Source organism: Papaver somniferum, chromosome 3 (genome assembly GCF_003573695.1).
Source record: "Papaver somniferum cultivar HN1 chromosome 3, ASM357369v1, whole genome shotgun sequence".
Lineage (NCBI taxonomy): Eukaryota > Viridiplantae > Streptophyta > Magnoliopsida > Ranunculales > Papaveraceae > Papaver > Papaver somniferum.
Genome location: NC_039360.1, coordinates 877727 through 949815, shown reverse-complemented (window position 1 = coordinate 949815; position 72089 = coordinate 877727). Strand labels below are relative to the sequence as shown.

The 72089-nt window shown below is 36.6% G+C and overlaps 1 protein-coding gene and 1 long non-coding RNA gene across 2 annotated transcripts; both read right to left on the bottom strand.

Annotated features, from left to right (window-relative positions):
- Positions 1 to 2859: 2859 nt before the first annotated feature.
- LOC113360834 lies at positions 2860 to 4425 on the bottom strand. The gene is made up of 3 exons (XR_003364822.1): positions 4237 to 4425; positions 3614 to 3994; positions 2860 to 3135 (listed from the first exon to the last, which is right to left on the bottom strand). It is a non-coding gene; the product is annotated as an uncharacterized LOC113360834 (long non-coding RNA).
- Positions 4426 to 43533: 39108 nt separating this feature from the next.
- On the bottom strand, positions 43534 to 57838 carry LOC113358896 (putative E3 ubiquitin-protein ligase LIN-1). The gene is made up of 18 exons (XM_026602613.1): positions 56807 to 57838; positions 56509 to 56650; positions 56133 to 56378; positions 55757 to 56054; positions 55556 to 55677; positions 55294 to 55413; positions 54994 to 55125; positions 54785 to 54907; positions 54585 to 54695; positions 54351 to 54497; positions 54141 to 54266; positions 53928 to 54048; positions 52059 to 52669; positions 51832 to 51921; positions 48571 to 48777; positions 47879 to 47940; positions 44275 to 44338; positions 43534 to 43653 (listed from the first exon to the last, which is right to left on the bottom strand). Exons 1-18 carry the CDS (start codon positions 57784 to 57786, stop codon positions 43534 to 43536), a joined length of 3822 nt encoding a protein of 1273 aa, XP_026458398.1. The 5' UTR covers positions 57787 to 57838.
- Between the last annotated feature and the right edge of the window lie 14251 nt (positions 57839 to 72089).

Sequence of the window (72089 nt, the reverse complement as noted above, 5' to 3'; positions counted from 1 at the left end):
CAATTTGAACTCTCGAACTTTTAAATAAGTTTGTCCATATAAGTTTCTTAAGAAAAATTTGGTGGTGTCTTTTGGTATCCCCGCGTTTTCAACTACTGTTACACTCTTTAGTCAGCTAGTAGACTGAGTAATTGTGTTACGTTCCCCAAACTCTCATCTCTGGAAAGAAAACAACCAGTCCATGACTGCTGGTTGAATTGCATCAGAGAGTAAGTCTTATGTTGGAATCCAAGCTATTCCAAGTGTGGAAAAATATTGGAATGTCAAGTCTAATGGCTTCCAAGTTGGTACCATCCACACTTTTTCCAAACCATCTTCTATAATTTCGTGAAATGGTGCATCGAATCCAAAAAAAATGATAATCCAAAAAGTGTAAAACGTTATTCAAAATAGTGTCTAAAAAGACAGAAAACACGAATTGGAATCGCGCCTAACGCAATTAAAATGACGTTTATTTATGTCATGATATCATCAAACAATCATATACTACTCTACTTAATTTCTTATAAATAAAAAGTGACTGAAAAACACGTGTCAAATACTTTTACTGTACACATAAAACGATCTAGACGTGGTAGGATATCAGTATTTGTTACTTGTTAATATAATTAATTATTACTTCCTTGTGAATACAAAGTGACTGAATAAACACGTGTCAAATACTTTTATTGTACACATAAAAAGATCTAGACTTGGTGGGATATCATTTGTTACTTGTTATATAATTAATTATTACTTCACATTTCCCTAGTTGGTAAAAGAATACAAATATTTCACTGTGTTCGCGGTTATACATAGAAGTCAAAAAACATTAAAATGATTGGCTAAAAGTGTTATTCTTTTTAAAATTTTGATGGATTGCATTGTTAAGCTTGCTTTTCAATGATCTATTCCAAATAATGATGTGCATTTCATGGAAGTTTTCCCGCCATAAAACCTGTTTTTAATGGCTACAAATTAAAGGAACTTGGAATGATAATTGGGACCACAAATGTCTGTACATTCAGACTCAAGAAACTTGGTGGTGCATACAAATGTGAATTCGCTTCAGAGGTAACCAACCATCTCAATTTCCACCGAGTTTTTTTTTATGTCTTTAGCAATGTGTTCATGTTGGGGTTTAACTTTCATGAAATTGTCTTTCTTTACTGGAAGAATCATTCTACTATTTCTACATGACAATTATCAAAGTTATGTTTTGCATGGGTTGCACGAGTATACACATTTTGGTTTCTCTGCAATCCTGTCTTTCGTAGCTCTAAATGCATTATGATCAGTTCTAGATATTTATAGCGACACTAGTTTATATGCAATGGCGACTCACAAAATTGCATAAGAGATTTGATTAAACCGGCACTAGGTTGTAATAAATGGTGACTCACTAGGTATATTGCATATAAAGAGGCATTTCATTAAAATATCAGAATTCATAAAATATTACAGCATGTTTGGTACAGTTTTCAAAAATATTTTTACACTGTTTTAAAATCTGACGTCATTAGGGGCGACCCTGAAAGAATTAGGGGCAATTAATAAGATAAAATAGGGTCACCCAAAACTAAAATAAAGCCACCCCTTATCTCATTTTTTTTAAAATGTCTAAAATGCCCTCCATAATCGGTAGACAATACTAACTCGGTAGTTTATACTGATGTATGCTGGTTTGTGTTACGAAAATTATACTCGGTAGAAAATAAATATCACGAAACTACCGATTGTGCAAATAGAGAAATTCAAAATTTCATTGGTTTTTGAAAATTTTGAAATTGGGGCTACTACCACAATCAAGTAGATAAAAGAACATCACGAGACGAACGATTGTACAATCGGTAGATAATAAACATCACGAAACAACCGATTGTGCAAATAGAGGAATTCAAAATTCCATTGGTTTTTGAAAATTTCAAATTTGGGGCAACTACCACAATCGACAGATAAAAGAACATCACGAGACTACCGATTGTACAGTCGGTAGATAATAAATATCACGAAACAACCGATTTTGCAAATAGAGAAATTCAAAATTCCATTGTTTTTGAAAATTTTGAATTTGGGGCAACTACCACATTCGGTAGATAAAAGAACATCACGAGACTACCGATTGTACAATCGGTAGATAATAAACATCAAAAACTACCGGTTGTGCAAATAGAGAAATTCATAATTTCATTGGATTTTGAAAATTTTGAAATTGGGGCTACTATCATAATCGGTAGAAAATTAACATCACGAGACTACCGATTGTACAATCGATATATAATAAACATCACGAAACTACCGATTGTGCAAATAGAGAAATTCAATATTTCATTGGATTTTGAAAAATTTGAAGTTGTGGCTGCTACCATAATCAGTAGAAAATTAACATCTCGAAATTAGAATTTTAACTACCGATTATAAGTGCTAAATTTTCTCAAAGAAAGAAGAACATAGTCACAATCAGTAGATAAAACAACAACAACTAAACTACCGATTATGAAGGGACATATAAGTATTTTCAACCTATTTTTTGTTATTATGTCGCCCCTAATTCTTTCGGGGTCGCCCCTAATGACGTCTGGTTTTAAAAACATACCCTCTTTTTTCCTTGTTTTCATTTTCTAAAAATTGTTTGGTAAAATGTTTTTGAAAACAAGGAAAATCAACTAAATCGGATCAAATGTAAAGATTCGTCTAAGAGATAGTGATATTAGCCATGACTCACTTGTAGACATTCTCCCGATCTTTTACTTTGTTACGAAAATAAAAAAGAACAAAGAAAAAGAAAAAACATAAAATAATAAATTGTTGTTTTCATTTTTTTTGTTTTCAAAAACAGAAAATAGATAGAAAACAATTTCTAAAAATGACCCTACCAAACGTGTTTTCTCCTGTTTTCTCCGTTTTTAAAAACAGAAAAAAACTATACCAAGCACGACTTTAGAATCTATATTAGAAGTACTACATAGCAATGTACATTTAATACTAAATTTTCATAGTAGGTCTCCCTTTAACTTTCAAGTCGTTCCTGATCTGGTCAGATTTCCCAAAGCTCCCATCTTTTCTTGCCTGAGTCCTCTCTTCTATCAATGAAATCACATCTCCACGTTCCAACCCTGCTCTGATGAGAGCCTTGTCGTTAAACTGCTCTAGAACCTGTACGTTCAGTTAACACGACAAACAAAATAAAGTTAGGTTATCTTAAGTTTCCTTCTTAAAATGCGAACGGTCTGAATTAAAGCAACCCTGAGAAATTCCCTCACTAATTTAGGACTATCTCCCAAGTACTTCTAGATCAGTTCACTTCCAACAACATGCAAGAAATACAACAAACATACATGATCAGGGACAATATATAGATTCTAAAGTCGTGCTTGGTATAGTTTTTGAAAGCCGTTTTCTGTTTTTAAAAACGGAGAAAAGATGTCCCGATATCAAACTTAGTGCTTCAAAAAGTGAGCCACTGTGGCGTAAATGATTAGATTGAGCTGGGTAAACAAGAGCGGAGCCACCCTCATAGAAAACCTTGATTTCCAGTTTCATGTGCACCCAGTTTAAATTACTATGACTTTGAATTAGCATAACTAGCAATGAAAAATGATGAATATTGTTATCTGAAGTTAATAACACTTACCGCCAACAACACCGCCATCCACACCACTCAATCATCGCCAACAACATCCATCAGCGCCACCACCACCTCCCACACTCACCACCAACAATCAACACCATCGTATGCTTCGCGCATGCAACCTTTGCACAAATTGGTCTTAAAGTGAAAGTTCAACTGTTGGAGGTTTGGTAGTCAAAAATCCATGGCGAGCTGAAAGCAGCTCAGTGTTGCTGCAGCAAACCACCTCCTTCCTGTCCCCGATCAATTCACCCATCCCTTTCACCAGGTTGTAATTCCACAGTTGTTATGGGTTGACACCGTTAGTAGTTAATTAAGTAGTTGTGGTAAAGGTGGTGCAATCTCTCCATGGGAGTTGTTGGGAGGAGAAGAATTAGTGCTTCACTGAAAGATGTTAAAGTGCAAACTTTTGTAATTCCTTTCCAATGAAATTATAATATATTTGCTTCTGTGATTCTTTTTAAAGAAAATGTAATCACACCACAACAAAAACATGATGGTCGTCAAACTAATCCAATAATGTTTAAATTCTGAAACCCTGATCATGTGCAATGCAATTAATCAAATCAGAGGATGGAAAAAACGGACACACCAGAATAACAATCAATTCATTCAAAATGACGTACCTCAACGGATAATAAGAGAACTCAACGAATTCAAGATCTCATCTTCTTCATCATCGTGCAAAATTTAAAATCATCGAAATGAATACCTAGGTCATATTAATAGACTTGCGATCATCGTCATTATCATCTTCAAATTCAGGAATTGGAGCTGAGAATCGACGTCTTCGCCTCTTAGGGTTTCGTCCGGGGGTGTTGTTAACGGCGGAGTCTTTTCTGGTTAGAGAACGAACAAACGAACGAGTTTTTTGGGTAGAAATTAACGGTTAGTCTCAGATATGCTGGGCTCTAGACTGGTTAGTCCTCCACTCTCAAGCCTGGTACAGTCTAGTCCAAATTCTTAAAAAACATGTTTTGAGGCATAACAAAAAAAAGAAATATGAGGCATACACGATGCTTATCCTCACTGGTGTGAGTTGATAAGGGGTGTCTAAAACTAGTTAAATCATATAGATAATATTGATTAATTAATTAATTTATTTATTTATTTTTTAATCTTATTTGTAGGGGTTAAATACCGCACACGAGAGAATCATACGAAGCAACTAAATTATTAAGGTGCGAACGTAACTCGCACGTAGCATATCCTATATAGTGGAATCAGTGATGTCACAAAATCATCAGTAAAGTGAAAGAGTCGTACGAAGATAACGTCACAAAATCATCAGTAAAGTGAAAGAGTTGTACGAAGATAAGGAGTATGTGCGAGAAGACATAAGTGTAAGCGTGCGAAGAAATCGCATGAAATATCCGAGAATAAGGGGCTTTATTAACTGTCCTCCACTATGTAAAATCCATATATATAGGTCAAGCCACTCTTGTGGTAGAGAGAGATCATTTTGGAGAGTTGAGATAGAACTTTAGGAGAGAGAAAATTATTTGCTTCCCAAGTTAATTAGGGTTTCATCTATCATCTTTGTATTGGTTTCTAAACTTAATAAAATTCTTCTAAGTGTTCTTCATAATGGTTTCATAGTTTGTTATATAGATTGTTTAAGGGGTGTGGTAGTAAGATTTTCTACTACTACATTTTGGGACTAGATACAGCTCGGAAATAGGATTATACCTGTTTGTGAAAATTTTAGTTTGATTTTTTGAAAAAATTTATCATTGTTCTTATTTTTGTGAAAGATTTTGATTGTTTTTGCCAAAATCAAAAATGGATTCACTCATTTATAAGTACAACTTTCAGTTAGGAAAGAAGTTTTACAGAATAATCTTTGGAAAGCAATATCTACAGATCTAGAAAAGATTTCCATAGTTAGGAACAAGAAAGTTCAAATTGTCTACATATAAGAGAAAGAAAAACCAGTTGATGCGAAAGGAGGAACGAGCAAACATGCATACAATACCGGGAAGGAACAAATCTACTGGAATAATAAAGAATATCATAGTAGAAGAAAGGGGCAAGCGTATACAACGCAATATGATAACAAAATCAGGTATAGATGTTGTGGATTTCAATGCAGGACTCACAAGGAAGATCCACAAACGTGACTATGAAGGAAGGAAGATCTCGACGGTTGAAAAGATGTCACCCCTGCACGAATGGATAAAACAGAAAATCATGTTTGAAGCAGACAATATTGGTGTCTCTCTAAAAGAGTCACAGAAATTATAACCGCAAGTGCACGGTGTCGAAAGTGGCAAATGTGCAAGTACGGGTCGATCCACAGAGACTTGGGGGAGCAATTGTTGTTTTCTTTCTTTCCTAACTATCTCTAACTGCTAACAGAGCATGAATGGACTGAAATGAGAGCTGTGAGAAGTGAACAAAATCAGAACTAACAGTTATAGCAAAAGTGAAAACATGAAAATTAAAATTTGAAAACAGGACATGAAAGAAAATTAACAAGAACAGGACATGGAAGATGTGAATGTGGATGGTAATGAAGTGTATGGAGATGGATGAGAATTCTCTTTCACCTAGCTAGTTAGCCTAGGATAAATCCTTGTCATGTGGCTTGTTAACTACCTAAAATCCTTAGATTAACCCCTAGCATTGCCTATCTGATTAAAGCATAAACAATCACAGGTCATTTAGGTTCCTAGGTTTCTAACTAATATGGTTTGTTCATCCCTTAGATTATTACTAACTCCTAGCATTAATGGTCTGTTTAAAGCACCACTAATCACAAGCCAGTGAACCCTTGGAATGTCACTAACCTAAGTGTTTTGAGCTCAACAGGGTCTAACCCAAATGGCTAACCAACATGGTTCAATGGTCTTCTCTAAGATTTAAACAGGAAATTAAACTAACTAACATGTGAGAAACAAAAATTGAAAGATGGAATTAAACAGCAAAGAACAAATATGAACAGAAATTGAAGAACCCTAAATTGCTTTGAAATGGAAATTGAAATGAAATTAACCCAATTAGGGGGTATCTCGGATGACCCAATTAGTTTACAACAAAATCCCTAATTTCACAAAACCCTAAAATTATGAAACCCTAAATTGATTTTGGGAATTTTCAATTCAACTCACCCACTGTGATTTCTGCTTCGACCCATGCTCGTACTTCTCCTTCTCTGCTAATGTTGCTGCTCTTGTCGTCTCTGAAATACTAGCTCGAGATGTTTTACAAATCCCACACCCTAGGGTTCATAGAAAGAGGTGCGAGTTTTGTAAAATGTCTAGGCTAGTAGAGGGATGGGATTTGGGGGAAGGACTGAGCTGATGGAGGTGGTGGCAGTGATAGAAATGGTTGCGGCAGAGGAGACAGTGGAGGTGGTGGTGTTGCAGACGAGAATTTGGGAAGAAGAGAGGGGAAGAGATCAATGGAAATGGGATTAGGGTTCGTTTATTTAAGGGTATAGGTTTCTGATGCTAGGGTGTGAGGCGGGTGTATCAAAGGTTGATGATCAGCGAAGCGAAAGCATAGGATGAAAAGGTGATGGAATGATCCAACGGCGCGATGGAGATGGGGGGGAGCGACCGTTGGATCTGAGATACATCAAAACTGACGGTCCAAGATGGAGTTAGGTGCTATAGTGTTAGACAGGGATATCAAAGCTCGATGCGCAATGATGAAGCGACCGTTGGATGATGGAATGGATCCGATCTGACGGTTAAGAAGGAAAACGGGTTTGGGTATTGAATTTTGGGTTTAGGATATGGGTTTGGGTTTAGGAAATGGATTTGGGCTTAGGTAATGTTGATCAACTTCTTCTTTAAGAACAATTTCTTCCTTTTTCAGCCCATTTTCATCCTTGGTCTTCCATACCGCGTTCTTCACTTCTTTTCTGCTAGAGATTCCTCCGGCTTTTTCCCGTGTCTTTGCTCTTTTCGCTCAGTGAGTTAACCAGGCTTTATTTAGTACCTAAAAATGCAAAATTAATTAATAAAAATATTTATTCTTGAAAACAACGAAAACACAGAATATGAGATAAAATGGAGCGTTAGTGCACAAATGATGAGTTAAATGCCAATAAAAAGGTGCAAATATATAAAATATTTGGCACTCATCAAATACCCCCAAACCTGAATTTTAGTTGTCCTCAAGTAAAACAAAACTAAGGAAATCCTACCTATACCACTGTCGCTGGTCTCTCGAATGCATTTAGCGTATGCACTAAGCCTTTTAAACCACTAAGTGTCCCTAGTGGACGAGTGAAGTCTCGTGAAGGTTTGCTTAGAAAATATAAGTTCATATTTCATCAAATGTGACATGTGCAAGACAGTTTAAGCTCACAGCAAAATGGAGATGTCAATCTAGCTATCAAAGGCACAATCCTAGCACTGATAACAAATAAAGACATGTGATAAGAGTGTAGAGTGTATCTACACATGTGTAAAGAAAGATCGGATGTTATGACTACAAATCACCAAGAGATAGTTTCTCAGGCTAAGAACCAAGGTCGAAATCTAGCTAGCTGTCCGGACTTTACGAGAATTGTGAATGAGTTGGAGGTATTTCACAATTACTCGCGTTGTACATCAATGGCATACACCCTTCCTTGCTTATTACAATAAAACAACAAAAGATGACTCTTTACATGACTCTTATTTACATTGACTACTCTCTTTTATTTTTGGAACAAGAGAGGATGGAATTGATAAATACTTGATTGATTTTTTTTTTTTGAATTTTTTCTGATATATATATATATATATATATATATATATATTTTGAAGAAGGAATTGATTTTTACATATGGTAGCTCTTTTGATACATAACAAAAAGAAACAAAAAATTACATGACACTTTGCAAGAGGTAGCCCTTTTTGATGCACCCAGTTAAATTCGATGGTTGTCTTTCTTAATGTAACCTCCACCTTCTATCCCAACCAACCAAAGAACAAGCTAGTCAAGTTTCGTTCAGTATTCTAAAGTGATTGGCAACTAAAAATTCCGATAGAACACCTCAAGGATGAGGCTATACATGTATTGGTAGATCGTGCGCGTGCAAGTTTCTTATCACTATGTGAATTGTGCTAGAATCAGGGTGCCTAAATATCTAGACTAAGACTCCTAATAATTACATATTTGCACAAGAGTCAACATTTCAAGGTAAATGAGCTCCATTTTTATGTTTTTTTCAATTTATAATTTTTTATTTTGATTTTTTCATTTTTTTCAAAAAGGAAGAGTTCAATTTTTTCAATATAGCATGTTATCGGGATATCTACTCTATACCCCCAAACCTAAACTAAACATTGTCCTCAATGTTTCAAAAGATGTAAAGAATTATAATACAACATATGAAGAGGATTATGCTGAGTAGAGAAAAAGGAAAGAGAATACCCGATTTCGGCGAAAGCAAGATTAGAACTCCGTTATTCAAGGCAAGAATCCAACATGTGTCAGCCGAGATCATATTGGATTAGCAAAATATATACAAAAGGAACAAAGGGGTTTTAAGAAATTTTATCTACTGGATTATATACAAAAAACTCACCATACACCAACAATCTAAAGAGTTGAGGATCAACCCAAAAGACGAAGTGTAGAGGTTTCAAGAGCTTCACACAAATATAACAGGAAAGAAACGCAAGTGAAACTGTGAAACAAAATGAGCTACCCCCAAACCTGGATTTTTCAACGGATAAAATTTTGGAAACAAAATCTCGCAGTTTTGGGGGTTCATCATGTACAAGGTCTAACTCAATGTGAACTGTGCTAGGGATGGGCAAACATGCTAATTCCAACTGTGGTTCCTCAAATGTATTATACTTAGAAGCAAAATAGTCCAAGAGGACTTGGGAAGCACACAGTTCCAAACCTAGATTAGGGACTCTCAGAAAAGTCGGTTTGACAATATGGGTACAAACAAAATCTAGGTTGGGTGGAAGGCCATCAGATTGTGACTTATGTAGGACGATAGGCACATCATTATTAATCACATCAACATCTCCTAAGTCTTCTACACGTGTCACAACATGCTCACAATCATCAAACAAATTAGCAAGTCCACAATCAGAATCAACATCATCAACAGATTTATTCTCATGCATCGGCAAATCAGGAGAAATATCACAATGTGACCTAGGTAGATAATCAGACACATCAAATATATTTTCATGCATATTAACATTAGTGTCTACAGAAGATTCAACTATTCCTATGTCATGCTCATCTTCACAGAATAATTGTACGAATCCCATGTCATTATCAAAATCATATGAATTATAATGAGTATTAGAAGAAACAACATTCATGAAGGTCGAGGGAGAGAAGCCATATGTTATTGAACCAACAGGTTCCACAATTTTTTCATGTTCTTCTAACATATCATCATAATCATCATCATGGTAGCATGCATATTGGTCCTCATTAACAATGATGGTGTCATTAGTCGATTCATGCTCCTCTAAATTTGGTTCATATTCAACATCATTTACATGAATGGGACTAGACACTTCATTAGGGAAAACATACATTTCCTCATGAATTTCCTCCTTTTGTAGGTGAAGCAAAATCTGATCTAAACATGCATGAATTCGTGATGTAGATCTATCGAAGTTTTGCTCACTGAGTGCTTCTATGGTGGAGTCTAAATTCATGGGAGTACAAAATTCTTCATGTTCAAATTGTGGTGATTGGTACATGTGTGCATGGTCATTAGGGTTTATAAAAGATTGATCGCAACCCCCAAAGGTTTGATTATGGTCCCAATGACTACCAGCCTCACAATTTATGGGCATTTCATACCTTGGATTTTTTCTAGATTGCCTAAAATTATGCAAAATATGACAATTCTCAACAGGGTGGTCTAAACTACCACATGCGGGACATGCATAGATTTCAGGTTGCCTAAGAAAATTAGATGTGACAGATTCCTCATGTGATTGCATTTCTAAAGCTGCGATTCGAGCTTCTAATTGATCCACAAGAGATGATTGTGTGAGTGAGGCACTAGCAAAATGTTCATTTTCACGTTGTGGCGAATGATGCATGTGTGAATAGTTATTAGGGTTCATGTATTGAGGCTCGGGACTTTGAATATGTCCATAATAATTCCTATAACTATTGACATCATGGTGTATGGGAGGCTCATGACGTGAAGTATGTCCATACGCAAGTTCTCTAAGGGATTTGTTGTATTCCCCAACTGTAGACCAAGATCTAGACATGATTGGGCTCAATAGCTAAGTAACTATGTTACAAAGCCCAAAATTTGGTTTTTAATGGGTTTTAGAAAATTTGGACTTAATGGGAAAAGAAAACACTTTGGTTTATTGGGTTTTGAAAACTTTGGTTTTAGACTTTGAAGACAAAGCCCATTTGGGAGCTTTTGGTTTTGATGGGAGCAAATTTGGTTTTAAAGAGGTAGAAAAATTTGGTTTTTAATTGGGAGCAAAAATTTTGGTTTTAGTATTGGGAGCAAGAATTTTGGTTTTAGTGTTGGGAGCAAGCCCACATTGGTGGGAGAAATTGCTTTGCCAAGGGAAGGTGAACTAAGCCCACAATGTGTATGCAAACTGAAGCCCAATGTAGCTTTTGAAATAGCCCAACTGTTGCTTGTTTGGTCTGAGGCCCAGTTGGGCTTTCAAAAGTTCAGTTTTTCTAATTTAAAACTACAGGCCCAAATCAATCTAACACCACAAGCCCACAAGAAATTAAACAAACAAGCCCACAAGTAATTAAGATTACAAGCCCAAAGAAAATATAAGCCCAAATGTTGGGTTTAATATTACAAGCCCACAAGAAAAATGGAAGCCCACAGTTTGGGTTCTCTTAATGGGTTTAGGCTTACTTGCTTAAGCACAGCCCAGCTGTTCAGTTTGGTTGCAAAAGCCCAGTTGGGCTTTGGATCATCCTAAGCTTTTGTTGAAGCCCAGTTGGGCTTGGCTTATGAATGGCAGCAGCACCACTTCAGGCCTAGCAGCAGGAGCAGATCAGCAGCAGCAGCAACAGCACAACAGCAAGCTTTGGGCCAGGTCACACAGCAACAGGTGCAGAAGGCAGCAGCAGCAGCAACAGGGAAAGTAATAGCCTCAGTTCCACCAGTTCACCAGCAACAGCAGAGGCAGTGCAAGCAGCAGCAGCACCATGTTCAAGGCAGAACCAACAACAAAGGTGCAAATGGGATAAACAGTTCACAGCAGTGCACTAAAGCAACAGGCAAGAAGATGCTCTGATGCTGTGCAAGAACAGCAAGCAAACAAATAGATGAACATGCAAACAGCAAGAATGCACTGTAAACAGCAAATGATGCAAGTGCAGCTGCAAGCTAAGACCAACAGCAAGCAAATGAGCAAGGAAAGAAAAACAACATATGCGCCGCCACCGAGTCCCCGGCAGCGGCGCCAAAAACTTGGTGTCTCTCTAAAAGAGTCACAGAAATTATAACCGCAAGTGCACGGTGTCGAAAGTGGAAAATGTGCAAGTACGGGTCGATCCACAGAGACTTGGGGGAGCAATTGTTGTTTTCTTTCTTTCCTAACTATCTCTATCTGCTAACAGAGCATGAATGGACTGAAATGAGAGCTGTGAGAAGTGAACAAAATCAAAACTAACAGTTATAGCAAAAGTGAAAACATGAAAAATTAAAATTTGAAAACAGGACATGAAAGAAAATTAACAAGAACAAGACATGGAAGATGTGAATGTGGATGGGAATGAAGTGTATGGAGATGGATGAGAATTCTCTTTCACCTAGCTAGTTAGCCTAGGATAAATCCTTGTCATGTGGCTTGTTAACTACCTAAAATCCTTAGATTAACCCCTAGCATTGCCTATCTGATTAAAGCATAAACAATCACAGGTCATTTAGGTTCCTAGGTTTCTAACTAATATGGTTTGTTCATCCCTTAGATTATTACTAACTCCTAGCATTAATGGTCTGTTTAAAGCACCACTAATCACAAGCCAGTGAACCCTTGGAATGTCACTAACCTAAGTGTTTTGAGCTCAACAGGGTCTAACCCAAATGGCTAACCAACATGGTTCAAAGGTCTTCTCTAAGATTTAAACAGGAAATTAAACTAACTAACATGTGAGAAACAAAAATTGAAAGATGGAATTAAACAGCAAAGAACAAATATGAACAGAAATTGAAGAACCCTAAATTGCTTTGAAATGGAAATTGAAATGAAATTAACCCAATTAGGGTGTATCTCGGATGACCCAAGAACCATTTTAACATCCTACATCAGTTCCTATTTATAGTTTACAACAAAATCCCTAATTTCACAAAACCCTAAAATTATGAAACCCTAAATTGATTTTGGGAATTTTCAATTCAACTCACCCACTGTGATTTCTGCTTCGACCCATGCTCGTACTTCTCCTCCTCTGCTAATGCTGCTGCTCTTGTCGTCTCTGAAATACTAGCTCGAGATGTTTTACAAATCCCACACCCTAGGGTTCATAGAAAGAGGTGCGAGTTTTGTAAAATGTCTAGGCTAGTAGAGGGATGGGATTTGGGGGAAGGACTGAGCTTATGGAGGTGGTGGCAGTGATAGAAATGGTTGCGGCAGAGGAGACAGTGGAGGTGGTGGTGTTGCAGACGAGAATTTGGGAAGAAGAGAGGGGAAGAGATCAATGGAAATGGGATTAGGGTTCGTTTATTTAAGGGTATAGGTTTCTGATGCTAGGGTGTGAGGCGGGTGTATCAAAGGTTGATGATCAGCGAAGCGAAAGCATAGGATGAAAAGGTGATGGAATGATCCAACGGCGCGATGGAGATGGGGGGGGGGGGCGACCGTTGGATCTGAGATACATCAAAACTGACGGTCCAAGATGGAGTTAGGTGCTATAGTGTTAGACAGGGATATCAAAGCTCGATGCGCAATGATGAAGCGACCGTTGGATGATGGAATGGATCCGATCTGACGATTAAGAAGGAAAAAGGGTTTGGGTATTGAATTTTGGGTTTAGGATATGGGTTTGGGTTTAGGAAATGGATTTGGGCTTAGGTAATGTTGATCAACTTCTTCTTTAAGAACAATTTCTTCCTTTTTCAGCCCATTTTCATCCTTGGGTCTTCCATACCGCGTTCTTCACTTCTTTTCCGCTAGAGATTCATCCGGCTTTTTCCCGCGTCTTTGCTCTTTTCGCTCCGTGAGTTAACCAGGCTTTATTTAGTACCTAAAAATGCAAAATTAATTAATAAAAATATTTATTCTTGAAAACAACGAAAACACAAAATATGAGATAAAATGCAGCGTTAGTGCACAAATGATGAGTTAAATGGCAATAAAAAGGTGCAAATATATACAATATTTGGCACTCATCAGATATACCACAAAGAAGCTGGGGACAAACATATCCATTGGTAATAACTATACCCGCGCGAAGAAATATGAAGAAGAGCGACGCGAAAAAATCAGAGGAATGGGAGATTGAAAGAACTTAAATAGACACCGGGAGATCAGCCGACATCCTGTTTTATCACGCTTTCAAGGAGATAGGATATATCAACGCGGACTTACTGCCATCTATGTACAAGATACATGGTTTCAACAAAGCTATGACAAAACCAAAAGGGGAGGTAATCATAAATATGCCAATAGGAGAAATAGATATGCAGGTAACACTGTGTGTAGTAGACGTGGAGTCACCGTATAACATGATATATGGAAGACCATGGCTACACGACATAAAAAGAGTGACTTCATCCTTACACATATTCTTATGTTTCCCCATGCCGAGCGGAATAAGAGAGATTGTAGGGTACACCGAAAGATCCAGTGCTTGCAACCAGATAAATGTGAAGAATTATGTAGGAAGAGCCCAAAAGATAAAAGATAGATGGAGGAAGGCGAAGCAGTCAAGAAAGAAAGAAGAATCTAGAGTATATATGATACGAGCGAAAAATGGCAGAGGCATACCGGCGAAATCCCAGAGGAAGAATATGCACCCGCGAAGGAGATCTAAGATCCATCTCCGTTAAGCGAACCGAAGGAAAACTTTGTTGCAGCAGAGCAAACTAAAGAAGTAAACATAGGGACCGAAGAGGAGCCCAAGATGATAAGGATAGGGACTGGAATGGAGGCAGAGGAGGAAGAAAAAACAGTTCGCATCTTGAGAAAATGTAACGATGTCTTCGCATAGGACATGGATGAAATGCCAGGTATCGATTTTGATGTTGCATGTCACAGGTTAGATATCAAGAAGGATATACGACCATTCAAGCATAGGATAAGAAAGATAGCAACCGCGTACATCCACAAATAGAAGCTGAGTTACAGAAGATGTTAGATGCAGGGATAATTCGACCAGCAAAGTATCCAGAATGGATAGTGAACATGGTGGTGGTGCCAAAAAAGAACAGGGGGATAAGAATCTGCATCGAATTCAGCGACTTGAACAAAACATGTCCAAAGGACAGCTATCTGTTACCAAATATACCACAGATGGTAGAAGCTTCTTCAGGATACAAAAGACTACCACTCATGGACGGGTATAAAGGATAAAATCAAATTTCATTGGCGGAAGAGGACCAGGAGCATAAAACTTTCTTCGCACCAGGAAGATTATATTGTTATACCAGAATGCCTTTTGGTTTAAAAAACGCAGGTGCGGCGTACCAGAGGATGGTGGAAAAGGTATTCGTAGACTGGATCCACAAGACTTTGAAAGTATATGTTGATGACATGTTAGTAAAGAGCAAGCGAGTTGAAGATCACGTAGGTCATTTAGAAGAAATATTTGAGTGAATGCGTCAATGTAAAATGAAGATAAACCCGGCGAAGTGTATCTTTGGGATGGCATCATGGAAGTTCCTGGGATATATCGTATCAGAAAAGGGAATACAAGTAGATCCAGAGAAAGTACAAGAATTGCACGACATGCCAACACCAGCAACATTGAAGGATGTGCAGAAGCTGAATGGAATCTTAGCCTCATTGGGAAGATTTATCTCGCGCTATTCAGAGAAATGCAAGTAATTATTCAGCATTCTAAAGAAGGGATCCCAATTTTGAATGGACTGGTGAGTGCGAAAAGGCATTACAAAACATAAAGAATTATTTAATGAATGTGTCTATTTTGCAGAAAGCTGAACCAGGAGAAGAACTATTGTTATATTGGCTTCGACATGTGCTAAGTGTTGTACCAATTCTTCTAGATGGAGGGGTTGAGAAGCCGATTTATTACATAAGTAAAACATACAATGCAGCCGAAAAGAATTATGCGAAAATCGAACGACTAATCCTCGCTCTGGTATATGCAACGCAGAAGCTTCGCACGTATTCAAGCTCATAAGATCAGAGTTCTTACCAAGATACCAATTGAAACTGTAATGAAGAACTCAAAACGATCTGGGAGGATAGAAAGATGGAATGCACATGCGGGGGAATTCGAAATCAAATATGAGATAATATTTTTCCATTCGTACCAGCTTTTATAATCGATATGCGCAGTATCGAAAATTTAGTGGGCAAATTTTATTTCAACCCCTTTAGTAGATTAATTATCTTTTAACCTTCGAATATAAAGATGCGATTAACAACTCTGTCTCTTTGTTTATATGCATGGAACCTTCGAATGAATCTTTAGTCCCACATAGGGAAAACTAAAGATGATACCTCTCCATAAGTATTGAAAATTTTGATATTAGAGTGGCCCTTGGGTCATTAGCACTTTTGTGCGAGGGATAGGACTTAGGAAATGGGCTAGTTGGTGCAATCAAACATTTTCACACACGCGCGATGCTTCGCACCGAAGCACACACGCCGCCGTCCGTGCTCGGATGTGGCTCGGGCTCGGGTGTGGGTCAAGACTTATCTTTTTTGGCAAAACTTCTTTTAATTATTGAATTAAAAGATTTCAAAAAAAATAAATCTTCTCTTAATGATTGGGGCGGCGACATTATGTCTCTTTATGTGATGCATGAATGTTAAATCAACATTATGTGATGCATGAACGTTTTAAACCGTTTGGAAAATTCTGAATTAATTGAAATTAATTCTAATTGATTTAATGCGCGTTAATGATACCTCTCTCTCTCTTCTCTGCTATAAAAACCCCCTCGAGTTCTTCATTCGATATTCATGTCCAGAATAGCTATTATCCTCTTCTTTTCGTCTTTTCCCCCTGTGTGATCCTTTGTTTTTATTCCGTGCGCAATTGTTGTTGAGGTCTTAAGAGTGGGAAAGTACTGTAGTGATAACAGTTCTTGCAACGGGCAGTTTTATCCTGGATACGACTTGACCACGGGGTATAGGCATCACTCATTATTGAGGCGTACCGGTCAACTATCGTGTTAAGGACAGCGTGTTGAACACGTGACTCTGTCCTCTGTTTGCTGTCCATTTGAGTGTTTATTTACATTCCATAAATTTTACTTCTAATATTTTTCTTTGAGTGTTTTATTGTTATAGTTGCAACAATCTTAACACGATAGTTGTTTTTCTGTCTGTAACAATGGGTAAGAACGATGTTGAAAGGCCTGCAAAGTTTTCTGGAAAAGACTTTAAGAGGTGGCAGTCAAAAATGTTATTTTTTCTAAGTTATCATGAGTTGGATTCATATGTTCTGAAACCGTTTGATGAGTCGTTGAAAGATGCTGGTAGTGAGTCTCTTTTTGATGAGTGGAAGAGGAGCAATTACATGGCTAAAAATCATATTCTGAATTGTTTAGAGGATGCTTTGTATGATTTTTACAATGCTAAGGACAACTTTTCTGCTTTTGATTTATGACCTGCTTTGGAAGCAAAATACCAAGCTGAAACTGCCAGAAGTAAGAAATTCTTGGTAGCTAGGCTTTATGAGTATAAAATGGTGAATGAAAAATCTGTGGTTGATCAATTCCTTGAACTCCAGCAAATTATGAATGAAATTCTTGCGGAAGGTATGGTGATTGATGAAACTTTTCAAGTGTCTACTGCTATCGAGAAATTTCCTACTTCCTGGTCCGAGTACAAGAAGAAACTGAGACATGAAACTGCTGAAGTTACTATGGTTGAACTGGGTAAGAAGATTCAAGTTGAAGAACTGCTGTGCTCCAAGGACAAAAATGTATCTTATGCAAGGGACATGTCTAACAAAGCCCATGTGACTGAACACAAAGGTTCCAATGCTGAAAAGAACCGAAACAACTCCAAGAAACCCCCAGACAAGAAAGGTATGTTTCAGAAACCTAAATCTAGCATTAATAAAATTAAGGGTGATTGTTGTGCTTGCGGAAATCCTGGCCATATGGCGGTTCACTATAGAAACCGTAAGGACCTTAAAAAGAAAAATAATGCTAATTTGGTTGAAAACAACAAAGATGAATTTTTCGGCACGGCGTCTGAAGTAAATCTGGTAACAAATGTGAGAGACTGGTGGGTAGACTCTGGGGCTACCAAACATGTCTGTGGGAACAAAGAAATGTTCACCTCCTACAATAAAGTAGGAGAAGGAGAAAAACTCTATATGGGTAATGATAGCAAGGGAATGATACCCTAAAACTATGTTCTAATTTTCCTGCAAGTATACAGGGCTATTATAGCTAGTAAGTAAGCAGGGGAAAGTCCACAGGGACTCAGAGAGTGCAACTGTTGTTTTCCTTCTTCTCTCTTTACTAAAACCTAATTCTAAACATCTAAACAGGAAGCTAACCTAACAGGACACTAATTCTAACCTAAGACTAACAATGACAGCTAACTAACAGGACACTAATCTTGAAGAAATAATTCAACTAACATTAAATTTACACTAACATTGAATTCTTATGTAATATCCTTTTCTTCCTATATGGTGAGATTTCATCTTCGTCCTCCTGCTGGTCATGGTTTAGCTGCAGCGTTTTCGATCAGGAAATTATCCATCATATTTCAGCTTCCGGGGCTCAATCTTTAGGGGTGGTTATATTCTAATTCAAAGATGTAAAGCTAGGATCTTTGTTTTCCCTTAAGGTATAAGTTTCTTAAGAACGCGCAATTGGGGGATATCAAAACTAATTGTGGGATAGAGGAAAAAGACAAAAATTGAATCCAAATATCAAATTAGGGTCACCCCTTATCTAAGTATTTCATATAATTCCTAATATACCCCTCACTAATCTGGTTTAGTGGTTAATTATAATTAGTACAAATCTTAAGTATTTGTTAAATGATTAGTGTGTATTTTTATTTGAATTTGCGTGAGTGAGGTGAGAGTAGAAGGAGGGGAAAAAATTGAGAGGAATTTTTTTTGGTAAAAATGGAGGATGATTGTACAAGCACTCCCAATACTTAGGTAAAGGTGCCAATGTGTTGAAAATTTGATTTTTTTTTCTTTGAATCCACCATTGTTGCAGCTGAAATAGCTCTGCACCGGCATGGACGTAGAATGGATATAATGCCGGCAGCAGCATTTCCGGCATTGTATTCATAGTACGTCCATGCCGGCCAACTATATGTCCCATTTTAAAAGGAAAGCCGGCATTGTATTCAACTGAAAAAACCATGCCGCCATTTGTTGAAAATTTTCATAAATGTTTGTCACTATCCTGAGGATGATCCTGATTTGATATTTGGATCCAGTTTTTGTCTTTTTCCTCTATCCCCAATTAATTTTGATATCCCCGATTGCACTTTCTTTCTTAATTCGAATCTTTTTTCCATCTTAAGGGATTTCTCTTGACCCTTCGTCTAAAAATTATGTTTCTCTGCTGCAATCTATCTTTTGGCAAATTGATTTCCATCTGTTTGTTTCATTGTCAATTAAATAATTTGCATATTCATGCTTGTATTATTTAGTTTAGCACTTCTTTCGCATCTTCATATTCCGCACATGCAGATCCTTTTCTGTTCTAAAAGTATGTATCATTTTTCGTTGGATTGTGTTTGGGTTTTGCTGGCCTTGATGCAACGGTGTAACTTTTTTGGTGTCCTGTCAGATAAATAATTATCTAGTTTGTTTCTCCTGTAGAATTGTCGACGCCGATTATTTTGATCTAATTGCATCCTCCTGTGTCACTGCCCTTGTTTCTGTCAGACCAACCTATCTGGTATCGAGTTTCTTTCCGATAAAATAGTTATCATCCAGTGGTTTATTTTTTGATCCTTGCCAGCATCTCCAATCAATCTTGATTTGGTTTTACCGTCCCTGATTTTTAACTATTTGGGTCTCTGTCGGACATAATTAGTCTGGTGTCGGATCCAGTGGATTCTTTTTAACCCTTTCCAACATTTCCTAAAAGTGTAGTTAGTTTATTATCTCGCCAATGCATCAAAATAGTGGTTTTTTTTAGTTTCATTTTTTTAGTGTTTCTCATAATCCAAATATACCTGTTGTTTGGTTCAGTTCAATTGAATTTTAGCTCCCTTCGCATTTCCCGTCCAGAAAAATGTTTTTTTAGTTCGTCATTCCGGTTGCAGCATTTGAAATTACCCTTTTAATAGTTAGGGGTGGGTTTCCCTTAGTGTTGTCAATTTTCGGAGATTCATTCATATCGGACTATGCTTTGGTGTTAGTTTTCATTCCGCTGAATATCCTTAGACTTCATGCCCTTTGATTTGACCCCAGCAGCTACTTCCCATTGCACCCCCAATTTTTGGGCAGAAACTTCCATAATCTCTTGCCCTTCCTTTTAACAGATACTACACTGACTTGATGGTTCCCTTTCTGTGGCTACAGGTCGGTAAGTTACCTTTTGTATTGGTTTTTGTCTTCCACCCTGTCAAGTTCCTTGGTACTCTGATAACTGTAGTATACTTTTGTTTAGTCTTGAATATCTGTTTGTCTTTTCCCTTTGGTATTGTTTCTTGGTACTCTGATAACTGTGAGTCCTTTTCTCCGGCCATTCTTTCCTGCTGCCTGTTAGGAATCTTCCCTTGCACCTTTACAGGGTTTTAAGCCGGTCAAGCATCTATTTCATTTTTCTTCTCTTGGTTTTAAGTTAATCTTTCCCTACTTTTATTAGATAAATAATATCCCCTCCCATGTCTCAATTGTTTAATCAGGTTTTGTTTTGGCTTTATTTCTGCGAAGCCTCTTTCCATATTGTTTCAGTATGTTGTTCTATATTGTTGTGTAAATTATTCAGAGAACTCCTCTTGTTTGAACATTTCCATATTTTTCCCTAGTTGATTTGTTTGCTCATTTCCATATTCATTCAACTGGTATCATGAAACTCCTCTCCTGGACCGTCCAAGGTATTGGTACTCCAATTACTCAGGACCCCTTTAACCACCTCAAACTTTATTACAAGCCAGACATAGTTTTCTTGCCGATACAAAAGCTCTGTTGCCTCGAACGGAATTCTTTTTTAAAAAATCAAAGTTTGCTGACTGGTTTATTGTTCCTTCGGTGGGAATTGCAAAAGGGTTAGCGATTGCGTGGCACAACAACATAGAAATGAATCTTCTATCTTCAAACCTCAATGTGTGCTACTTTGAAATAAAAATTGGACTAGTTGAAGTGCTAATCAGTTGTGTTTATGGTGTAGTTGAGCCAGAACCTAAATTTGAACAATGGTCATATACTGCTAACATTGCTCAACGGGGCAATAAACCTTGGCTCCTAATAGGAGATCCAAATGTTATCCTAGACCCAGATGAAAAACAAGCTGGAAATAAAACTAGCTCAAGCAGCAAATCTTTCATAGTCTGAACAATTGACTTTTTGGGACTTCAATATGCGAGTTATGAAGGAGCACCATTCACATGGTCCCATAATAGAGAGAGTGAGGCAAATATATGTGAAAGAATAGACAAAGCATTGACTTCATTTCAATGGTCGCAGAAATTTCCCGACACTAAGGTGAGTCATCTTCCTAGAGTTGGTTCTGATCATACACCTCTCCTTTTTTATTCGAATCCGGAAAAACAAAAAATACAAAAACCATTTAGATGCATTAGATCGTGGTTGTCTCATCCAACATTATCCTCAATGGTTTACACTCTTGGAATTTCCACTCCAATATTACTCAGGATACAAACATCTACTCGAAGCTTCAACTATTATCCTCAGATTTATCTCAATGGAATTCAGATGTGTTTTAAAACATTCACAAAAACATAAAATTCCTGAATAATAGGATTGAAAGCCTACATAAAACCGGGAATTATTCTAAAAACTTAGAGAAAATACAAAATCTCCAAGCTGAGCTAGGAAAATAGTACAAAACCAAAAATGATTACTACCACCAAATTTCAAAAGATAAATTCTTTAAACAACATGACCAAAACATGGAGTACTTCCTTGCCACGGCTTCCAATAGAAAAAGAATCAATGTTATAAACTCTCTTAGATAACCATAGGGTCTGTGGATTTAAGATAGAGACCAAATCAATATCCTCTTAATAAATCACTTCACTAAAATAAGCACATCGCACAGCAACAACAACATGGTGGAAGATTTATCAAGCTTTATTGAACCTTGCATTTCTGGGGTGGAAAATTCTTCCATAATAATTATCCCATCAAAGGAAGAAATCTGGAAAAAAATTGCCAATATGAACCAGTGGGGAGCGCCTGGACCAGATGGGTTTCAACCAGGATTTTTCAAACCTAATTGGGATATAATGGGTCCGGATATAGATATTGCAGTTCAAGAATTTTAATAAACCGGAAACCTAAATCCGGAATTGAACTTTTCATTCATAACATTGATCCCTAAAATATCCACTCCTCAAACCCCCATCCGATTTCAGACCCATCAGCCTGAGTAATACAATTTACAAGATCATATCTAAGATTCTAGCAAACCGGCTAAAGACAATCCTACACAAGATAATTTCCCAAAATCAATCCGGTTTTCTGTCAGGGAGACAAATCACGGACAACATTATCATCGCTCATGAGCTTATTCATTCAATGAAAAACTCAAAAGATAAAAAAAGGTATCTTCGCGTTAAAGTGAGATCTTTTTAAAGCCTCGACAGAGTGGAGTGGAACTTCATCAAATCGACCCTATCAACACTAGGTTTTGGTAACGCGTGGGTAAATCTAATAATGAAATGCATATCAACCACCTCATCTTCCATCCTTCTAAATGGTTTTCCGGGTCCGAAATTTACCACTTCCATAAGACTAAGACAGGGTGACCCGCTTTCACCATACTTGTTTTTAATTTGCATGGAGATTCTCTCTAGACTTCTTGAAAAATCAGTGTCTGAAAATAAAATTTCAGGCCTAAAAATAAATAAAGATGCACCGAACATCTTTCATCTTTTCTTCGCAGATGACTGTTTTTTATTCACAAAAGCTAATCTAGGTGAGGCAAAAAATATGTCAGACGTCCTATCAAGATTTGGAGAGATTATGGGTCAGATGGTAAATTTCCAGAAATCCAGTATCAACTTCAGTCCAAGAATTCATCCGAAACATGGGAAATCATTGCGAGAATTCTAAAAGTTCCCTTAATGACAAAAATGATAGATATCTGGAAACCCCTCTCTTCTTCGATAAAAATAGAAAAGAAAATTTTGAACCTCTGCTACAAAAATACTATGCCACACTTCAAGGATGGAAATAGAAATTTCTATCTCAAGCTGGCAGAACAGTCCTAATTAAATCCATTCTTCAAGGTTATCCTACTTACCAAGTGCAAGTGTTAGCTCTTCTTAAAGAAACGCTAGATCAAATGGACAAAATCCAAAGAAATTTTTGGTGTACTAAAGATAAGCCCAAAAACAGATGAGGATGTATAAGGGCTTGGGTCAGTAACTACAAGCCTATTTCCCAAGGAGGTCTTGGAATCAAGAATCCATACCAGTTTAACATAGCTCTTCTTACTAAACTAGCTAGATGTCTCATCTCAGGGAAAGATCATCTTTGGGCTTAACTTCTCAAAGCTAAATATTTCCCAAACTCTCATCCTTTGGAATTCTCTAAAACTTCTAAATTATCTTGGATCTGGACAAGCATTAAAAAAATGTTTGGATCTTATTAAAGGTAATTTTATCTGACAATTTAAAAATGAAGCTTCCACAAAAATATGGGAATAGAAATGGGTTCCTAACATAGATATCATTCAAAAGCCCACTAATATTCAAGATTCGGTTCCATAAAGGGTAAATGAGTTGATCACTCCCGAAAAACATGGGATCAAGGAAAACTTGATACTTATTTTGATCCAAAAATAAAAGCGAAAATCTTAGCTATCACTCCAAAAAGACATGAACAAGATAAAAACATATGGCAACATCATCCTTCAGGAACCTTCTCGGCAAAAAATGTTTCTAACTTTCTCATATAACAAGATCAAGAGAGCAATACATTAATCTCATTTCCCTGGTAAAAAAATATGGAAAATCCAAGTAATCCCAAGGATCAAATTATTCGTCTGGAAATTAGCCCAAAAAGCTCTTCCAATTAATTCAAGATTTGGAGCGCATAATGCAGACATAAATATAGAGTGTGTAATGTGTAATTCCCAAGAGCAAGAATCAGAACAACACCTTTTTCGCTTTTGTCCCTTTGTAAGAGCTATTTGGTTTGGTCTATCTCTAGAAGCGGTGAATAATAGACTACTTCGGATTCCATTGAAAATTGGATAAAAGATTGGATCACATACCAATATTTCATTCAACTATCGGATAAAATAGCTACAATATCCTGGTTCATTTGGAAACACAGATGTTTGGTAGTTTTTGCTAAAATAAACCCGAACCCGATTCACCTCATGGAACAAATCAAGAAATTTCTGAACTAGAATACACAGGAAAGGATCCAAAAATCAATAAAGATAAAAAGAAGAAATACACCCAAAGAGAAATGGCATGACGTATCTTCGGATTGGATAATATTTATTGATGCGGCTTTCAAAAAAGAGGATTCAACCATGGGATTCGCTTTTTTACTTTGTTTTGTGGACAGCGAAACATTTAAGTTCAAACATATTATCCACTGTCTCAATTGTTACGGACTGGAAAACTCTAGCGGAGACGATCAACAAGTATTGAAAAGATTCTCCATGGAGCGCGGATAACACCATACAAGAAGTGAACTCAATTATGGAAAAACTTCCGTAATCCCAGGTAAAGTATATAAACAGGAAATATAACTCTATGGCGGACTACATTGCAAAATAAGCTCGAGTTATGCATCTTCGGCATAGGTTCTCCAACATTCAACACAGAGTTTTAAAATCTAGTATTATTTCCAATATTTTTGATGAACATGAGCTCATAAACATTCTGTATTGTATCCTTTGATTACTATAATGCCTTTTTACATCAAAAAAAATATTTATACTTGCTAAACTTTTCCTTTTGTTGTTGAAGATCCTTTCATTTCTTTTCTTCCAAATGCACCACCATATTGCGGTCGGAAGATTGTTCCGTATACGGTTAAGCCGCTTATCACCCCAATCATGACTCCAAGTTTGAATCGTTGTGGAAATATGATCATTGTAGCTCCAACGAAAATCACATCCTTCAACAGAATAAGTCCACATTCTTTTAATTCTCCAACACTCATAAAACAAGTTAGAGCTTGTTTCATCTTCTTCTTCATAAAAACTAGATGTTCTATCCACGTCCATTCGCCTTCGAACAAGTTTACCGGTCGTCATCAACTTTACATGAGAGAGAAGCCAAAGAAAGAAATTAAATTTATAAGGATATAACCGACTCCAAATTATCTTGCTTGGGAAATCCATCGCATCCGTTTCACTAAGAGAAATTACTCAGTTCTTTACCGAGTATGCGTCCAACTTATTATTATCCCCAACCGTTCTTTACCGAATATGCCTCCATCCGTTTCACTAAGAGAAATTACAAGCAGGATGCAGGATTTTAGAAACTCTTATAATAAAAAACCTTTCCAACTTTTAAATTCTACTCCAATTTGGGAAAATTGAATTTGGATGAGAACACCTATTTTTAGATATTTCCATTAATATCCACATCATCATTTATTTTTCTGTTTTAAAAGTTATTTTACCTGCCTTGTTTTGGGCCTGAGGAAATTATTTGGGGCATGTTACCAAAAGACAAAAAGGGTCATTTGGAAGTAATTTTTCAAACCCTCGTAACCACCTATTCTCTTTCTACCAATTTTACTCCTGATTAATTAGTGTTAATTATTTATTTTAGATGTTAATTAATCGTGTTAGATTTGAGATCAACTAATCGATCTTTAAAACATCAAATAACTGAAAAAAAAATGTTTTTTTCCCGAAAACACTAACCACAATCGGTTTACGTTCATGCACTAGTAAACCGACTCTGGGTTGGTGTTTCTAAACTTATAGAGGACGTATAGAATCGGTTGAAGTACACAAATATAAAATATGATTCTAATAATCATATTTTTTTTGGCGTCATATATACACACTGATTGTTGCTTTTTTATAATAAAAAAAATCCATTCATTTCAAATCTACTCTTTTTCGTAGGAATCACGGATGCACTTAGCATGTGCATCAAGCCTTTTAACCCCTAGGTAACCCTAGTGGACGAGTTACAGTCTCGTGAGGTCTGAATAGAGATCTACCACAAAATCTATACAAAAGTCCTAAAACTATCAATCTTCGTTGGACGAATACATGACCGCTTCACCCACCATAAATTCGGAGACGTTCTCCGAAATTTCGGATACCATGAAGTGATATCTTTTATCAAATGTGAATGCATCCCCCTTTTCCTCCAAGTAGCGCACTTTCACGGCGTTGTGCTACAAAAACACGACACAAACTTACTTTGTTAGTTACAAATGGATAAATGTAGATTGTGTAGAATAAACCATAAAAATACTTACAAATTATCGAAGGAAAGAGCTAAAGCAGCAAGCATTCAAATTCAAATATGTTGTTGGATATCTATAAAAGCAACTATCGCATCTAGGATGACTTGGTGACTATCATGGATTTTTTGAAGACTTCTTATTTTAGGATTCCCATAATCTTGCCTAAATTTCATATGTATATTTTCCCAAAAGGTTTCGATCGAGGAGTGATCTAGAACTCGACTTTCGGCGTACCATGTTTTGGTGATTGTGAAATCATCGACAGAGTCAAACGATGTCATTTCTTGTATGTGCAGGTTTGAAATGATAAGTAGTGGAGTATATAGAGTAGGAGCGAGTAGAATGAGCAATTTTGTGAAAAATCGGGTCTGGGGACGAGAGAAAGACCCCAACGGCTAGTTTTTCCGAAAAAAGTAAAATAATTTATCACAATCGGTATTCTCATATTTAAAAAAAAAACGATTATGACTTTATGCCCAAAAGAATCGGTATTTATATTTGGCAACATAAACCGACTGTCCACCTGTAAAAAATTAGAATTTATACCGACAGTAATCGATTTATATATTTGCACATGTAATCTGATTCTGATTAGAAAAGGATACAGAAAAATTGCATTTCTAGATCTTGAAGAATCGGATTATACTGACACCTACATAAACCGATTCCATGATGAAACCACATTAAGCGGTTTATTGGTGGAGTCGTATAGGCCGATTGTGTGCCTGTATTTGCGTGTCTGCCCTTCATGTGGTGGTGCGACTTTGAATACATCTACTTTACTAGAGTAAACAAATGAGTTCAACTATAACAAAAACGAACAAAGTATGAAGCATGCATAAACTTGTTTTGCCATAAACTCATTATACGCATAATTATAATTAAAACCATAATCATCCAAAAAACAAATCTTAATCGTCCAAAAAGTGTTAAAGACTTAAAAAACCCAAAGTACTAAACACTTAAAATTTAAAATATTTAAAATAAATCATCAACATCATGGTGCACCAACATCAGGAGCAACAACAGCTTCTGCTTCAGCAAAGTCTTGAGATGCAAGCATTTCTTCTATCACGTACCCTCCCAGATGCAATCACATCCCTCCTTCTCCTCGCAAACTTGATAAGCTCAACAAGCTCTTATAGTGAAAGTATATCTACCAGTGCGAGGGCTTGCTGAAGATTGGTTTCACGGCCATAGGCGAACTTGTAGATCCTTTTGGGTACCATGGGTTATGGTACCCTGTGAACATGGGTGAGCTCTCGTGAATAAAATGCTAGGTGGACGAATTCCATATATAAAAAAATAAAAATAAAAAACTGGTTCAAAAATTAGTACATAGGACAACATATGTAATCTGATTCTAACCACAAAAATATACAAAAATTTCAAACATTAATAATCGGTTTATGTGATACATATATAAAAATTGATGGTTAAATGGAATATGAAGAGATAACTTCACAATCGGTACATTACCACGTAAAAATAAAACCCGATTAAAGAAGCAGAGATTTCAACGAAAAAAAATATCAGAATCGGTTTATCCTAATGCACTTATAAACTGAATCTGGTGATGTATTTTCATATTTTGATTTCTACCCAGAATCGGTTGATGCTAGTCATCCTATAAACCGATTCCTCTGCATGTTCTTCATGGACGAAAACCCAGAATCGGCTGGTACATATGTTGTCAAGTTTTAAATATGTAAATCAATGAATAAATGAGAAAAAATGGGGGTATAACAACCACACCCAATAATTCGTTCGGCAATCTGTATGGACTAAACTCCAATATAATTCCGAGAGCACAAACTTAAAAGCGAGCTCTATCAAGAGGTATATCAAAGAGCTTTATCTTTATTTCTCAATATAATCAGCAAATCGAATAGATAGAAATCCGTGAGCCTTATTGATATGAGAAATAACTTGGATGGTACCAAAGACCAATGCCCAAGTGTCAATCAAGTTATATCCAACAAACAAGGTCGGATTTATCAACTGATTGAACGACGCACAACCTGTGATATTTCAATCATATAAACAAATATAATGCGGAAAATAAGTAACGCAGACACCATAAATTTTGTTAACGAGGAAACCGCAAATGAAGAAAAACCCCGGGACCTAGTACAGATTTAAACACCATACTCTATTAAGCCGCTACAGACACTAACCTACTACAAGTTAACTTCGGACAGGAATGTAGTTGAGACCTAACCAAGTCTCACACTGATTAAGGTACAGTCGCGTTCCTTACGCCTATAAAACCACGTCGGATTCTGCGCACTTGATTCCCTTAGCCGATCTCAGCCACAAGTAGAGTTTCTACGACCCAAAGTCGAAGACTTATAAACAAATATGTCTCCAACAAATAAGTCTATTTTGATAGATAAATCTGTCTCCCATAGAAGTACCTATGAAGTTTTGTTTCGTCTTACCTATCGGAGATAAATCTCGAGCAAATATTAGAGAAGATAGTACTCAACACGGTATAACAAGTAAGATTAGAATACGTAACTACATCGAAACTAGTTGGATATGGCTTCACGAATCCCAAATGAAGTCTTCAAGTCGTTAACCTTATATTCTTTTGGAAAAACCTAGGTTAAAGGAGAATCGACTCTAGTACACAACTAGGACACAGGAAAGTGTCAGGATTAGGTTTTCCAATTTGCAAGCGAACATTTATCGTCAAACTATACAAAGTGTCGGTATAACATATTTTGATTTCTACCCAGATTCATGCTACTCGGATGCGAGTGAACATTTATCGTCATGTCATGCCAATATTTAGCGTTCAACTTGGGAACATATCATACGAAAATTACTCAGCAAGCCATACATTATTGAATAATGAAGGAGAGAGATTAAATACTCATTAGGATCTATACTAGTGAACAATTTACCTAGGAGCTTGAGTTTAAATAAAATATGAAGAGCGGCATAGGCACTCATCATATTTTAATATATTCTTCAGACTCCTTGCGGAATATGGACTTATCAAGGTATATTATTTCTGACACCGGGTCAGCTAGACAGATTTTTACAGTTTTCGCCCTAAACTAAAAACCACCATCAACAACAGTTGAATACTAAAAAAGAACATTAAGAAGAATCTTACGCAAGTTTATGGAATTAATTCAGATGATGAGGATAAGGATGATGATGACTGGGAATATGAACTTGTGGATGAGAAATCTTGTAGTATGCGTGATTGCCATCAAAACAGGTTGGAACCTTGTAACCTTCTTGTAATCATTAAGTTTTCTTTCAATCTGCGAGCATGATGTATCTTTACTATCTGGGAACATATTTTCATAATTCTTCATCCGTAAGCATGACGTGTGTAATTGGATGAGTATGATGTGTGATATACGTTGTATGACTTTCTTACTGTTTGTGGTTCCCCACAACTTTTTGTTAAGTTGAGTAGATTTCCAACATCCCCCTAGTTGGATATTATTTAGTGCTCTGACATCCCCCAGTTGAATATTGTTTAGATTAGTAGGAAATACTATATAGTCCTAGAAAAAATATGATTGAGTTAGTTTGGTCATGTTGACCTAGTCAACTGTCTATTTGGTCATTTTTTAAAGTATTTATTATTATTTAGTCCTAAATATTATTGTTTGGTCCTAAGGTGGATAATACGCACGCATGGTGACGTCATCAATGATGTCACAGTCTTTTTAATAGTGGCAGAAATGCCCTTTTTTCTCTCTCTTAATAAAAAATAAAAACTTAAAACGGAAATATCTTTTGAACCACATTTTCACAAATGATAAACTTTATATCTTCGGAAAGCCCTCGACAAGAGCTTTCCAACGAGTATGATTGTCGCCATATTTCATAGCTTTTAATTTTTACCTTATCCTTTAGCTAAAAATTAACTATAAAATGAACTATTGTATGAGTTCATTCTACAAAATGAACAACTTTAATGAACTAACATACTGACTAGTTCATTCTAAAAAGTGAACTCTTAGGATAAAATAATATATGAGTTCATTATACCACAAAATGAACTTGTATAATGAACTATTATTACGAGTTCATTCTACGATATGAAATACCATTAGGAGTTCATTCTACAATATGAACTCCTATCATGGGTTCATTTTACAATATGAACTACCATTTACGAGTTCATTTTATAATATGAACCACTATAATGAACAACTATTACGAGTTCATTCCATAATATGAATTACCATACTTAATTATCATTACGAGTTCATTTTACAACATGAACTATAATAATAATGAATTACCATTGCGACTTCATTCTTCAAAATGAACTACTACTATGAGTTCATTCTACAAAATAAATTGCTAGTATATACGAGTTCGTTCTAAAAAATGAACTGTTAGAATTACAACGAACTACCATGTTCAAAAATAGTGTTCATTCTCGGATATGAACTACTATTATAGCGGAAAAAATTTAAAATTCTGAAACATAGTATCATGGGTACTCATTGTGTAAAATTCGTCGAAACCTTTCCGAATATATAAAATTTATTAATTTTCAACTTATATTTTCAAAGATATTTAAGTTTTAAGTTTTTTTTGATTAAGAAGAGAGAGAAATTAGTAGAGAGAAAACAATAAAGAAAAGAAACATCATTATGTATCGAGTGAGAAAGAGAAAATAAGAGAGAGAAAAGTTATTTTAAATATTTTAATATTTTTGGATAATTAAGGACCAAACGGAACTCCCCTTTTGTCGATGGATCAAATTAACTTGGGACCACCTTAAATAGGACCAAACGATTATTTCCCCTTCTTTCAATCTGCGAGTATGATGTATCTTTACCATCTGGGAACATATTTGCGTAATTCTTCATCCGTGAGCATGACGTGTGTAATTGGATGAGTATGATGTGTGATACGCGTTGTATGACTTTCTTACTCTCTGTGGTTCCCCACATCTTTTTGCTAAGTTGAGTAGATTTCCAGCATACCCTAGTTGAATATTATTTAGTACTCTGACATCCCCCAGTTGAATATTGTTTAATTTAGTGAGTCGGCATCCCCGGTTGAATATTATTTTTATATATTATTTTATTAGTAGGCTGGCATCCCCCGGTTGAATAGTATTCGTAGGTTGGAATCCCCCAATTGAATAATATTTAGTTGGACAACATCCCCTTTTTGATATTATGTATATATACATAGCATCATCAATATATACATATATATATATTGATGATCTTGATGATGCTAGTACTTATACATAACATCATCAATATATATATATATATATAAGGAAAATCACTCGTGTGCATATTATACTTGTTTGACTAACTATCTGATCTTGATGGTAATATTCTGAATTATGATTTGGGTGGACACGTTATGTCGATGATGCTATTATTAGTGATTGGGGTGGTTCTTACGTCATCTTCTCCAATGAGTTTGGCGAGGTTAGCTTCATGATGCATGAACCGCTGGATGCTTTAATTTTGTTATTATATTTTAGTTTACTGTTATTATATAATTGTGAAGCATGTTAGTGTTTACTTGAGAGTTGCATGTTTCCATTGAGCACCCTTATAGGATGAAGTTCTCATTCATTCCCACTTCAGTTTAAGTAATCAGAAGAAAAAAATTGTGCGCGCGAAAATATCTATTTTGGTAGCTTAGAGCTTTGTCGACTTTAGAGTTATTGCGTATCTTTATGATATGTATTCTTTTCTTATTCCGTAAAACAACACATTAATATATTTATACAGTAGAGAGTTTTGGGTTTCGTTGTTAATACTTATATAATTATGATTCTTGAAATCGATAATCTAGATGCTTTAATTAGTTTATAATCCTATTATTAACTAAGACAAATACTAATTTTCCCATCTTAATTTGATCCATTGGGCGTTTGGGCTCCGATGGCACTATATTTATGGTTTTGCATCATAACCGAGGTTTTAAACATTTTTTTTGAGATTTTTCTTTCTCTTTTCCATTTTGGTAATTAGAAACGCATAATACAAACTAAGTGGACTTTACAAATCTGGGAAAACCCATCCCATACGATCCTCCTATAATATATTAGTGGTTCTCTATAAACCAAGAAAAAAAACCATGTTAAAACTGCCTCTCAAATTATTATTATTATTTTTATTTGTGTGCCCCAATAAAGTCAACTCTTCGGGAGACGTGCAGAGACGTATTGTGTGTGGCGGTTTTTTAGTGTAGTTTTTTTCTACGTCCATAAAGACTTTTTGATAATATATTAACCAAAAAAAGCAGGAGTGTACTAGTACTACTGTACATCTGATAGTCCCTCATTTGCTATTATTTGAAAATTATATTTGATGTAAAAGTTTCGACCTACCATCCTGCAAATAAATAAAAAAATAGTTTTATCATTCCAAAAATAGTTAATGATATAATAGAACTATTCGCTCTAGCGTGGACTCAATAAAATAGAGTCTTGTCTATGCCAGCACAAGCGAACAAAGCAGCAGGTAGATCGTTACAGATGCACACTTTATTTTACTGTTGCAAGTTGCACACTTTGTTAAATGGATGAGTTCATCTATATAAAGAGTTTAAGAATCTGAATATATCCATCCCATTGAATTTCTGAAGTAGCTAGAAAGTAAGAAATTAAAGGGCCAAGAAGTAATTAGATCCCGAGAAAGAAGAATCCAATATCATATAACGGCCAAGTTGTTTTGTGCTGCACCCGTTTTCGTTGCTTGTTTTGCTTTGCTGTTGATTACTCTTTCCGTTTCTGCTGGTACGAATTCATTCACTATGTACTAAAAGTATTGCAGAAACAACCATTTTTGTTCTTCTTAATTTCTATTTATTTTATACTGGCATAACATCCTAGCTGTGATGATGCAGACCGGACTTGCAGATTTGATGATGGAGCTTGGGGAACCATAACTGAGGGAAGAGGCCCGTCTTGCCGGAGCTGTATGTTAAGTTGCTTCAAGAACTGTGGGGAGAGCAAGTACAGGCAAGTGTACCAGCCCACATGTGATATTATGCCCGGGAACGTAAAAGCATGTCTATGTTGTTGTAGTTTGGCAAAGAAATTATTCAACATCATTGAAGCAGGCCAATAGATCATCCAACACTCGTATTAGTACGTACCACCAGGAGAAAGAGAGGATGAAGGAAGGAGTATATATGCATGGTCATATGCTCGGACGGAGAGGCTTGTTTGCTTTTCTTTTGTTTCTTGGATGTTTTGGCTTTTGTTACTTATCTTGTTTTGCTTTTTATTTCGGATAATAAATAAAGTCTCCAAAGGGTTTTGCCGAAAAAATTTAACAAGTCATGTTTGGATATTAAGTACAGCAATCTGGTGTGAACCGGCAGTTGTTCTTATTTCATGCTTGTACACTATTATCGTTTTATTTGAAATCATGATAACCAAAGGAATAATAAAAGAAGCTCTCGGAGCAAAGAACTAAAGCTAAACAACAAACATCAAAACTTAATAGCACAATAGCCAAGTGAGAATGAAAAGAAAAAAGACATCAAGCACAGGAGTTTTTTTTTTTTTTTTGATCGAGAAAGGAGAATTTTATTGAAAGGAGAAGAAAAAATTACAGCAAGCAGATATAACGGTAAAAACGAAAGAAAAACTAAAGAAAAAAGTAAACAATGAAAGTTTTATCTCAGTAGAACATGTTATCCCACGAGAAGATGTAGAAGTCTAGCCTAAATTTAAAATCTCTTTTAAAGGCACAACTCCAAGTCAAAAGGGATGTTTTGACCTCTACACTTACTTGGAAGTGAGGGAGAGATTTTTGCTCAAAAATTCTTCTATTCCGCTCATTCCAAATTGCCCACAAAACTGCAGCTGGAACCAAATCCCACATTTTCTTTGCCGGACCATTTATGCCATTGGCAGACCAACTTTGTGCCAAATGTAGAACTGACGAGGGTGGGTTCCAAGGGAGGTGGTTAGGAAAGATTAATGACCATACTTGTCTAGAGAACTTGCAACTCATAAGCAAGTGTTGCGACGATTCGCATTCGGACAAGCAAAGTGGGCAACGACTTGCGAGATGGAGACTTCTTCGTTGCAGAGCATCTTGAGTGGAAATCTTATCAAGTGCAGCAGTCCAGAAGAACAAACAGACCTTTGGGGGAACATGAGGGTTCCATATGGTCTTGTGGGGAAAAGGAGAGGTCTGTGCTGTTGATGGGTCGTGAGTGATATCTGTGAGGAACTTGTAGGTAGATTTGGCTGAGAATGTACCTGAGCTTGAGAGAGACCAAGTGCGGGAGTCAGGATGGTTTGTCAAAGTTGGGGGAGTATCACCAATGAGCACCAATAAGGACATAAGTTGGGCAACTTCAGGTTCTTTGAGAGCTCTTTTAAAGTGGAAGGACCAACAACGGTTGTCGCTTGAAATGTGCTCGCGGATTGTACCTTGTTTGAGGCCTGCTAATTTGAAGAGAGCAGGAAACATTTCCTTTAAATTGCCTTCTATGTTCCATTTGTCGAGCCAAAAAGCTATTGTTGCACCGTCGCCGATTGAAAGATGTGAGAGGGATACCACTAATTGAGCCTGAGTTGCGATATGCTTCCATACAGAACAACCATAAGGAGTTGAAGGAATTTGAGGAGCCCAGATGGACTGAGATCCATCATATTTGTTCCAAATGATGTTGTGCCATAGAGTGTTACGTTCATTACCAAATCTCCAACCCCATTTTGAGAGAAGAACTTGATTCATTAATCTTAGATTCTTGATACCTAACCCACCAAGTTTAATTGGTTTCATCATCACCTCCCAGTTGACCAAATGCGTTTTTTTGGATCCACCGCTATCCCAAATGAAATTCCGCATAATTTTCTCTAGTGACTTGATGACTGATATGGGAGCTTGGAATACTGAGAAGTAATACACAACAAGATTAGACAGAACATACTTTACAAGGGCTACTCTCCCAGCTCTAGTGAGAAAGCCTTTCATCCAATAAGGTAATCTGTGTTCAAAATTCTCCACAGCAGGATCCCAAAGTGATTTTGCTTTGGATTTTGCTCCCAGTGGCATACCTAGGTATGAAAAAGGGATTTTCTCTGTTAAGCAACCAAGTCTTGCAGCCCAGTCTTCAAGTTTTGGAACCATTCCCACTTGGATTAATTTTGTCTTAGATGGATTCACCCTCAGGCCAGACACTGCCTCGATGCACTTGAGAATAATCATGAGGTTATGCAGTTCTTCCCAATCAGGATTGATGAAAAAAACTGAGTCATCTGCATAGTGAAGGTGTGATATAGATGGGGTCCCCTGCTTCACTGTGAATCCAGAGCACAAACCAGACTCCACAGCCTTATCAATAATTTTAGACAGACCTTCCATGACAAGCACAAAGAGTAAAGGAGATAGCGGGTCTCCTTGTCGGAGACCCCTGGAGGTAAAGAAGTTACCAAAAGGAGATCCATTTAGAAGAATTGAGAAAGTTGGGGAGCCGTAGCAGAATCTAAGCCAACTCAACCATTTCGCTTTGAAGCCCATTTTCCGTAATACATCCTCTAAAAAGGACCAGCTCACTCTGTCGAAGGCTTTCTCTAAATCCACTTTACATATCAGACCGGGAGACTTGTCTTTTAATCTTGAGTCCACAATTTCATTGGCAATTAGAATACCGTCAATGATTTGTCTTTCAGAGATGAAACCCGTTTGGCTTGGATCAACTAAACTTGTCATTAGAGGTTGGAGACGTGATGACAAAGCTTTGGAAATGATCTTGTATGCACTTGTGAGAAGGCTTATTGGTCTGTAGTCCTTGACAGTCTCCACATGATGCTTCTTTGGAATTAAGGTAATAAATGTTGAGTTGTGTCTTGTATCCATGAAACTCGTAGTTGAAAATTCTTGAACCATAGCCATGAAGTCACACTTGAGAATAGGCCAACATTTCTGAAAAAATGCTATGGGGTATCCATCGGGACCTGGAGCTTTATCATTTGCTAAGCTTTTGAGAGCAGTCAGTATTTCCTCCTCGGTGATCATTGCGTCTAATGCATCAGCTTGATCTTCAGAGATATGTGGTAGATTGATGTCTCCGATATTGGGTCTGTGGGGGAATTCTTCCGAGAATAAATTAGAATAAAATCCAGTGATGTGGTCGACAATGATATCTTTTTCCGTTGCGATATTGCCATCGATGAACAATTGCTTGATCCTATTTGACCTTCTCCTATCAGATGCCACCTTGTGGAAGAAAGTAGTGTTGCGATCGCCATCTCTCAACCATTCATTTCGCGTCTTTTGTTTCATGGAAATATCTTTCTGAACCGACATATTTTCGAAGTCTACTTTAGCCTGAGCACGATTAATGAATTGAGTTGGTGATAGAGAACCCAAATTTGCTTCAATGCCGTCTAGAACATCAATGGTGTGTAGACATACTTGTATCTTGGGATCAAGAAGACCAAACACCTTTTTATTCCACTCTTTTATCTTGTGTTTGAGAGATTGAAGCTTGTTCCAGAATACTGTGCTTGGAGATCCAGTGAAGGTAAAAGACGACCACCATTCAGAGAGGCTTGTCATAAAAGAAGGATGCTCGAACCACATCAATTCAATCCTAAAAGGAGATGGACCCCATGATGGATCAGCCAAGTCCAACACTATCGGGATGTGATCGGATGTTGGTCTTGTCTTTGCCAATTGTGTAATGAATGGGAATTTAGTCTCAAAATCTGTTGAGAATAGCCACCTATCGATTCTGGTTAGGACCGGAGATGCTCGACCATTCGACCATGTGTATCTGGATCCAATAAGTGGGGGATCTATCAGAGCATGGGTGGAAATGAATTGAGAGAATTTTCTCATGCTCCGAGTTGTTCTACCGAGATTATTCTTGTCTTCAATTCTTCTAATGACGTTGAAATCACCACCAATCACCCAAGGAATTTCCCAAAGGCCTCTGATATAGTACAGTTCCCTCCAAAAAAGTTTTCTTTCAAAGAGGTTATTAGGACCATACACACCTGTGAGAAGCCAACGAAAGTCAGTGGAAATAAATCTACATTCAACTGATATAGAGTAAGCACCTTCTAATGATGATAGACCTTCAATTATATTGGGATTCCATATTATGATTATGCCACCAGAGGCACCAATGGATGGTTGAAAAGTCCATCCCATCGATCTTGAACCACATATGTCAACAATGTCTGAGTTTGTGCATGTTGGCATTTTTGTTTCTTGCAAAATTACGATGGTTGGCTTATGGAGTTGTAGCAACTGCTTGACTGCCGCTCTTTTGGAGGGGGGAGCACAGGCCCCTTACATTCCAGGACATGAATGTACCACTCATTTGAAACTCTTTTGGAGGGGGAGCACAGGAGTTAGTTATTAAGAATAAACTCCTACAGCTTCAAACGTTAATTACATCAAGGCCAAATCACAAACAAAATTCTCAAAGATAATTAATATAGATGTTAAAAGAGCCATTCATGCCGGGGACTGAGCCAACATTTCTAAGATGGGTTCAAAAAATTTCTTTAGGGGCAAAAGGTGAAATTGGACTTACGAATAATTTTAGAAAATGTGCACAAAATTATGTTAAAAAAGCGAGGATGTCGAATTAACAATTGTCGAAATAAAAAAAAAAAATCACAATTTTTTTCTTTTCTTTTCTTTTGATTAAGAAGAAGAATCAAATAGATGTGTGAAGAATGTACATGATAGCTACTAACAAGGAGTAAGAAGCAATATAGAAAGGAACAAACTTATCGATCAGAATAATTCTGTCATGAATGGCAATCCAGATTAGATTACTCAATATTCTTTTGTGCCTCCCTTAAAAAGCGTAAACTTTTTTTTTTTTCATAGAGGTTCAAATGGTACCGGCTGAATTTTGGATCTTTGAATGTCGGTTATGAATTTTGGTTACCAACAAGTCTTCATGAATTTCTTATGATTTTTTTATGTTTAATAATTTGAGCGTCCGACGGTCCGAGTTTTTGCATTATAGATTATCTGCTTTGGATCGGGTGGTACCTTTAGTTCTTTATTTTTATGAAACAGGAGCTCTTAGATGTAACTTCCAGATTATCCTTTTAAAAAATGGAACCGTTTGTTTCATCTAAGGATCACTGTACCAAGCTATTAAAAAAAAACACCGTCTGTCTCTAGCGTGGACTTCATAATATAGTCTTTTCTTAGGCTGGCACATCCACCATGCCCCCATGGATTTTCCAAAGCCAGACAAAGTAGCAGGTGCCACAGGCTGCCTGTTACTATCGTGCATAGCTAAGTGTCTTAATGAGATTTAGAATATAATTTTTCTACACCAAATTTTAGCAGACAAATTTAGTGATAACGAGCCAATTTAGAAAAATGACACAGAGTCATTTGTCTCTGGCTTGGATTCAATAGCAGAACCCCTATTAGTCTCTCCTGTGAACTTGATCGATAAAATTGAACCATGTCTTTGTCTCTCTGGTCTGACACTCCAGTGAATTATTAATATTTCCACACTTTTTCAATCTTTTGTTTTAATTTGAAGTAGGTGAAGGTAAAATTGATCGAATTCATTCGATTTGATGTAGTTAGAATATAATTGGGGAACCCAAATCATTGATTATCAAACCAATTTTGGAAAATAACTCGTAAATTTCCATCCAAATTAGTTGAATTGAATTGAATTAAATGAAATTGTGACAAATTATATTAGACCACTTTCAAGTCTTTAGGTCGAAGTAATTGACGACCATCTCGAGTTTTCATAAATTTGCTAGTGCTCATTTGTATTTGTAGGATAAAAGAAGAAACCTATTATAGGGGTTCCAAGGATTTGGTTTTGAGGGTTCCTACAAATTCAACTATCCTAAATGTGGTTGAAGAGAGACCTAATTTATTATCTAAAATACAAAATACTCTTTCATAACCAAAATAATTACAAATTAATAACTAACCCATCTTTGATAAATTAATAACTAAAAGATTATTACCAAATCTTAAACCCTAAAAATTAAACTTTAGAAAAAACGTCTTCTTCATCTCTTCTTCTCCTCCATCGCCTCTAATTCTTTTTCTTCTTCTTCTTTTTCTTCCACGACTATTAATCGTCGATTCTTAGCAAGTAATAACTTTAAACGGGTAAGAATCGAAAATCCAACCTTTTTTTATTGCTTTTGATCTCATAAATAGGTTAGATTTGATTAAGTTAGAGATTAAAAAAATTAGGTTCAGAACTAAATACGGTTGGGAATTGATTTCCCAACCGTATGATTGATTTACAGTTGGAAAAATATGGACTCCTTACCGTAAGTGATTCACCTAATTTTTGTATACGGTTGGAAAACCCAACCATAAATTACCTTCATTTTATGGAAAACCCAACCGTAAGTTACTCTGGTTTTGGATACGGTTGGGAAAATATAAACTCCAAAACGTATATAAAGTATACGGTTTGGAAACCTAACCATAACTTCAATTTTCAGAAAAAAAAAGAAAAGAAAAAAAGAAGTAAATACAAATTTTTTAATTTGGTTTTCAGGTATTGACCATAATTAAATGATTAATCTAATGATTAGTCTAGTTTTATTACTCCCTCCGTATCACATATATAGGAGGGGACACAATTCTCTTGGATTAAGAAAAGAACATTACATTCATAATTTTTTATGTTTTTCATGTTTTACCTCTTGTCCTATTAATAACACAATTGTCTATCTATGCACCATAAATAAGGGTATATGTGAAAATATTCATCTAAAAAATTGTAGTCCGCTTATCTAATGGGACAAGCAAAAAACAAAATTCTACTATGTAATAAATATGGAGGGAGTATTAATCTTATCACTAATCTTGTTTAACTTAGTTAATCTAATTATTAACATTAATTAATTATTGAGATAAGGGGTTTTGGAGTTACTATTTAATGATTTCTTTTTTTGTAATCTTGTGAGCCATGAAAACCAAAATTTTGGAACACCTACGATAGGTTTATAAAAGAAGCGCATGTCCAGACACATTTTTACCCCCACGGTTAGAGCTGGCAAACGGGCGGGCCGGGGCTTGCCTGTTGCGGGTTCCACGGGTTCGGGTTAATACGGGTTGAAACCCGCGGGTTGAAATTCTTCACGGGTTGTTATTTCTTCAACCCGTGCCCGTAACGGGTTTAACCCGCGGGTTCACGGGTTAGCCCGCCCGTTTCAGAAATAAGTTAAGACACCACAGTGACCGCACGTGGTGGAGTTCGGAGATAACTCTTATTTTCTTTTCTATTTCTTCTCTATTCTTCTTTTCCTCTTTCTTCTCGTTTCTTCCTTCTTTTCTTCTGCTGATTTGAGAGACGACTGTGAGGTTTGATTTGAGAGTATCGATTGAGGAATTTGTATAATCAAAGAACTCGTGTTGATGTGTACGATGAGGTAGGTGGTGTTGTTGAATGTATTTGAACTCTGGAAGAAGAAGAAAGAAATCAGTTAATTAGGGTTACAGAATTGATTATGAGATTGAGTATAGAAATGTTGATGGACGAAGAATTATGGGTCTTTTACTTAATTAACGTTTTGATTCTTTTGAAGTTTTGAAGATGATCTGGTAGTGAATCGGGGAATTTGGGTTATGGTTCCGGAAAGATGAAATTCATTTAGGATTTGTGTAAAGATGGGGATAAAGTCGAGTAGTAGATGAGGGGTTTTCATTACTGGGAATTAAGAAGTGGAATTGATAGTTGATTTTCAGATTCGTGGAAGGTATGGAGAAGTTAGGGTTTCTGTGATGAAATTGAGAATTAGGAATTCATGTAAAAGCTCAGGGAAGGATTTAAAGATGAAATTGATGTTTTAGGAGGGTGATTACTTCTTACTGTAAATTGGAGGAGTCTGCTCATGCTACAAAATCAGTAAGTTGATATAAAATTAATTCCTTGTTGTTTCTTAATTTAGTTCTGTGATGGATTTATAAAAAAAAATGTGGAAATTAGACTATTTATTCTTTTCAATTTCAATGAATTCTTTTTTGGAGAATCAGAATTGTTCACGGATATGTTTGATTTTTATCAGTAAAAATATTCAATAAGATATCGATTTTGTTAGCTCCGATCGAGTTCGATCGAGATTTTCTGATGAAATATGGAATTGGACCAACAACAAATTGATTGATTTTCTGGGTTGTAGAAATTGATTAAGAAAATGATTTTCATTTAACTTGATTCAATTTTTATGGCTTTTAAATGATGTCTCTGGGGTGCATACTCATGGTGTATCATAGTTTTGATAGTAGAGATTAATGGAGTTGAAGAATGGTTTTACTAAACTTTGACAGAGATATGAGATAGTGCACGAAGAATTGGAGATAGAGAAAGAGAATAGTCTTCACGGGTGTACGGGTTGTACCCGCGGGTTCACGGGACGGGACGGGTTAACCCGTTTACTCACAAGCCGACATTTCTCCAACCCGAACCCGGCTTGTTTTGAAACAAACCGAGCCGGGTTCGGGTTTCCACGGGACGGGCACGGATTAACCCGCGGGTTTTGGCTTGTTTGCCAGCTCTACCCACGGTGGTGATCACATACAAATCATCCACATTGAATAATGCTTCAAAAAAAAAAAAAAAAAAAGCATTGGACAGGGATTCCTAGTCACATAAAGATGTCCTACATGCTGTTAAAATAGAACCATTTGTCCCGTAGCGTGGACTTAATAAAATAGAACCCTCCACCGGCAAAAAGTGGTACTAGATGCTACCAAATACACGTTGTTTCACTGTTGCACCATAAAAATAATAAGCCAAGGGTGTACTTTCTCATTGAACGTTTGATGTGTGTTTTTCTCTATATATAGCTTATTCTCCTTAGACTAGAAGCATATCCATCAATTCTTACGATTAATCAGAAGAGTAATTAATAGCAGAATTTTTCATCAGTGTGACTGAGAAACTATACTACAATGGCTAAGCTCTTTTGCGCCTCACCTGTCTTCATTGCTACTTCCCTCTTGTTGTTGATTACTGTATCTGTTTCTGCTGGTACGTATATAGTGTAATATGTAGTACACTTTTGTTCACTTGATTTCGAGATTGATTTTCGCCTAGCTAGGCACCCTTGCATATTATTTAATGGGAAAAATACGGTTTAGTCCAAAATCCCATTCAAATATATTATCTAGTCATAACCCATTTAACTAGGTACAAATTAGTCCTTTTTTTATGTAAAATACACAAATAACCTTCCTTTTACAATTTAGTCCAAATATTTTGTAATTTAATCCAAACTGACTCTTGATGATGTCAGCATTTTTAAATAATAATAAAATAAAATCAATTTATCTTTTGAACCGTTTGTCCAAAATTCACAAACTTTATATATTCGGAAAGCTCTTTCCGAGAGCTACAAAAAGATTACCCATATGACTATATAATTTTCATTTTTAATTTACATTGACGTGTACAATTATGTACACCGCTGCAAAGATCCAAAAAGTCCAGAGTCTATGATAGCCAAACTGCCACCCTAATCTGCACAGACTGATAAAAATACCAACCACGCCAAGCTCCAGTTGGATAACATCCAGATTTGCAAAGGTAAGTTTAGCAGATAACCTGCATCGAGGACAAACCAATGAACATAAGAAATCGCAGCTTGAAAAGAAAGTGATTATCCTTTCACCAACACGCACATAAGAAAACAAAACAAGAAAACGATCAAAATAAAAATTTACTCAGTTTATGGTCAGAGACACAATGCATGCACAAACTTAATATGGCTTCGAAACATCCCAGTACAGTGATTCATTGCACTTTACCAAAAACGAGATTACTAACATGCACAACAGATCAATCAATCATGCTCACACCCAGACCTACTTTTTCATGAGAAGTATATTGGTGCATAAATATATTCATCCCTGTGAAACATTCCAAAAGCCGATCATTCACAGCCACAAACAAATCTACTTTTCATTGAAAATACACTGGTGCACCAATGTGTACACCCCTGTAAAACATGCATAAAATCGATCATTTATATTCACACTCTGGCACACTTTTTCATGGGAGTTACACAGGTGCACCAATGTGTACACCCCTGCAAAACATGCATAAAAACGATCATTCATAACCACACACGAACCTACTTTTACATGGGAATTATAGAGGTGCACCAATACGTACACCGCTTCAAAACATGCATAAAGCTAATCATTCACAACCGCACACAATATGTACACCATTGTAAAACAAGGGAATTGTACTTTTTCATAAGATTTACACAGGTGCACCAATATGTACACCCCTGTAAAACATGCACATCAAACTGATTTGGAACCTAAAGTCATAAGATTTAGCCTAACAAACTGAATCATCCTCGCAGCATCATCAATATAATATGCACCAGTATCACAAGCTGTTACAACAACATGATTTGGACCCTAAAGTCAAACGCATACTTTTAATACAAAACATTAAATTCTACTACTCATATTTACCACATACGTTCTTCTTTTCTTTCTCAAAGTGGTGACTATAGAAGTTCTTCAGTAGCCTTTCTTTCATTCACATAACCATGCATTTTCCAATGAATAAACAGAAGTCTAAAGCCAATAGTAAGATATTGTGCGCATATAAGGATCTACAGGTGTACGACTATGTGTACATTAAAAATCAGTATGTGTACAATTATGTACACATCAAGAATCAACATGTGTGCAACACATAGTTACTCTATATGCTACATAAGACATGGACTCGATGCAAAAAAAACACGTAAGTATAAGCCTACGGAGTCATTACTTTCACAAGTATACTAGTTAGTACGTCCTAGTTATTTATGCAAGCACAAGCTCATGAAGTCATTATTAGAATCCTATTAGTCATAACAAAACTAAAGTGCTTACTAGAATCAGATTCAAGGGCGACTACTGTTCTAAGGGAGAAAACAAACTAAATTCCAGACAAACCTAATCCAATTTGAACCATAATAGTTATAACAAAAGTACAGTGAAAGATATGCTCAAATCCGTTAAATCATCAACTAAGAAGGAATTGGATACCTCGTTAATATCTAAATCCCTTCCAATATTCTTCTCCACTTTCTTAAGCTCCCTTGATAAGTACCTAAACACGTAGAAAGCATGTTATTAAAATCATCTCATGATATCGAAAACCAACAACTTGGGGTTTCATCAATAATTAGTTCTTTTATATTTTTGATAGAACACAATGTTGTGCACACCTACAAAAATATAGCATCCATAGCCAAAACAAACCATATATTATTGAGATTGTACAGTGGTGTACGCACCTACAATAATTTAAAAAATCCAACATACATACCCATAAAAAAGGCCATAAAATTGTGAGAGAAGATAATGTTGTACAACTATGTACAAACTTAAAAAAAATTCAGCATTTATACCCATAAAACATGTATATATTATTGAGCTAGCACAGTGTTGTAGAACTATGTACACGCCTATAAAACATGCATATATTACTGAGATTGTACAATGGTATGCAACTATATACCTACAAAACCCCAAAAAATCTAACGTACATACCAAGAAAAAAAACCATAAAATCGTGAGAGAGCACAATGATGTATAACTATGTACACACTCACAAAAATCCATCATTTATACCCAAAACATGCATACACTATTGAGATAGCACAATGGTGTAGAACTATGTACACACCTATAAATAATTCTAACAAACCCACATCCATATCGACAAAATAGGTCATATATATCGACAAAATAGGTCATACAATGGTGTACAACCATATGGTGCCTATGTACACATCCTTAATAACTCTTCGTATAATATGAAAGAGAACAACAAAGTTCAATTGCAAAAAAGTCTGGGAGGAGATCAGATGGCTTCGAAGGAATAGGAATCAGAAGGAAAAGTAAATCCATACAAACAAAATAAAGACACACCTTAAGTTCAGTAAAAGAGCTCAGATTCCGGACTTCTCAGAAAAGTCATCTTTGCTCTCGAATTTCACATGGTCAAGGAAGTGACATAAGGCCCTGCAATTACCATAAAAGTATAAGAAAGTATCAACAGGTGTACAATTATAAAGGATCAACATGTGTACGATTATGTGCACACTAAAAATTAGTGTGTACGATTATGTACACATTAAGAATCAACAGGTGTAAAACTATGTGCACGTTAATAATTCAATAACAAAATATGCACAAACTGGTTCTCATTTACTCCTTTGTTCAAGTCATCGAAGTTACGTTACAAAATCCACTTTTAATACATTCATTAACGTAACAAATGGAAAAGTCAGTAGTGAAACAAAGAATCTAACCGCATTTTAGAGAGTGAATCTAAAATCAATAAGTGTACAACCTGGTGCACCTCAAAAATCAACATGTGTACAATTATGTACACATCAAAAATCAACATTTATACAACTGTGTGCACATTAATCAACAGGTGTACAATTATGTACACATCAAGAATCAACAGGTGTACAACTATGTACACATTAACATACAATGAATCTTAAAAATCTAAGATTATTTAGAACCTGCTCACTCTGTACTACATTGTTATTCAAGCATTTCGAATCTTCCTAGAAATAATGTATACATGTATAAAAATCCATAGAAGTTGAAAGTAATGGATGATATACCTCTTTGGTACTTAACTGAATGAAAGAGAAACCTCGCAGCTCTCCTCGCTTTGGACCAAGAGTGTGCCATAAAAAATCCTTTGGCTCAATCTTTCCATAAGAAGAAAACATCTTTATTAATGTAGATTACGAATACAAATTCAGCGAGTATTAGTACTGGTATAAGAGAAGGCAGGGAGGGAAAGAGAGAGAGTGACACATACTCGGTCATTCTTTGATCAAAATTATAAATGTATAGCCTTCTTTCATATGTCTCGTCAGTCGACCCATTAGACCACTATCGTTATTAACGAAGTCAGTTAGATAACAGACTGTTTTGATTCTAAAATCATACTCATGCATCTTTCAGTGTAAAAATATGTACACGTCTACATTTAAAATTAGTATTATCTCAAAAATTTAACCGTGTAAAGAAGAAACAAAACAACCAAGGAGTGATTTTGCTGAACACACCCAAGTGCATCCCTCATATATATATGTGTCTCTATACACATACAACAAAAAAAAGATGATTTATATCAATTCAAATGGTCCTTTAACTAAGGACTAGTATTTTCTAAAATTCAAAAGATAAAGAAATAATCTATTCAAATGGTCCTTTAACTAAGGACTACGTCACCACTAACCATTGCTCATACCATCACAAAAACGAATTATGGTGGAGATTTTTCCACGTCGACCACTAATCTTCATAACCCAACGGAATTTTTGAAATGTGCTCGAGTGGAAACAAATCATTTTTTTCACTATACCATTTTTTTTGTCCGTCAGTGGTGCTTGCTTCCATTTGTTGGACTAAAGTCCAAAATTTCTTAACACCCAAATGATTTGTTCCTTTTAAACTTCTTCCCACTTCATAAGAATTTATGGATGTTATCCTTTCTACAAGGATGCCAACATTGCCAAGAAATAAAGAAGACCCATTTCAATTCTTGCCACCAAGTAATTTGACCTCAGTCACAGGTTATATATTGATCGGATTTCTGTGCTGCCAGTAATTTGGCTCAATTAACCAATGTTGTTTCTAAGTTCGGGTTTAAGGTGTACAACCTATATAAGCACAAATATAGAAAATAACAAATATAAATTAAGAGATAAAAATGTACCCATCATGCTTGCCTTAACCTCTCGTATTGAGAAGTATTAGTGACAACTCGTAAAGCAATAGCTGTGCCAAGAGAAGCCTATTGTTATTCATGTGACGCACTAAAGCTTTGTCAAGAATCCATTGCAGTCAGCTTCTTCCAAAAATAAATGTATATAGCATATTAGCAGAGTATGCAATCGACGGATCTGTTCTTCATTAGCCTGGTCAAATCAGTAAAGTTTTATAATTACTCAGTTCAGCATTTTTCTACAGATTATAAGGCAAATTAAAATATAAAAATCAAGTAGGTTACGCTAAACTTCCGAGAAAACTCACCTAATTAGTGTGGGTAGACTCAGTATGTAGTTAATATCTGGTCGGAAAACCAATCCAAATGATTTTTCAAAAGATTAGATGGATAATATTTTTGATAATTACAAATATGAAACCAAATGATATTATGAAGAAAAAGATAGATCGCAATTCAATTAGGAACCCTAAAAAAATTCTGCAAAAATTTCTTTGATAATTTTTGACTCAAAATGATGACAATAATCCCAAGATTATAGATCGAAGCAGTGATTTTGAATCAGAAAATAAAATTTATATGAAATCAAAGCTTTGAGTTCTCAAAATCTCAAAAAATCAGAAATTTGGGATTAAACGTCAATTCTTAGTTATTTAATTGATCATTATCCTTTGATGATGCAGACCGAACTTGCAAATTGGACGGTGGAGCTTGGGGAAGGATAAATGAGGCGAAAGGCAACTCTCCCCGGAGCGGTTTGTTGAATTGCTTCAAGGTTTGTGAAGACAGCAAATACGGGCAGGCGTATAGTACATGCATTTTGCAAACAGAAGGAGCAGATAAGGGCAAATACATATGCTACTGTTGTTGCAGTGACGTCAAGAAATCTACCTTCGATCAGTAGATTCTCCGGTATATTGATTGGTAGTAGTAGTACTACCAGGAGGTGGATACTGGTATGAGGAGAGTATATGCATAATGAGCATGGTTTATGGTAGTGATAGATTGCTTCATCCTACCTAGAGTACAACTTTGTGTAACTGTTTTGCTTTCTCAGGAGCATTTGGCTTTGTCCCCCTCCTAGCTTTGTATTTCCCTTATTAATAAATACTCTCCTCTGGATGTTTGCTTAAAACAGAAAAATTGCAGCAAATTATAAGTGTCGTCACATGTTCCGGTCAAATCATTTACGTTACAAATCCATCTATAGAGAGTACATAGAATGGTAATTCTTCGCAAATAATGAAGTGTTTTGAACATCACTACTTCAAATTTTCCTCACTTAATTGGAATTTTAGGTTGCTTGTGTGATCTTCTGGATGCTCTTGGATGTTTATACAAATATATTCGAACAAAAAGAACTTGTTTCTATAAACAGTATGGAATCAATTGAAATTCCTTGTCTATATACTCATTCCCGATCACATAGTACACTATAGAACCCTCTGTCCGGAGCTGTTGTTTACGGAACTCCTCAAACTCACCGTACACATCACACTAGTCAGTTTGGCATAAGAAAGGAAAGAACAATCACTCCCTTAAACTGTTAAACAACAGTCAAGAGAGAAAAGAACAAGTATTACTGCAGAAACGAGCCCATCAGCAGTATGAATCAAACTGCCAGTAACAAGCCCAGCAGTAGAAGAAACAGCACCAGAAGTAGCTAAGCAGCTTAAGTAACCTGTCTTGTCAGGAGCTGCTATGAGGGCATAGCCGGATCTGTGTACCAATCTCGGAGCCAGACCATTGCAAGGGGTTGCATTTGCACCCCTGTCCAGCTGGCCCAAAGCCTAATTTAGGAGAAAAAAAATCTATATCTAAGCTTATTTCTGCATTTTTGTACCCTTAAGAGCAACTGTAGTGGACGACTAAACCCAAATATTTGGTCCAGTGTATAGGCGTAATGGGAGGGACTATCGATCAAAATTTGATCAAAGACTAAAACCCAGACCAAATTTGGTCGGCGACCAAGAACAAACCCAAATATAGTCGGGCGTTTATATAATGTCCGCCATTCATCGCGCCTTCGTAAAGTTAACGCCTGATGCAGGAGCGTTGGTAAAGAATTCGCCTGTATTGGACGTAGGTTAAATGTACGCCCCATCGGGCGTACGTAAAGTTAACGCCTGACATCCAGGCAGAGCTAAAGTTAAATCCTTAAGTTGGGCGTTGATATAGTTAACGCACCAAGCTTAAAATTTGAAGTAAATATGCTTGGGGCCAGCATTATATCAACGCCCCAATTTTTTTTTTTTTTTAATCTCACTGACCAGGCGTTGGTATAGTTCACGCCCCACGTCTGGCGTTATCTTTATCAACGCCTTAACTGTGGCGTAAGCTTCATCAACGCTTGACGATCAGGCGAACATTATACTAACGCGTGACCAAATTTACTCTCTCCCCACTACGCCACACGACGGATTAAACCTAAATTTGGTCTTTTTTTTAGTCTTTGGTCTTTGGTTATACTCGCACCGCTGCAGTTGTTCTAAAAAAAATTGTTGCACCCCATGACAAAATTCTTGGCTCCGCCCCTGAGCTGGTGGACCTGTTTTCTTATGTAAAAAATAATAAGCACGGGGAAGCCGGTGACTACCATCATGAGTAACCATTTTACCTTTGCACAGGTAAGCTTTTTGCAATATAATTTTTACCTTTGCCGATAAAAAAAAAATATTACCTTTGCGGTTAAGTGGGTGGTGGATTGTTGGGCTTGGAGTGGAAGTATTCAAGGACCTCACATGATATGTTGTGTCAGGGCCGCGAGGCTAAAGATGTTCTAGGCGTCCAAATTAATAAAGGGTCGCATTTTTGCGCTAGGGCGTATTATTAGCGAGGCGCCCCTTGGATGAGTAATAAATGAGCACTGGGCGTACTACTATATAAGGCGGCTTTTATATGAGGGAGAATTATCAATGTGTAATCAATCTACCGATTTTGGGCTGGTTCGTAGAATTAGGCTCCGAATGAGTCAATGAGGGACTATGCAATCGATCCACTCTTGTTAGTGTGATCGACTAAATTGGTATCGTGGATGGGATACTAAATAAACTTTTTAAAAAAAATGCACTATTAGTCTGCAGCGTGGACTATAAAACTAACAATGCTTAACTCACCGTGAGCTGGGCACCGTGGGTTATCCCGTACGACCCAGTCACAGTGAGTCCCACCCAGCCCTAATAAACTGACCCTGCGTAACTTTTGGTGGAGCCTACTGTAACTGGGTCACGCGGGATAACCCATGGTGCCCAGCTCAGGGTGTGTAGCATCGTTGCTATAAAATATTACGTACTTTGTCTCGAGCGTGGACTCTAGGAAAACTATTACGTACAAACTATCTTTCCAGCACATCTACCCATGAATTGAGTATTGCTAGTCGTTGCGCTCAGTCCAAACAACGCAGCAGGTAGACGCGCTATTCCACTGTTAGCCTATATGATAATTCAGCTGCACGCATTTTCTTTGATCACTCGTTAATGAGATAGTTACTAAATTCTAACAGATAATTACCAATTTTTGCAACTTGGTTGTCAGCACAAACAGGTCTAACCCAGTCTAATTAATTGGTTCTATTGATTTACCTATATATACATGTCCTACATTGTTGTTAAAGCACAAGGAAAATTTTCCATCCTTGTCATTTCTTCTAAATCCTGTCAACTTGTTAAGAGTCTTTCTCTCTAAATCAGTATTCTTCTTCTTGCGAGTCTCCCTCCCTCCCTCTGTCAGGCAGTATAAACATATATATTATGTCGTGGGTCCGGGATCCTTAGTTGTTCATATTTTCCGGCAATCAAATACTTTGGGTAGTAAGGATCAGGAAATCACCCGGGGAGCGTGTAACTGGAGCGGATATCCAGGCAAATGATTACTACGCCAGGTTGAATATACCTGAACACTTATCTTCCTACTACGATGAAGATAGGGTAGCGTTTGACAAATTCCTTGCACGCATCAAGGAAGTAAACGGCTATGTGAACTCTCGATTTGAGACAATAAAGTCTAAATGCTGACGGTACTTTTTACTGGTCATATGTACCGTACGAAGTCAGACCCCGCTTAATTCCACCTTCTTCTTCTGCGGGATCAGGTTCAACATCATGTACCAATGATTTAGAACGAGAGAAGACTCGCAGTAAAGCTCGGAAGGAAAAAATTACCAGCTTAGAAGCAACCATATCAGATCTTAGAAATCAAGTGCGAAGTGCAGATAATGATAAGGTGGTCCTTATCAGAGAACGAATGGGTGAGGGTTTTTTTTTTCATAGGAATCGCATTATTGATAAAAGCAAAATAAAACAGAAAAAGAGGGGCATGAGCCAGTACTAAAAGTTGAAATGCAGTTAAATGGGTGCTCGTGCTTAGGTCCGACCACAAGAATATCGTCTAAAATAAGTAAAGTATAATGAAACATAAGTTTTCCCCAAATTCAGAATTACAGGAAAAAAAAACTCATCATAAAAAGAAAAGGCACGGCAATTTATTTCAGACTACACTCATTAACTAGATTAAAATGCATGTAATTAGGTATTAATTGCATATCTATTTCGCTTTCTTTTTCATCATTGATCCTCTTCATGTTTACAACCTAAATACGTGTCCGAATTGAGTGACACAAGGCTCTCGCCGTAAGTATTAACATGATGCACTGGTGTGTCCAAACAACAGTACGGCGTTTCATCCTTCGGATCATATAGGACCAATGAGTTGTCATCAATATGAAATGCGATCGAACCATTCCTGAAATTCCATAATGGTTTCGTGATGCGGCCGAGTGATGTTTCAGCAATACAAAACATTTTAGTCCAAGACTCTCTAATCCCGTACTCTTTCCTCACCCATACCTCGACGCTGTCATTAGTCTCACCATAAGAATCATCAATCATGCACAAATTTCCTCCCAGATCACCCAATGTTTCTACAAAATCATCTTCCTGATAAAAAAGTAGTTCTTCCAGTTGATTAATAAGAGGAACTTCTCTAAATATCTCAGTTTCAATATTAAAAGATAGAACCACTCACCTTCGTTAATGTTATCACCACAACGGGCACCTCTCCAGTGAAGACATACATTGACATGCACAGGCTCCAAATCGTGTTCGCTATATATGTCATAATAGATGCGTTTCGGTATGCATTTCCACAAATTCGATTTTAGTGAATATACAGAGACCATACAGCCCAAGGCAACCTCAGGAACATCCTCGTCCTCATCACCGTGATCATCTTCCAGTGGTAACATTCGTACGGATTTCTCGATCTCAAATCCGACAATCTTGTAATCATCAATGTTTTTGTTATATCCAAATCCATAATGTATATGACATGCAATTTCGTAAACTTGATGCTCATGTTCTGCATTAATGTCGTAGCGCGATTCCATCAACGCTCCTACTCTCTTGACTTCTCTTGTAGCCGGGTTCCAAAGACAAAGACTACGACGACTTTCCCTTACCTCTGACTTACTACTCACTAAAATCAAGCCATTACAAGAACCATGAATAATAATTTCTCTAGATTGGAATGAATGATTAATGTCCTGAGAATACTTATTGCCATAACTGTTAAGCACGTTTAACTGATTCGGTATGCTCCCTATGTTAAGGGCATCAAAATTACCATCCGAGCATCCTCTTAGTTCTCCTATTAGATAATTAAATTTATCGTTTGTGCTAGCGTAATCTAATTGCAATTTAATAAATTCAGGGTGTTTGAGTAAGAAGTAGTACCAGCGTTTGCATACGCACCTGAATCGGGAGATTGATTTTACAGGTAGCCGTGTAAGAATGTCGTCTATGATATCATCCGGGAGGCTTGGCATGATTTGGTTGCCTTCTGTTTTCTTCATGCTTTGGAGTTTGGAATATTATTGGGACAGACTGCAAGAAGACAAAGAAAAGTAGCTGGGCTATATATATATATAAAAGAAGAAAAATCAAGAAGAGGAACCCGTTTTGGGTGTTGAATTTGGCATCTACTGTATGCGCTCAAATTTGGAAAGCTAGAATAGTTTTCCCAATTTACCATCCCCTCACAGTTACATTTTTATTTTTATTTTTATTTTTTCTTGAAGCATCCCTTCCAAGTAACGTATAAAATTCTACTTTTTAATTCCCAACTTTTCCTATTTACCAGCTCTAAAATATTAATTAAGGTTATTTTGAATAATTTAAGGATATGCTTCACCATATTAGATGGTTGATTTTCAAAAAAGAAAAAAAAAAAAATCTTCAAAATTCTCAATTTTTTTTTATATTTATTTTCATAAAATAAGAGTAATGATTGATCCTAATTCATACACTAATCATAATTTAGTTAGTCATCATAATTAACACTAATTTAGTTGAGGGTATATTAGACATTAATAAAATAATAAGATTCTTTATAAAGCTACTAGTAATCCTCCACCAAGTAAACCGTTAGTCACATCGTTTAAAGAAAATCCAATATTATAAGTTGGGATTGAACAATTACTTCCTCCGTAGGTCATAAATCCAGTACCAAATCCTTTTCATTACAAATCTATTTACAGTGTAGAATGGTAATAATTCTTCGGAAATAATGTAGTGTTTAGAACACCCAATGCTGCAAATTTTCCTCATTTAATTGGTTGTATAGGTTGCTTGTTTTACTTGTGTGATCTTCTAGATGCCCCTGGGCCGGAATCTGCGGTCTGGCTTTTGCAAATATATATATTCAAACAAAAAGAGCTTGTTCCTATGCACAATATATGGTACTAAATGTGAAATCGATCGAAACTCTTTCTCTATATACTCGTTCTCGGTCATATGGTACAGAACTCCCCGTCTGGAGCTGTTATTTACGTGCTGTGAGCTAGAACGGAATCCATCCCTGTTAATTGTATAAATTGGAAGTTTTAATTAAGTTAAAGATAATTAATTATGTCAGTAGATCAGTTATGGATATGAGTTAAGTATACATGCCTTGATCAATCCGGTTTCTGTACCACATATAACAACGTCATTTGCTGTGAGTAGACTCGTTATTCTGCTGCCTGCTGATAACCTTCCCACTTTTTGTTGTGTCTCTCTTAACCATATCTGCTTACAGGAACATTGAATTTGATAGACCGTTAGGAGCTGGGGGTACTAAGTGCAGCCGGTCTAGTGTAGGTAAGACCATAATGCATTACCTGAAGGACGCTTGGAGACGAGCTGCAGGTCAAGTATATGAAGTCCTCTACTACTCCCATTATCTCCACATTTTCTCCTTTCCCGACTGCTATGGACATCTGGGGTTCAATTTTCCTTTTCCATTCCTGGACAATTCAGAACCATCACGTAGACGTACAAAAATTGTGGGCAGTACAAGTAAAAGATTATAGTCAAACTTCAGTGCATACCTTGAAGTTTGAACCTTCAACTATGGAACTTGCAACATAAAGCCAGTCTCGATAAACAACCACTGAATTTGCTGGCTTCTTTTGCTTGAGCCATCTCTTTGCCGGAGATTTAAGTTCTCGATGTTGATCATTTGGTACATCCACTTCCTAAACAGAAATGTTAAACATGAGGTTAACAACATTTATGTTCTGTAAGGTGCAAGTTTTCGTGAAGGAGCAGATTTGGAAACCAACCTGGATAGATGAATCTGTGCATCCCAGGTAAAGTTTTCTCTGATTTACTGTCAAGCATTTCACTTGTTTACTCTTGCAAATAACTTTGGCAGTTCTGGACTCATCGAACACCTGAAACAAGGTTTTCACCCCTTTACTTACATTTTAAGTGATTGTCTCAAACTAATTGTGTTGGTGTCGGCATTGCTACTGAGGATTACCTTTAGTCCACGACTCTCAGTAATTAGAAAGATCTGCTGACCGCATGTCTCGATTTTGTGGATTGGTTCTGTTGTACTTATTACTTCTATGCATCCCAGTTTCTGGTTGACCATCTTCCACACCTGTATATAGAAGGAACAAACATACTTCAGACGTATCCTAAGAGATTCTTCTGACTCATGCCTTAACAAAGACAACAATCTTTTACCCTGATAGTTTTATCACTGGATCCACTTAAAAGACTGCCTTCGGGTTCAAAAAGCGCAAAGCATGTCACTTCTTTGTGGTGCTCTTTGACATCCCATACAAGTTTGGCCCGTTTTTTATTGATATCCCATACCTACATATTGTAATCCAAATTAGATGTTAAGATGATTCAGTATTTAACTCCCTAAGATCTTCCATCGTATATCTCTTTAGTGGTTTTGGGCAGTTCAGGTCCTGACAACCTTCTCATGCGTGTTAGGAATGAGTGATTGTGATTACAGCTTGTACTAGTATACCATACCTTTATTGAGCCATTTGAGTGTCCACTGTAAAGTTGTCCTTTGTAGTAGATGAGAGCGTTAACAGCTTCATTGCAGATCTGACCCATCTCCAGAACTTGTGTGTGGACACAAGAAATGCGCTGAGCTTGTCATGCAATTCATTTGGAAGTCAATAAGGGAATAACTGTAATCATAAATTTTGGAGATGAGGAGTGCTAAAGTGAATCCAGTTAATCCAAAGGTGAAAAAAAAAACAATGAAGATAGTAGTATATAGACTTACAGATTTAGTTTGAAGGAAATAATCAGTTACGTTTAGTAATTCCTCTGCCATCCATGAAATATTTGAAAGACGCCTTAGCGACTCTCTCACTCCCTCCGAAAACGGAATCAGTTTTTGCATGCCTGCACAATGTCCATACCTTAATGCATGAAATTGAGTAAAACGAATGAATAATCAGTTGTTTTAGAGTAAGCATGTTACCTTTGCCAGAAGCATAATTATAGACACATAAACATGCTAGTAATCTCTCTTCCAGATCTGAACCAGGATGCAGAAACTTCTCTATTCCACTTAGTAAAATTTCACAGGCAGTGTATCTGAGTTTTTGGGGAGTCTTCACGGCAATTTCACAGCCAATCCATGCAATAGCTATGAGACAGTCTCTTGAGACACTCTTTATCTTGCTGCTTAGTCCCTTCTCCAATGCTCGGAATAAAGGTTCCCCTTTTGTAATGATACTTCTTGCAATCTTTCTGCACCATTCATCTATGCTAGTTTCCTGCAGGATTATGATTCCATTTACTTCCTCTGACATATAAACTAGTATTTGCTCATAGTTTTACATGTGTATGCTCACCTCTAGGATTTGTTCTGACCAATCAAAGGTTCTTATCATATTCTTGTGATGGAATGATTTTAAACCTGCTTTTGTTACCAACCGTGCCACTGTATAGGGTTCTCCTGTCCAAGCATAAGTCCCTCCAAGATTTGATAGTATATTAGCTGATAGTATTTGCGTGTTAGAGCTTTCTTCAGATGTAATCGACCCAAGGACAACCTCCATAGCCGCTTCCCTGAATATGCTCTTGTCTGATGATTCTTCCTACAAAATGTGGAATGTTAGTGTAATGATAATTGGTTCTATAGATAGAAATGATCATAATAGGTGAATATGAATTTTATATCCACTTTCTACAAAAAAAAAAAAAAGAAAAAAAAATCATATTCATTACCAGCATATCTAATTGAAGCAAGAGGTTTGCGGCCATGAGCCTGTACTCAGGTTCTGACTGTTGGATGCATGACATCAATATGTTTATAGAGTTGATGCTGTCTGGTTGGCGTATCTGATTCAATAGACTTATCGCTGATGACCTGATACAATAGCATGTCAGTTCACTTCACTGCATACTGGACACTTGCTTCTTACCTATTCCTCTAGGTGATTGTGTTTATGCTTTTTATTTGTACCAATTTATATTCAAGTACTAAGCAAATTATAGGAAAACAATGTGAAAGTACTTGACATACCTTGGTATGCAAAGGATCTCATGAAAAAATTGAAGTGCAGCGCACTGGCTTCTTAGTAGATGTACAAACGGATCCATAGGAGTACAGTTTGATATTAAACTTCTACATTTTCCATCAAACCGCATGCATTTTACTAAAACAGCTGCCAAAGAACTGATCTCTTTGATATTACTATATCTTTCCACATGTGCAAGTTCAGAAAGAACCTGACTTGAACTGATTGCAGCCAAATGGATGTTATTTGTGGCGCTATCAAAGGAAGTTACTAGCACTTCAATCATCAGTAATGCTGCTTCACGAGGTGTTAGTGCAGGTTGTACGAAGTCATCTTTATATCTGCTCGAATTGCAAGCCACCTTCAGTAATTGGGGTAATAGCTCAAAACGTTTTATTTCTTTAGGCGATGGGCTTATCAAATAGATTAGAGTAGCTGCATCATGCACATTACATTTTATGGCAGTTACCAAGTTGCACAAACGTAATCCCTTTCTCTTGATATCCTCTATTACAGTTTTGTTCTCTGCTATCATAGTTAAGAGAACAGAAACTACGACCCGGATGACTCTTTCTTCTTTGGAAGTCGAAATGATATTCAACAATTGATCAAGAGTTGCATTCCTCAGCTGTTCAAATTTCACTTCAGCTTCCTGCATGGTTGTAAGTTCTACACTGTCCTCATCTTCTTCACAATTTTCAATTTTATCTGACAAGCATAATGTGGAAACTCTCTTCTCAGATATCCACTGTATTTCAGTTTGCACTTCCTTTCCAGAATGTAAACTTACTGCATCAATACTTCCCCTGGTGTTTGACTCTTGCTTGTGCCTTGCAGAATTCTTCAGGTCACCCAGATGTGTAAGTGTCTTTCCCTTGAGTGCTTTAGATTGTAAGTGATCGAAGAGTCTAAAACTATGATGTTCTGATATCTTTAGAGTTTCTCTTCCTTCACCATGCAAATTGTAAAAGGAATTGGAATCCATCTTTTTCAGTTCTGATATAGATAAGTTTATATCGCTGACAGAACTAAGACTTGTGCTAGAAAACATATAACTTGAATACCCTTCACAGACATCTTCATGCATTGAACACCGGGAAGATTCTTCTGAAGCTTTACCAGTACACGCTGGGCTTGAAACTGAGCAAGTTGCTTGCACCTCCCTGTGTATGTTAACTCAATTTAACTAACAAATTATACAGATACACATTTGAAACACTATTTTTATGTAGGAAAAGATGTTAGACTCAGATTTTGATTAGGAATGGTAGTACGAACATTACCAATCAGTGGTTTCTGATTGTGTGTCGTCCTCCTCTTCTTTTATAATCCTTAGTGAACTTTGAATATCATCCAACTCTGCCTGGAACAGTAAGAATGTCCAGGAATTAGTGAGAAAGTCAGTTCGGTTCACTACATATCTACTCTGTCATTCTTTAGAAGTTCGAACCTTACCTCTGATGCATCTCCTTCTTCGGGAAAATCATTAAGTGAATGAATGGAGCTTGATGACTGAGACTCCTCCAACATATCCTGAATGTTTTTTATTTGTAAGCTCCGTTCTGTGTCTCTACTGTAAATTTCATCCCAGTTTACAGAAATAGTCCTCGCAGAATCTTCGTGTGGAGGGCTTGTTTGCTTTGCAGTCAGTGTTGAAGCTCTGGCCGTATCTGCCGTTTCATCAATTATGTGTTCGTGGTAATGAGGTGGATGAAGCTGTGTCCCCTGCACCATTTTTTGATCTAAATAAGCTTTAAGACATAAAAAGTGCAATTTTACTAGACTGAGTGGGCAGGCTGCTTTCTAATACACCGGATTTGAGGGTGTATTAATACTAATGTAAAAAAAAACAAAAACAAAAACAAAAACGCAAACTCCTTCTCTTCCTCTCTTCTTCTTCATTGTAAACTCGTCTCCATCATCGATTCATCGTCGATTCATAAAATTTTCATCGCCGATTAATCAATCTAGTATAAGAATGGGCTGTCGAAAGCAAACCAACCGACTCCCAGGAACTGGTCCATCATTAGGACGTTTAGCTAATCAACCCAATCAAATTGAGAAGAAAACCTTGAACAGGAGGAGCAACTAATTCGTCGTAACAGCCGCAAGAAGAACGCTGAATCTTCCATGGGACCGATTCGAGGGTATTTTTCGACAAACCCATTTTTTTAACTTGTTTTTCATTGATTCAATTGAATAGAAATCATGAAAATAGGCTTCAAATGGTAGTTCCAAGAGAAGGTTCGGTTAGATCGTGTTTTCTGTTTGCCCTAGGTTCCTAAATGAACTCAATGAACTGAAGAACACGAAGAACAGTTCGGTTATATGTGATTCAGATTATGTAACCGAACTCTGAAGTTCGTTTTTTTCGCAAAGAAATTGTAAAATTTCCATGTAACCGAACTCTGGGGTTAATAGCATACAAAGAAATTTTTTATGAGCTCGGTTTGATCGCAAAATTTCCATGTAACCGAACTCTAGGGTTAGTAGCATAGAAAGAAATTTTTTATGAGTTCGGTTTGGTCGCAAAATTTCCATGTAACCGAACTCTAGGGTTAGTAGCATAGAAAGAAATTTTTTATGAGTTCGATTTGTTCGCAAAATTTCCATGTAACCGAACTCTAGGGTTAATAGCATAGAATGAAATTTTATATGAGTTCGGTTTGTTCGCAAAATTTCCATGTAACCGAACTCTAGGGTTAATAGCATAGAATGAAATTTTATATGAGTTCGGTTTGTTCGCAAAATTTCTATGTAACCGAACACTAGGGTTAATAGCATAGAAAGAAATTTTTTATGAGTTCGGTTGTTTCGGAAAATTTCCATGTAACCGAACTCTAGTGTTCCAAAAAACATGACAAAATGCTAAAACATCCAGGAGAAGGTTCGGTTACCTGCACAATTTTACAAGTAACCGAACTCAAGCAATATCTGATTTTTTTTTAAAGGTTAATTTCGGTTACCTACACAATTTTACAAGTAATCGAACCTCTGAGTTCGGGTTGTTCGCAAAACATGATCTGGTAACCGAACCTTACCCTGAATCACCAATAATTTGTTTAAGTTGGCCTTTTTTTTGGAGTAATTCCTAATATATTTTGTTTTCTTTATTAGTGTCAAAGGTAAGAATTCCAACCAAGAAGATATGATAACTCCTCCGCCTAGAGGGGGGGTATACTTAGGTGCCAATAAGCGTGGAACCAAATATGTTGACAACCAAGACAATGTGAATAGAGATAATGTTGACAGTGTCATTCAACAAGTCAACGAGGAGATTATGGAAGAAACGGGTGCTTCTCAACATGAAGAGGAGATTATGGAAGAAACGGGTGACCAAGAACATGAAGAAGAGATTGTGGAACACGTAGAACATAATCGAAGAGAAGGTAAGGAAGCAGTTGAAAAAGAAGAAGGAAATGAGGGTGATGATGATGATGATGACGGTGAAGAAGGTGATCATGAGGAAGAAGAATGAAATGAGGATGAGGAAGATGATGATGAAGAAGAAGAAGAAGAGGAAGCGGCATAGAAAGTTCAGAAGACGCCTAAACATCCTTGTGCTAGATATGCATACATTCCTGAAGATGCACTGTGCTTGCCGCCGAAGAACCCAACTTATGGTACTCCTAGAGATGGAGGGATGAAATTGATTGGCTACAAAAACTCATGGGCTGCCAAGATTTTTGCGACCAAGGTATTGAATCTTAACCATGAAGATTTGTTAATTTGGTTCTATTTTTCTATATATATTTTTTAGATAAGATACGATCTTGTTATTGTAGGACCATAATAATGCTGTCCGTGTTTTAAAACGACAAAAGAACAAGATATGTAGTATAGAGCATGAGTGTGATGAGTTCAAGAATGCGGTGTAACCAAACTCTAGTGTTCCAAAAAACATGACAGTGTTCGGTTACCTACAGAAATTTACCAGGAACCGAACTCAAGCATTGAACTTCTGATTTTTTTTAAAGGTTCAGTTCGGTTACCTACACAATTTTACAAGTAACCGAACTCTAGGATTGAACTTCTGATTTTTTAAAGGTTTAGTTCGGTTGGATCGCAAAACTTTTTAAAACCTAAATGTAACCGAACTCTAGTGTTGATAACATAGAAATATTTTTTTAAAAGTAACCGAACCGTACTGTTATTCACATTATTTTGAGTACTGTAAGCACCGAACCATGACCACTGAGTTCGGTTGGATCGCAAAACTTTTTAAAACCTAAATGTAACCGAACTCTAGTGTTGATAACATAGAAAGATTTTTTAAAACGTAACCGAACCGTACTGTTATTCACATTATTTTGAGTACTGTAAGCACTGAACCATGACCACTGAGTTCGGTTGGATCGCAAAACTTTTTAAAACCTAAATGTAACCGAACTCTAGTGTTGATAACATAGAAATATTTTTTTAAAAAGTAATCGAACCGCACTGTTATTCACATTATTTTGAGTACTGTAAGCACCGAACCATGACCATTGAGTTCGGTTGGATCGCAAAACTTTTTAAAACCTAAATGTAACCGAACTGAGGTGTTGAACAAAAATGAAAACATGCTAAAACATCCAGGAGAAGGTTCGGTTACCTGTCAAAAAATGGCAGGTAACCGAACTCTAGTGTTCCAAAAAACATGACATTGTTCGGTTTCCTGCAGACATTTACCAGGTAACTGAACTCAAGGCTTGAACTTCTGATTTTTTTTAAAGTGGAGTTCGGTTACCTTCACACGTTTACAGATAACCGAACGCAAGCCTTGAATGATTATTTTTCATGTAACGGCTATTTTTATAGCCGTTATACACCTCAGTGGTATAAATATTTGACTCATAGTTGGCATTTTTTCTCACAATCTTCTGAATATGACTGATAATACACCTAAATTTACTGTATATGAATATCTCTCTCTTTGTAGAAACTACAAACTATACTATCCAAAGAGGGGTGAAGAACGAAGAATGAATGGTATTATGAGTCAAAGTTATTGGGGGGAAATTCATGAGCAATTTTTCTCCGACACAGGAAACCCTCATAACCGTGATCATATAGCTTTGTTACTCCGATTTGATAAGATTAAGGAGAGAGTTTTGGAATTTATGGCTATGTTTCGGATTGTAAGGCGGTATCGACTTAGGGGTGAAACAGACGAGGACATTCTTTTAACAGCAATAAATGAATGGCGAAGATGGAAGAGAAAGAATTTCAAGTATGAAGATCATTTCCGCATCCTTGTGCATTATTTTGTAACGCGTTTCGGATATTAAATGTTATGTAATTTTAACACAATGTTTCATTCTTAAGTTGAGGTTCAAAGCATACATAAGACCAAATGCCAAAAAAACACAATCTTTCATTCACATGATATTCAAAGCATACATATATTCTAGCCAAGGGTAAATCTAGTCATCCCCAAGGGACTCTGCATGTCCGTGTATGATTTTGTCTGATTCCGTCAAAGATTTCCACATCTCCATGTTATATTCCACATCCCCAACTTCTTTCTCTGCTGGTCCCATCTGAAATTGGTAATTCTTCAATTAAGTCTGCATTGTTTATTGCTGAAGGAATGGAAAGAGTAAAATGCTCCTTGGTCAATGTCAAAAGTATATGAGATGTATCATCCATCAAAGAAGGAATCATATGCTTCAGTTCACTTGCATGCTCTTCAGGAAATGGAGGCAGAAGTTGAATCAATGCAGTGATGGATTTCCAAAGCCATAAAACAGAGTATGAATTCTTGATAAATATTTTTTGGCTTGTTAGGTTCGGTTGGCTATGCTCTAAGTTCAAGTTTAAGAAACAACCGAACTTACTAATCTGAGTTCGGTTGGATCGCAGAAGCATGCAGTTTGCGATCCAACCGAACCTTATACACTTATATCAAATTAATTTGTACGTAAAGTTCGGTTAGTTGCTAACCAACCAAACATAACACTGCATGCCAGAACTTCTATTGATATGGAGTTCGGTAACCTGTGTGTTTGGATCAAGTAACCGAACTACATCTTCAAACAAGTTCGGTTACTTGTTCATCCTCACAAGGAAACCGAACTCATATGAAGGTGCAGTTCGGTTACTTGTTCATCCTCACAAGGTAACCGAACTACACCTTCAGATGAGTTCGGTTACTTGTTCTTCAAATATACTAACCGAACTGTTCTAAATCCAATTCCAAATCATATATTTTTGGGGAATTTTTACCAATTTAACATACATTATCTACGTTTGCATCATACATGTTCACCCAAATACTCATCCTCCGGTTGTGGTTGATAAAATCCATCATTTTCATTTTGAGTTTCTTCTTCAATAATACAACACCATCTAAGAAATAAGCCAAATCGGGATCATTTTGATGATTAACAAATATATTATGAGAGGATGGAGATGAAGAATCAGATTCATCACTTGAATACTCAAATGGGGTGAATTGGAAATAATTTTTATTTTCCATGTTTTTCTCCTTGATCTTCTCTGACTCTAATCTCACAAAAATTCTACTCATAATAATTTACTCATCTAATAAAAACCCATCTTTTAATTTAATCTCACTAATTATTTTTAACTAAATTATTTCACTAATCATAATCTAAAATTAATCATGAGGGTAATTTAGGTATTAATATAAATGCGGATAGTGACAAAGAAGGTGAAACAAGTGTCGATATTAGTATTGGAAATATGGTATGTCCATTAATTAACGTACCCTGGGGACATGACCTTTTTATGTCCAATATGATATCCTACCTCGCCCCCCACGTCGCATCTACGAGACTTTGCCACCATTCTAGCAACAGCTACAACTGCAAACCTTCTAGGTTGTGTACATAATATGGGTTCCATTCCTTCTTCTAGAAGAAACTGTGGGACTTGAGAGCTCTTGCCTTCAATAACATAAGAGCAGATAAAAATCCAGAACAAGTTAAAAGATGAATGAAATCTGACAGAATGAAGGGCAAACATAAAACAATATATCTAAATGCACAAGAGTACTCAACATGAAGAAAAGTAAAAGAAACAGATGTAAACACATGCATGTAAACAAATATACATTTAATGACAATTGAGATAATAAGAAATATTAGCGACAAAAGAAACCGTTAGCACACACTCAATATCTGGAAATTTATCTTTATAATTAAATTGGACATTATAGGTCCATAGCAATAGTTTGAGCATTCTTTAGATTACACTTCAATGTAAGTACAAAATCGAAGCTGATTTTCAATCAAACAATCAATCCTACTCTCCCAATCATATCCTACTCCACACAACAACCCAATTGGGTCATCTAAACTCCTTACCAAGGACCCCTCCCCCCCCCCCCCCACACACACACACAAAAAAAAAAAATCATAAACCCTAACAATAATCATTAACTCATCAAAATAGAAGTATTGCATGAAAACTTCAACAAAATCACTCTATGAAACATCAACGCAACTAAAAATAACAAAAAATAAAATCAAAAATAAGCAAAATCTTCCTACTACAGTACTGAAATCCACAGTACCATCCAAAACCTAAGTAATCAAATCCTTCAAAATCATTCATAATACCTTAAATCAACACTAGAATCACAAAATGAAGCAAATTAAATAACACAAAACTCGCTAAACAAACAAAAGCGTTGCATGAATCATCTGCTGGCACATGAATCTACACCAACAAAATAGAAACCTAGATGAAGGCACACAAATAGAGAGCGAGTATATAGAAGTTATAAAAAGAAAAAGGAGGAGTACCGCAGCCAGTTTCGCCGACGATGAGTGTAACACGGTTTTCTTGAACTTTTTCGATGATTTTTGCTTTAATCCCATTACTGGAAGGTAATTAAACTTGGCATCAGTTGAGAAAGGTGGTGCTGATGACGATGATCTCGGTGACGTCGCCATTCTTTCTTCTACTCCGTCGTCACTGAGAGAGAGAGAGAGTTGAGAAAGGGTTCTCTTTTTATTTTCCCGCTGATTTTTTATTCTTTTTTATTAATATTATTGTTCAATAATTGACGGTGATGCTGCTAAAGTGCGCCTGTCTTTCACCAAGACATAAAGCTTTTCAAAAGTAATAGAATTGTTGAAACCCTCGAATACATATTTTCGATCCAAAGCAAGACGGTTAATTTGGTTTGCATCATCTGGTGTGATAGTCATATCACCGAATGAGTGTACAAAAGTCATGGTTTCGGGTCAGAATATTTCTTTAAACCCACAAACAATTACAACATCATAGATTTTTTGCAAAGCTTCGATTCCAGACCATAATCCCGAAGCTTTTACCAAGGCTTCCATTCCAGACATATTCCCATGTATAATTTCTAGCTCTAATTCCAATACCGACTAAAGAAAATTTAGAATTGTACGAAGCATTAATATTTATTTTCAAGAACTGTATATGAGAAGGTTCCAAAGTAAGAATTAAGATGTAGTTATGTATATGAAAATGAATATGAGCAACAAATGAGCTATCTATGTTGTGCAATGTAAGAGTTTATCTGATGTATGACAATGTTATGATTGGATGTTATATTGCTAAAAACATATTTACATTTATGTTTCCAAATGAAATGAATAATCCAAAGATCTAAGTGAACAACCTGAGGTATTTGTTTAATATTTATACTAGTTACTGTAAGTTTCCAAGTCTGAATCCAAAAGAGGATTGAAGGATGCTGCACAATAGTAATAAACTGGTAAGGAAAAAATTTCCGCCAGATTTCTTGAGAGAATGAGCAATGTAGATCCAGATCTTCTGTCTGATTCAAACTACACATAACAAAAAATTGATCAACAATATTCAGGTGTCTAAAAATACGAGCTTTAACAGGAATATCATTATGTAGTCCTTGCCATAGAAAAATTTAATACTTGTATGGCACTTTTAATTTTAAGAATGTTAACAAAAATTGCTGAGATAAACCCATTGTGTTGTCAGTATCCAAATCCTTTTCACAAAGCATCTTGTAAGCTGAAGTTGTTGCAAAATTCCAATACTTGTAAAAGGCTAGACTAACTTGTCTTCCTGATCTAATTGTAAAGGAATAGTTTTATTGAACACATATTTATTTGTATTTTTTAGAACTAAAAACATGATTAGATCTTGTGGATCCAAGCGCATGCTTCTTGTCAGAAGATTACATGGAAATTCCCGTGGATCCTGCGTTCCACGCTTGTTTAGGAGACGGAGACAGGGAGAACACACACATATTGCTATCCAAGTGTTAAAATTTATTCTGATTGGTCGGGTCTTTTTTTTTTCCATGGTATCTCAATCACTCTATTTCACCCTAGCAGTGGTAACAACTTGAATCGCGAGCCCCACCTAATCATTAGAGAAACATATTTTAAAAAGAAAATAAAATAAAAACAGAAGTGAAAAGGACTCAGCGAGATATGGCAAAACTATCATGTTATTTCTAACACCTGAGCTCTGTGCATTTATGAATAGACTCTTTAGATATTTCCATCTAGTCATATTGGTTCCTCAACTCCTAAAACCAAAATGCTTCCATCCACTTAGATTAGTTAGTGCCATCCTTAATAGGCATAAATTTCTAGGCTCTGGAGTTTAATAATGCAACTAAAAAGTTTCTCCCATACCCCCAAACTTAAATATAACATTGTCCTCAATGTTCTAAAGATGAAATTAAAAGCATGAACAAGGAGAAACTGTTACCATTTGAAGAAAAAGAGTTAAGGAAAGATATTACCGTGTTGCATGAGAATGTGTTACCTCCCAAGAAGTGCTAAGTTTAAAGTCTTCAGCCAGACTAAGAAAGGATTAGTCACCTCGAATCATATAGCAATAGCTGAAATAATTGTGGGTTATGAAAACCAAATAAAGCTATCACAAATAAAAGGTACCTGCAACAAGCCAAGAAAATAAACATGTAATGCATACCCTTATCTAGTTTCCTATTTAAGACAACTACATCTAGTTGTGGTTCGGGTTCAGGCTCTATGAAAGGATCTAGATAAAATATTTTCATGGGTTGGATTTCCTTATAGCTAATATCCAAAAGTTCAGGTTTAAGAGTCTGGAAAAAACTCAACTAAAAACTTAGAAGCACACAATAATAACCTGAATAATTGAGGATTCCTAAAGTCAATCAGATTTGACTTACAAAGTTGACCATAATGAAAGTGATGGCCATTCTTAATCAAATGTGTCAATTCTAATATCCTAAAGTACTTGGGCGTAGTCTCAAAACTAAATAACTGACACATTTTAAACTCATACGTTCCCACAATTGGTAGAAAAGTTTTTGGTGGGAAAACAAAATCGATCTGGGTATCATAGCCTGAGTAAACCACATCAACCATAGGATGAATTTCTATCAACTGAACTTCCTTATGGACATCACTAGGTTCAGGAAAACGTATTTGAAGATAATCTATTAAAATGGTTGAGGCACATATGTTAAGTCCCAAGTGAGGGACCTTTCTAAGAGTTAAAGTACATGAAGAATGATAATCACCCCCAAACTTAGAGTTTTCAGTGTCTCTAGATAGACTAGTCACAATCTCCCTAATTTCTAAGTCATCATATTCCTGAAAATGGTCAATTAATTCTTCTAAGTCAGGTTCATCCTCACTCATCTCTACGAGTTCATGTTATTTTTCTAAGTCTATTGTTTCTAAATCCTTGGACTCTAAAACAATATTCTCAGAATAAACCCGTTCCTCTAAACCATCATTGGCTTCGTAATCAACAGGAAATACTACATCGTCTAAAACGGGAATATCTCTAGAAAAATCCTCGTCCTTTTGAATAGGTGAATAATTATTAAAATTATTTGGATTTGAACTAGAAATCATTATCATTATATTGCTCAATTGGAGTAACAAATTCCTGATCACTATGTCTACAAATTTCAGATTCTTCATCAACACTATCCTCGTCATAATCATCATTGTCATAACATGAAAATGGTCGAACCTAATCTAAACTAGTGTTTCCAATGCTAACCTCGTCATCTTGATTATACAAATAACTATCCTCATTTTCAAGGGTATTATTAGAAACACTGTATTGGAAATTAAGATTATTTCGAGCAAGTCTTTCGTTCGTCTCAGCCATTTGCTTGAGATATTCCTCTATAGAAAATTTACTTAATGGTGTAGTTCGTCTATTTATTTCCGACACAAAACTATTTGTTTGCTCAGTTAACTTCTTAAGAGACGCTTCTAAAGATACGGAAGGATCATGAATATGATCATAAGGATCATAATAAGGACTAGTTTTCAACAGTTTGATTGTATTGTCCTAAAACTATCGATCCAAACTTTATTCTTCCATCTTCTTCACCCATTCCCTCCCATGCCGTCGCTGCCAATACCACCAACTCCGTTTGCAGCCTCTCAACCACCACCATCCTTCATCATAACACACCAACCCTAAAACCCATCATCACTACCACTTTCACCAACTCTATAGACTTCTATTCCACCCATTTCACGCCTCACCAATCTCATGAACCCTAGATGTGAAATTGGTAGAATAGGTTGAAATAGAGTTGTAATTAGAGCATGGGTAGACGCAGGAGAAGGAATAAAGGCATGGGTCGAAGAAGATTGAGTGATTTCAGAGAGTTAGGTATGTCAATTTTGCTTTTTGTAAAAACCCTAATTTCAACTGTTTAATTTGGGGATTTGGGGATTTTCTCTGTAAACCCTAATTGATTAATTTGGGTATAAATATGGGTTGTGGGTGTGTGTTGTAACCATGCCTGGGCTAGCCAGAGCTTCACCCAAGAGGACTGGACTAGCCAGTTCCTCAACTGTCTTCAGTTCATGTTTTGTTTGAATGCAATGTTGTTTCAAGTGTAATTTCCATGTTCTAAGCTCATAACTAGGGTGATGAGGAAACCATTTGAGCCATTGCTAAGTTTCATTCAGTTATAAACATAATTCTTGTTGTGCTTGAAATGTTTAGGATAGTCTTAATCAAAGCACTTTACATTTTGCTCTCACGGTGCATATCATGTACGCATTGTAGTTAGAACACCACCATGTGATTGTGCTACATCTCATGCTTAATTGTCTGTTATGAATCCTCTGACTAGTTGTACTCTAAATCAGACAATTAGTACTTAGGATGGATACTTTAGTTGTGATTAGAACATCCTTTAGGTTGTTAAAACACCTAAGTGGCTTCTCTGTGGGTAGTTGCAGTGTGAGAGCCCCAACTACTACTAGGATTAGAATTATCTTAGTGCCTTTAGCTTCCTTTCTAACCCAACCCTTTGATGAGCAGCAGGCATAGAACCTCCACTGCCATCTAGTTAGTCAGTTGAGCCAAGAAGCTCACTGATAATTATACAAGGGACAAGATTTATGTGGAACTAGGATAACTTAGTCTAGGTGAAATGGTGGAATCTAATCCCTAGTCTTCACCCAAAATCCCTCTTTACTTTACTGTTTCTTGTTTTTATTTGATTCCCTTTACTTATTTGCTGTCACTTCACTGCCTTAGGCTCATTTCCTTTGTTTCATTAGCTCACTGCCACTGCTACACCTAGAGATCTAGCTTAGCTAGGAAACCTTCAATCACACACACCTAGTCTCTGTGGTTCGACCCTGACTTGCACACATCTACTACAACATACCCTATGCACTTGCAGGTATAACAAGTAGGCTTCTTTCTTGCTCTTATTTTACACTCTTAAAAGCCTACCAAGTTTTTGGCGCCGCTGCCGGGGACTTGCATATCTTACATTTAGTATAAGCATTTATCTCATCATAACTTGCATTCATTACTGCATATTCATCTTTGCATTGCATACTCATTGCATCTTGCTGTCCTGATTGCATATCATATTTGCATATTAGTCATCTTTACATTCTTGCAGTCAATCTTGCGTTACATTTCTTGTTCACTGCCTTTCTTTGCTGTCCTTGACATTTTTGTTGAGTGACCAGGTACTGTGACCTTGCTGTGAGGCTGAGAACAAACCTCTGGTGCTGTTGTGCTGCTGTGAAGCCCAAATAGAGCTGCTACTGCCAAGCCTGCAACATTGCCCCTGTTCAGCTACTGCTTGTGGTGCTGCTGAACTTGTGGTGCTGCTGTTGCTGCTGAGCTGCTGCTCCTGGTCCTGCTGCTGTGCCTCAGCTGTTGCTGCTGTGCAAAGGCAAGCTGCTGCTACCTCCTGTTGGAGCTGTTGTTGCTGTGATCCAAAGCCCAACTGGGCTTTTGCAACCAAACTGAACAGCTGGGCTGTGCTTCAAAGGTAAGTCTAAACCCATTAAGAGAACCCAAACTGTGGGCTTCCATTTTTCTTGTGGGCCTGTAATATTAAACCCAATGTTTGGGCTTATATTTTCTGTTGGGTTTGTAATTAATTACCTGTGGGCTTGACCCAACAACATTTGTAAAACGTTTTCAAAAGCCCAAGTGGGCCTTGTCCTTCAACAAACTGAGAGCCCAACAGCCAAAAACCCAGTTGGGCCTCACACTTCAGTCACTGAAAACCCAGAACCCAGCTGAACTCAGATGGACTTCGTTAGTTTCTGGGCTTGCTGAAGTCGTTAGTGGGCCGTGTACCCAAACTCTAGGCCGAGAGTTGGGCTCTGTTTCACAACAATTTTTCCAAAACCCAACAGTGGGCTTGGCCTTTTATCCCATGAAACCAAAGTTTTCAAAACCCAATAAACCAAAATTTTCCTTTTTCCCCTAAAAACCAAAATTTTCTTTCTCCCATTAAAAATCAAATGTTTCCCATTAAAACCAAATTTTTCCCAAAAATCCAAACTCATTAAAAACCAAAAAGTGGGCTTTGTAATATTTTTACTTAGCTTTTGAGCCCAATCATGTCTAGATTTTTGTCTACAATTGGGGATTACAACAAATCAAATCCCTTAGAGAACTTGCTTATGGACATACTTCACGTTATGAACCTCCCATAGACCATGATGCCAATAGTTATAGGAATTATTATGGACATTTTCAAAGTCCTGAGCCTCAATACATGAACCCTAATGACTATTCACATATGCATCATTCACTACAACGTGAAAATGAACATTTTGCTAATGCCTCACTCACACAATCATCTCTTGTGGATCAATTAGAAGCTCGAATCGGAGCTTTAGAAATACAATCACATGATGAATCTGTCACATCTAATTTTCTTAGGCAACCTGAAATCTATGCATGTCCCGCATATGGTAGTTTAGACCACCCTGTTGAGAATTGTCATATTTTGCAATCTAGAGAAAATCCAAGGTATGAAATGCCCATAAATTGTGAGGCTGGTAGTCATTGGGACCATAATCAAACCTTCGAGGGTTGCGATCAATCTTTTATAAACCCTAATGACCATGCACACATGTACCAATCATCACAATTTGAACATGAAGAATTTTGTACTCCCATGAATTTAGACTCCACCACAAAAGCTTTCAGACTCAGTGAGCAAAACTTCTATAGATCTACATCATGAATTCAGGCATATTTAGATCATATTTTGCTTCACCTTCAAAAGGAGGAAATTCATGAGGAAATGTATGTTGTCCCTAATGAAGTGTCTAGTCTCATTCATGTAAATGATGTTGAATATGAACCTAATTTAGAGGAACATGAATCGACTAATGACACCACCACTGTTAATGAGGACCAATATGCATGTTACCATGATGATGATTATGAAGATTATGATGATAATGATGTTATGTTAGAAGAACATTAAAATATTGTGGAATCTTTTGGTGCAATAACATATGGCTTCTCGCCCTCGACCTTCATGAATGTTGTTTCTTCTAATACTCATAGCAATTCATATGATTTTGATATTGATATGGTACTCGTACAATTGTTCTTCGAAGATCAGCATGACATAGGAATAGTTGAATCTTCTGTAGACACTAATGTTATTATGCATGAAAATATATTTGATGTGTCTGATTCTCCACCTAGGTCACATTTTGATATTTCTCCTGATTTGCCGATGCATGAGAATAAATCTGTGGATGATGTTGATTCTGATTGTGGGCTTGCTAATTTATTTGATGAATGTGAGCATGTTGTGACACTTGTAGAAGACTTAGGAGATATTGATTTGATTAATAATGATGTGCCTATCGTCCTGCCTGAGTCACAATCTAATGGCCTTCCACCCAACCTAGATTTGGTTTGTACCGATATTGTCAAACCAACTTTTCTGAAAATTCCCAACCTAGGTTTGGAACTGTGTGCTTCCCAAGTCCTTTTGGACTATTTTGCATCTAAGTATAATATCTTTGAGGAGCCACAGTTGGAATTAGCATGTTTGCCCGTCCCTAGCAA

What these genes read in the sequence shown, in the direction of transcription:
- LOC113358896 (XM_026602613.1), bottom strand. Translation starts at nt 57,786, where the DNA reads ATGGATTCCAATTCCTTTTACAATTTGCATGGTGAAGGAAGAGAAACT. An exon ending in ACTCAAATGGCTCAATAAAG is followed by an intron (nt 55,126 to 55,293) that starts GTATGGTATACT and finishes TACAATATGTAG; the next exon opens with GTATGGGATATCAATAAAAA. An exon ending in CTGATGGGCTCGTTTCTGCA is followed by an intron (nt 47,941 to 48,570) that starts GTAATACTTGTT and finishes TCCTCATACCAG; the next exon opens with TATCCACCTCCTGGTAGTAC.